The sequence below is a fragment of the Siphateles boraxobius genome, unplaced genomic scaffold, assembly GCF_051911475.1.
Source record: "Siphateles boraxobius isolate OS27281-9 unplaced genomic scaffold, OSU_SipBor_1 30, whole genome shotgun sequence".
NCBI classification, from domain to species: domain Eukaryota; kingdom Metazoa; phylum Chordata; class Actinopteri; order Cypriniformes; family Leuciscidae; genus Siphateles; species Siphateles boraxobius.
In genome coordinates, this window is record NW_027508920.1 from 4,572,551 (window position 1) to 4,644,639 (window position 72,089).

The 72,089-nt window shown below is 43.4% G+C and overlaps 1 protein-coding gene and 1 long non-coding RNA gene across 2 annotated transcripts; one reads left to right on the top strand and one right to left on the bottom strand.

Moving 5' to 3' along the window:
* The first annotated feature begins 14,203 nt into the window (after positions 1–14,203).
* Positions 14,204–20,182, top strand: LOC143757410 (uncharacterized). The gene is made up of 7 exons (XM_077248521.1): positions 14,204–17,525; positions 17,640–17,777; positions 18,313–18,381; positions 18,608–18,690; positions 18,805–18,931; positions 19,123–19,243; positions 19,975–20,182. The coding sequence occupies exons 1-7, from the start codon at positions 17,202–17,204 to the stop codon at positions 19,983–19,985; spliced, it is 873 nt and encodes a 290-aa protein (XP_077104636.1). The 5' UTR covers positions 14,204–17,201; the 3' UTR covers positions 19,986–20,182.
* A 17,511-nt stretch (positions 20,183–37,693) lies between these two features.
* Positions 37,694–43,983, bottom strand: LOC143757200 (uncharacterized). Its single transcript, XR_013210440.1, has 3 exons — positions 43,888–43,983; positions 39,036–39,160; positions 37,694–38,547 (listed from the first exon to the last, which is right to left on the bottom strand). It is a non-coding gene; the product is annotated as an uncharacterized LOC143757200 (long non-coding RNA).
* Between the last annotated feature and the right edge of the window lie 28,106 nt (positions 43,984–72,089).

The following is a 72,089-nucleotide window of genomic DNA, read 5'->3' on the forward strand; positions in this document are numbered from 1 at the left end:
GGTGCGCAATTACTCACGGCAGTTCAGCGAAAGCTACTCAGACATTGCGAAACCTCTAAATGCCCTTCTGAAAACAGACTGCCCATTTGTATGGACAGAAGTTAAAGACAATGCCTTGAATGAGCTAAAACGACACTTATGCACAGCTCCATATCTGGCTTACTCTGACCAACAAAAATAATTCTATCTAGAAGCTGGGTTCTCCAACCACTGTCTCAGCCTGGCCTGTACCAAAGGCATGATCAAGACAAAGGAGTCGTTACATATGTCAGCAGGACACTTCTCCCACCAGAGACTAAATTCTCAGACTGTGAAAAAGCCCTGCTCTGCACTGTATGGGCCATCCAGAGATTCTCCAACTACATTGGATCCATTGCATCCGAGATGGCGTGGTCACCAATTCACGCATAGCCACATGGTTAATGGCCCTCCAGGGGCGCAATGTTGAGGCACTTATGCTCAAAATCACAAGTGTGCGCTAGGCCACGGCCTGGCAGCCTGCCAAAACTGCTCTGATAACACACCAGCTGCGACGGTGAATGTAGAAGAACCCCAACAACAACAACTGACCTGTCACGGGTACTTTAAAGAGAATGCGTGTCAAGGTATGCCCACACCCTACATCGATGGATATTCCTACCACCATGAGGGCACCCGTCAATCAGTTGCTGTAGGTAAATGACATACCGTGCCCACCACAATACTTCAAGTTGAGCCCGCAGTCATTACAATATGCTGAGGTAGCAGCCATCCTCATAACGCTGCACATCGCGTTGACGCATAACATCAAAGAACTCCTTATGGGCACAGACTTTAACTATGCCAGACTCAGTTTCCCATACCAACTTCCAGGCTGGAAACAAAATGGCTGTAAGACTTCAAACCACATGCCTGTCACACACCAATGCCTGTCACACACCAACACCGGTTCCAGGCATGCGATGACATCACAAGAACAAACAACATGATTGTCTACTGGAAAAAGGTGAAAGGACACTCAAGGCAACCGGGCCTTGACAAAGACTTGAATGACCAAACCCATACCCTCACCAAGCCTGGTGCACTTAACGACTAGCTGTGGTCACTTCAAACCCGCCCACCCACCCTGAAGTTTGAAGTGATTACACACAGCATAAGAACTTTACAACCTAAACTGTCTACCTCACAGCAGTTTACGCTAGCTCCGCTGTTTACAAACACAAATATAACGAACATGCGGGCTTCTGACACAATACAGACTTTGCTTCACCACCTCTCAGACCCCTCCAACCAACCCTTGACTGCCGTCTACACTCACTGACAACCAGTTACTCAGAACACGACATGACACCAAGCACATGCTGCGTGCACAGAGCTGCATTCTATGTGTGCACCGTCTGACACCACAATGCAAAGACGTGTAATGCAACGGCGCAAAGGGGGGATAAGGCCAATGTACGTCCATGACGCATCATGCGCTGCAAACCACAGCACCAGAGCCACTGACAATACACTGAAGCAAGCGACATGCCAGCAGCAAGATGTGGCAAAACATGGGCCAAGGCAAGCTAAACCTAGTTGCCACCCATGAAATAAAAAGACTGCCCAGTCCAACCAAATACAACCCTCGCTGGTTTTTTTTCCTCCCCTTTCTTTCTCTCTCTCCCTGTTGTCTGTACCAGGTTGCTGCTGTGGTTTGCCATGCCGTGCTGTCAGCCATCCAGAGGACAGCTGCCACCGAGATAACGACTGAGACTCCTGATCACCGACTGCAGGACCTACACCCATCAAGCGCATGTTCGACTCATCCAGCCCCACAAGGCCTACAGAGCACACTACCCCAGCACCGTAGCCAAATACAGCTGGGCAAGTGCCCGATGGACAGAGGACTCCCTCTCTCACGCCAAGGCCAAGGTCGAACACATGTCCAACCAACTTGGGAAAGTGACTGTTACACAATCAGGACTCTAAAGCACCAACTAACACTCAAAACGGTTCCTGGGAGCGTTGCTCGGAGCCGTAGCTGCCGCCAGAACTCTGTTCGACACTGGTATGCCAAGTGTCCAGACAGCAAACATAGCCACTGTGAAACAGCATGTGGTTGAAATCCAGACTGAACTTTCACAGCTAAAAGAGCAACTCACCACGCAGAGTGCATCTTTCCAAACCATCGGCAAGACATTGAGAAGAACATGGTCATTCTCAACATTCACAGCGTCCTGCTGAATCAGACCATGAACTGCATGAAACCGCTGTTTACTGTCTTCCAGAATGACTTTGCTTGGGAGGTTAACTCCTCAAATGACAGCCCAACCACGGGTAGAATCCCACCGTACTTGAAACCCTTAAGCCTTGTGTTAACTATGCTGGTTTCCGCCATCACCAGGCCAACTGATCCTCTACAAATACACCTGGCCTACTCTCTGGGTAGCGCCATCCTACTCTACGTCGATCACGAGCAGAGGGAAGTGGATGTGCTCTTGAACCAATCGATCAGCGAGTCAAACCAAGTCTACAGACTTAAAGACATTGCCAATGTCAGGTTTTTGAAAAGCAACACCCACAACAAGGCACACATTCCAGATGTGGTGGCCTACCACGACAGCTGCACCTGGCCCCAAACCTGCACATGTGTACCTCACCAAATTCATTCACTATCTCTGCCCTTGCAAACCCTTCCTCAGAGACAACACTTAAGGAACCTGCGGGTTGCAACCCCTGGTCAGCAACACACGCTGCCCAGCCAAAGCTAAGCCTCGAGCAAAAGTCACAGAGACGCAAGCAGAGATTGTAGGTGACAGGTGGCTCGTTAACACACCTGTGCGTACAGCTACTCTCACTTACGACCAGCATGACACAACCAGCCGTGTCAACATGCTCAACCACAGTACGTGGATTCAAGCCCCGAAAGGTGCCATATTCCACCTGAATGATCTGGCATTGTACCATCTTCCGAGCAAAGAGTACCAGACAGCACTGGAACTCCCATCCTTCAAGAACTACAACTTCACCTTAGATCCAGAACTGGAACTCTGTATCGAGGAAAGGGGGTCCCAATTCATTGACATTTCTCCGGTCAACACAGCCATCCAAGCACTGTCTCGACTGCCCGTTCTGAACACTTCATCTGCGGTCCTAGGCTGGACCTCAGCCGACATTGTGCTGTGCATCTCTACAGGTAATCAGCCACACTCTGACACTATGCGTGGCATTCATTCTGTACAGAAGACTCCACCAGATGCGACACAGCCGAGCTCACGAAAGCCGTGCCTGAAGGTCTCAGACGGAATCCCCGGAAAGGGGGTGCCAAGTCAGAGACCACGCCAAACCTCATCGAGCTGAATCCTCAGCTTTAAGATCCACCTGCCATCCTACCATCAGGTTCCACCTGCTACCCTACTACCATGGTCCACCTGCTACATGACCATCAGGATTCACCTGCCAGTCGGCCATTGTGATGATTGTCGTCCGATGATGTTCACACAGGGACTTCATCCGACGAAAAGGGGGAATATGTAGCTACTGACCGAATCCTGTTTTCCTTTCACTACTGAACAAATATGAACACATATATGTTTAATTCACAAAACCTTGAATCATGTGAAATGGTGCCCCAATGTCTGCCAGCAGGTCATTGATTAACTCCATTTATGACGCATTGCGCAATCAAGAAACAGGTCCCCGTTGTTCTCGAAACCCTCACGTGGTGCACACCACGGATGGACAATATGCCCTAAGGATACACACACACACACCACACATACCCGCACACAAACGTCCTTTGTGTGCAACTTAGGATAGGAATGTCCTTAATGTATATAACACAGAATTGTATCTAACCTTCCTGTATGCATGCATATCTAATTAGTTTTGTCTTATTCTATAGATGTAATTGGAGACTGGTCTGTTACTTCAAATCTTAAGTGTATTTCTAAAGAAAGATTACCTAACAGTATCATCTTCTGTAACTCTCCCTCTTGCTAGGTCATAAAACTTTATGACCCCCAAAAGGAATTCCAAGGGAATCACAGCTCCCACTTGAATTCTGATAAAGAAAGAGGAATAGACTCTGCAATTACATATTTTCTATAAGTATAACCACTTAAGAAATGTATAAACATTAATTTGATCTTTCCTAGGTCATGGTAGCCGGTATTATGGCTTTATAGTCGTGTGAGTGAACATTAAATGTGTGTAATTCTGCATATGAATGTAACTTTATGTTTCTTCTACTCTTTCCGGCCATTCTTGGTACCTGTTTGATCGTCTTGTTTTGACTAAACCAGTCATACATAGGATATTACAGTAACATGTATTGTTCTGTGTGTACAATCTTTCTGGCTAGAAATGACAAAATTTTATAGCATCATCAATTATCCTGACAAGACAAAGAAGAACTTTTCCCGCTCGAGATGCTCTAAGATGATTGGTTCACATACGCGAAGCAGGCGTGAACCCCTCCTCTCTATAAGAAACTGACACAGGATTTTGTAAAAGAAAGCACTTTCCCTGTGAGAGGTTTCCGGTCCCATGGCTCCTTAGGGAGCTTTACACCGCGTTTCTTTTCTTTTCCTTTCTTTACTAAGTTTTATTTTCATTTTCGCCTCTCCCTCCCGAGGGAGATGAACTCTGAACGATTTCCTTGGTAACTTCACGTTCGGTGAACCTTTAAAACTTCCCGCGAGTCTGCCCGCCCCGGAAGACACGAGAGAACAAGCCTATAGCGCCGAAGGACAAACACGCATACGACTCTGCGTTCTTCAGCTCACACAAAGAGAACCATATACGCAAGTATAGATTATTGATTTGATTTGATTGATGTGATTTCTTGTTGCCTCTCTAAGGGTTATTGTCTGTGATTTTTGCCATGCTGTGATCACCCCGGAGATCTCTCTCATCCTGACCGTTAGTTTCACTTTCTCATCCTCTATCTCTCTCTCTCTCTCTCTCTCTATATATATATATATATATATATATATATATTTCACTCTCTCTCTCTCTCACTCAATCTCACTCCCGTTGTTATTCGTTTGTCTCGTTAGTTTTACTGTTTATTGTACATACATGTATCCCGGGTTTAAATGTAGAATTCTGTATCCGTAGTTTCTTTTTATTAAAACCATTATATTCTTGATGGCTAATTGTCTAAAGTGCTCATTTTTATAAAGTCAATGAAGTGTTCGACCCTTTAGCTACAAAGATTTACAATTCGTTACTATTTCAGTAACCTAAATTTTATAATAACAATAAGGTGATTTTTCATGGCCAGAAAATAGCTTTTTTTGGAATTATAAGAAAGAGATACTTTTTGTTGAAAATTGATAAGTTAATCTTACGGCCGTTTGCTGGACAAACAGATTGTTCGATAACTAAATTAATTCCATTTAAGGTTATCTCATATAATCGATCTGTAATAAGACTATTGATATATTAATGACGAACCATAACCCATTATGGTGATCATTCATATATACAATCGATCTATTTTCAGCTTCGATAATTTAACTGTAATATGCAATATATTAATCATTCATGATTAATTATTAAATTCCCTATATATAATTTGAGCTAATTTAATGTAAGACTCATTGTCGCTACAAGTTACAAGAATTAACTTTTAAGTGTCTAAATTTGTATTTTGTCAGAGTTATTTAGAACTCTCAAAGGGGGAAATGTAGGATTACAAATTTATTTAAATGTTTAATTTAGATTTCCAATACAATAGTATTTTATATTGAGAAAGTTTAGAAATGATGAGACCAGGAAATCTCTGCAAACGGTAGGGGTTCCCAGCGGGATATTCCTGACTGTCCCATCTCAGTACTAGAAGGCTAGGCTTTTCCTGTTCTCGTTGTTTACCGGGTGAAGAGTAATGCTGAGCAAGTTTGAACACCTGCTATTTTATTACTGAGACCATTTGTCTCATCTCAGTACGAGAAGTCTATGCCTTTCCTGCTCTCATGTCTCAGCTCATTTACATGCTTTGTTCATCACAATGTAATCCCTCCCCCTTGAAATGTATATGAATTACAATGTAAAGACTAGATTAGACTTGACTTAACTTGGGTACGAAGCAGACTACAGCAAATAAAGAATCCTGCTTAAATAAGTCTCCTGGTTTTCGCTTCTGAGTTTTTCTACACTGAAGAAGGAAGAAGTTTACAACACTGTACGTACAGTACACAAATATTAATAAGAATTTATTACTGTTATTCACCTAAAGTGTTTTTTCATGTTTCAAAGGTTGTAGTAATTCCCTAATGACCATACTGACTTACTACATGCGAAATTTGAACAATACCTCCTTTACTGTACGTACAGTACACACATATTAATATTAAAATATTACTGTAATTCACCTAAAGTGTTTTTTCATGTTTCAAAGGTTGTAGTAATTCCCTAGTGACCATACTGAGTTACTACATGTGAAATTTTACCAATACCTCCCTTACTGTACGTACAGTACACAAATATTAATATGAAAATATTATTTTAATTCACCTAAAGTATTTTTTCATGTTTCAAAGGTTGTAGTATGTTCCTAGTGACCATACTGACTTACTACAGGTGAAATTTTAACAATACCTCCTTTACTGTACGTACAGTACACACAAATTAATATGAAATTATTACTGTAATTCACCTAAAGTGTTTTTTTCATGTTTCAAAGGTTGTAGTAATTCCCTAGTGACCATACTGACTTACTACAGGTGAAAATTGAACAATACCTCCTTTACTGTATGTACAGTACACACATATTAATCTGAAAATATTACTGTAATTCACCTAAAGTGTTTTTTCATGTTTCAAAGGTTGTAGTACGTTCCTAGTGACCATACTGACTTACTACAGGTGAAATTTGAAGAATACATCCTTTACTGTACGTACAGTACACACATATTAATATTAAAATATTACTGTAATTCACCTAAAGTGTATTTTTTCATGTTTCAAAGCTTGTAGTAATTCCCTAGTGACCATACTGAGTTACTACATGTGAAATTTTAACAATACCTCCCTTACTGTACGTACAGTACACACATATTAATATGAAAATATTATTTTAATTCACCTAAAGGATTTATTCATGTTTCAAAGGTTGCAGTATGTTCCTAGCGACAATACTGACTTACTACAGGTGAAATTTGAACAATACCTCCTTTACTGTACGGACAATACACAAATATTAATATGAAAATGTTATTTTAATTCACCTAAAGTGTTTTTTCATGTTGTAGTTGTAGATACAAAGGTTGTAGTAATTAGCTATTGTCCATACTGACTTACAGTAAAGGAGATATTGTGAACATCTCATCTGTAGTATGTACAGTACACAAATATGTACAGTGCTAAGCATAAATGAATACACCAATGCTACAGTTGACTAAAAAGAGTAATAAAAAAGTCACCTTTTGGAAATTGATCTTAATACGTTAATTAAAAAATTAGGAAAAATACAATCTTTAAGGACACCAATGGACACCAATTTTCTTTGTGAATGAATAATGTATCTAAATAAATAAATGTTCTTCCTTAAAATAAAGGGTGCATACGTAAGGACACCCCTATGTTAAATTCCCGTAGAGGCAGCAGATTTTTATTTTTAAAGGCCACTTATTTCATGGATCCAGGATAATATGCATCCTGATAAAGTTCCCTTATATTATCATAACTACTATATTTTCTTTTATTCAAATGACCGAATAAATGTTCCAATGAAACAAATGTGTGTGAATGAAAATATTTCCTCAGTTCAGTTTTTTCAAGTGTGTTTAAAAGTTTGTATTGCTGTGTCTAAGACAGAAACCAGGTTAAACCAGGTCAAAGGGTCTGTGAGGATGGAAAAGTACAACAAGCTCAGAGAGATGATGTGTGTGGTTACAAGATGGTACTAACATGTTAATTGAAAATGATGGATGGCACTAGGACACTGCAGGTGCAGAGAGTCATGTTACCTGATATATATATATATATATATATATATATATATATATATATATATATATATATATATATATATATATATATATACACACAAAGATGATTCTAATGGTAACGGAATCTCGAGACGATGAAAAAAAGAAAAAGATAGCTGATTAGCTACCTAGTGATAAGAAAAGGAATAAGACCTGAAGCTTGACTATTGCAAGTCATATGTACAGATGGCCAGCTGGCATCTCACTTTGTTGTTTGTCAATAAAGTTCATTCTTCTGAGACCTGGAGCTTCGACTCTTCGACTTCTTTGAGACACGATTTGAGGACTTTGAATTTGCAACAACATTTGCACAGTACTTTGGGAAAACGAACATATTTAAAGGTGCAATGTGTAATATTTCTGTGGATCTATTGACAGAAATGCAATATAAAATCCATAACTTAGTGTTTAGTGGTGTATAAAGACCTTACTTAATGAACCGTAAAGTTTGTATTACCTTAGAATGAGTCGTTTATATCTACATAGGCGCGGGAATCCCCTTCTATGAAGGTAGCCATGTTGTGACGTCATATTTCTACCATAGCCGACAGCGGACAAACATCGTTACAGAGCGCGTTTCGTATCTAACCGGAATAGTAAGCAGCAGAAAAAAAAGCGGCAGAATTTCTGGAGAATGATGGACCACAGTTATTGTTCAGGAAAAGATTCGAAATCGGGTAAATCTGCTTCAAAGAAGAGAAAGTATGATGAAGCTAGAAAAATAAGGCAGACTCGTAGACAAAAATCGCGGATCAACATCGTTGTGGCTTTTACCCAGATGGAAGGGTCTTATGAGGGAAAAGGACTTTCAAAGCGACGCCGAGGTTGCCTGTTTTCTGCTGGACAGGTAAGATATTCAAACTTTAACAATCAAAATTAAAACTGTTGTTTGATAATGTTAGCAATACCTAGACATAGCTAGCCATAGACACCAAGTGTCAGTTTTTTAAAATATGTAACTTAGATTGTTTCATGTAACTCAGTTCTTCTCCCTCGCTGTATTATGGGTTTGCTATGTGGGAAGAAATTTGCTGGTTACGTTCGTGAGACAATTAGCTGATTAGTATAATTATATTACATATTAAGGACCTTGATCCTTACCTTACCATGGATTTGTAAACATTATCTATGATTTCGGTTTATAATGGACTGTTGTATAGAAACAGTGACAATGTTACACACTCTTGGCTTACGTTTGCTATGTTGTCTGTCGGTGATCATACTTGCAATAGATGTCATATTTTTTGGGATGTTCAGTTTATTAGGCCCGATGAGCAAACCATAACAAGATGTTACACATTGTGAATTACAAAACAGTAATGTATTACAGTCGTATACGACTGTGTCATGTAGCACTTCATTTATTGATGCTGTTGTTTTTTCTCCAGGTACGAGACAGGTCCTGCAACATCAACTCCCTTGAAGATAAAGCCTTTAGAAAGTCCCAGCTCCAGCATTGTCTAGTATAGGGTCTTCCAGTGGAACAGACAGGTAAAACGTGCATTATGATGTATTAATTTTGTCCTAATATCTTTGATTATAAACATGATCATTATGATTATTGTGTAATTTGAATTTATATTTGGTCTATATCTAGTGTTGAATGTGCATATGTGGGATATACACAACTTTCTTTTGTAATTCTTTACAGAGATGAGCATCTTGATGTCATTGTAGAAGCCACTGAAATTCAGGGCCTTGAACAAAAATATAATAAAATATTTGATAACTATATTGTACCCTATTACATGTCAATGAATGATATTTGCTGTACAATATAGTCTGTAACCGTGTGATGGCACTGTATTCAACAGGACCATTACTCCAACCAGCATCTGATGTGGAAGGATCCCCATAGGAGATCACCTTGCATGTGTCCTTGTCAAGCAGGATCACGATGGAAAGAACTTCAATTCAACGACAAAGTCATAGCTTTCAACTATTTTCACCTTATTCTGCTAAGTACACTGTTAACAGCGCATATTATTTTCAGTAGGTAGCCCAAATTAAAGTTTTCAATTTTGAAAAGCAATGATAAGTAAGGCTACAGATGTACCATATTATGTAAATATAAAAAAATAAAATTGATTTTGATAATTTGAAGGCAAAGTTTGAAATTGTCATACTTTTATAAAAACATGTTCAAATGTATATAATGGAAAATAAAACACCATGTGCTTCTATTTCTTAACTTTTATTTTTTCAATAACATAGAACTGCAGTTGAACAACTATAACAAAATATATAACTATAAAACATAGATTAAAATTAAATAAAGACGGGAACAATAGTAATAAATATATATATAAAAGTAATATATCAAATATTAAATATGTACATTTTTTTGATGCCTTGATGATGCTGAGGCAGATTTGTGAGTACTTGTGTAAACTGTATGAACATGCCAGAGGGCCTGGAAGGAAATGCATAGTCCAGGAATAAAACCAGTGTAGTGTCCTTGAGGATCAGGGAACTTGTCCCTGATCCTCCAAACACAACAACTGGGAATGACAAGTTGGTTTCCCTGGCCTAAAGCTCCATGTTGCCAATAGATGAAGTGTCTATAGGCTCCATAACGGTACTCTCTGTTGTCATCCCCAGGCTCCCTGATGTTGCCTAATGCCGTAATGTCCTCCCGGTACTGTCTGTGATTGCGAATAAAGCCTTCTTCAAGGCAGTACTGGGAGAAGTGGGGCATTAGGCTCACACAATTTGCTTTATCCTGGCCACAGCATTTCCTCTCCTGGTCCGTAGGCATTTCCCGACAGTTACCACAAGTACACCAAGGTACTTCTGGGACTCCAGCAGAAGGTGGAGCACCGTGTCTGCGCTGATGCATTATCAAGGCATCAAAGACCAGGCCTGGCTGTCTCTCAAGCAGAAGGGTGGAGAGCTCTCTGTGTTCTTCTAGGGTCATCTCCTGTAGAAGTCTCTGAAGAAAAGGGGCACAGGGAAAAATAATCAATATGCAATATTCTCTATTTATATACTCTGGTTACTATGTCAAAATAATGTTGTTTTTAATATTGTATCCACTCAAAATGAACAATAGCAGTACTCATTATTACTGTTAGTATTTTATGCTCTAGCACTATTTATCATTACACTTCTGCTGATGATATAAGTTATGTCAATGTCATTAATTTTATTTAGAATTATATTTTAAAATTTTATTTCCTACTTTATATAGTGATTTCTTCTCCTTAGTATCTTGACATGCAAGCTTAGCAAATGTGACCCAGAGTATCCAATAGGTTATCAATACATAATTTCTGATTCTGATAAAATATGTACATATTTTAAATATTAAATATGTTGACAATATGGTACCATATTGGGGTTTGTAGTCTGGCCAGTATTTGCTAAACTTGTGTAATATGGCTTCCTATAATCATTGTTGCCCAGTAAATGACAGGTTACACTATGAAAACATTCAACTACTAACTAACGTTACAGTACCAGGGGTACATGTGAACAGAGCTACTATGTAAATAACGTTATCATTGTGTGCTTGGATGTCATAAAGTGCAGACAGGTCAGAATATAATAACGTTACAATAACTTTATAAAAACAAACCTCGGTAACAGCTCTCCGGTTACTTTGGAGGGCTAACACTCTTTCTTCATCCTCTATTGAGCCATCGATCCGGGTAGCTCCTCCTCTGCCTCTCCTTTCCCTGACTGCACCTCCAACACCTCTGCGCTCTGCCTCTCCGCCTTCTTCCTCTTCCTCTCCCTCTACCTTTCCCTCTCCCTCTTCCAGTTACCTCTGGTACGTATTCAGGTTGTCCCTGACTCTGAAACCGTGTATAAGCAATGCTGTCCGAGTGATGCCTCGGAAATCGTAACGTTAACTATTTCCCCTTACGTAGCTGCTTTGATGCTCTTATCCATAGCTCTTATCTTGTACTAACTAGCATGGAAACAAGCTTTAAGAATTAAAGTCAGTGAATAAAACACTAACACAATAATGAACAATTAAAAATAACAATCGCAATAACATGTGGTTTTACTGAATAATTAAGTAAATACAATTTAATATAAAATATAATATAAAAAAAACCTCATTGCTTGACTTGCTACTCTCTGCTGACTCAGACGACGACATACTTTATCCTCTTTGACTTTATCCTACGTTGGCCACCGTAGCTTCGAAATCGTGTTTGCAAATGGAGGGAGAGTGGTGTTTGCAATTCGCAAGCCTCACCACTAGATGCCGCTAAAAACTACACACTGCACCTTTAAGCAATTGAACATATTACAATCTTATTTAATATTATTTATTAATTGCATAATGTAATTGGTTAACACACATAACTGTTAGTGGTTTAAATAATTACTCCTTTTCATGCTTACCTCAACTTAATTATATCGAAATCTTCTAGACTACATCATTTTGTGAAGAAAAGAGTACTGACACGTCTACATTATTCATCATATATATATGGTGAATTAAAGTCTTCAGTGTCACACGATCCTTCAGAAAATCATTCTAATATGCTGATTTTATGCTAAAAAGACATTCATTATTATTTTCAATGTTGAAAAAAGTTGTGTACAATTTTTATTAATTATTAATTATTATGAATTAATAATTAATACAATTTGTGAATTAAATATTAATTATTTGATGAATATAATATATTATTTATTTAAAATAGAATATTTTATAACATTATAAATGTCTTTACAGTAAATTTTGATACATTTAATTCATCCTTGAGGAATAATGTTTTCTTTCATCCCCCCCTCCCCCCTCTAATTTTTTTAACTGACCCCAAACTTTTGAACAGTAGTGTTTAATTTAGTCTATTTCAGATACATGCTGTTCTTTTGAAATTATTATTTATCAAAGAATCCTTAATTTAAGGATAATTAAAAATAATTTAAAACTGTTTTAAACATTGATAATAATCATAAATGTTTTCTTGAGCATCAAATCATCATATTTGAATGAGTAAATTACACTTTACTATATATTCACATACAAAACCGATGTACATGTCCACAATAGATCTGACATCGTTCGAAGTATCATTTTAAATTACTATTTTAATTTGTCTTTTGAAAATTAATATGAAGATTTATTTATTTTTATCTATTAATTACTAAAAAAATATTTTGTTCATAAAAACATTATTTTTAAAATCAGTCAGACAGAAATATAAAGATTTTAAAAAAATATAAAATATATTTCAGAAAAAATCTTTATTTTGCCCTCTGACGGATTTTTAATTTGAAAACAGTTGAGACAGCGCATCATAGTTGCTTTCGCGAACGGCTCGATTTCCGCGCTTATATTACCGAATCAGTGTGATATGTTTCTTTGTTTTTTTATTCTTTTTTTCTGCTATTTTGTATTCTTTTTTTCTTATCTACAGCGTTCAAAACTGGTGAGTAAAAACAACAATTGATAATCCTGACTACCAGTCGACTGTCAATGAGCATAAACTAGCCTGTGGTGTTTTATTAGCCTATTTATATATTGATAGTAATATTAGCATAAAAAAGCTACGAGGAATATATTATTGATTACTGGGGTTCAAGCACAAGTAGCTGATGTAAGTTAAACAAATGCATTTATAGCTTTTGATTTCAAAGTAATCAGTCTTTAATCTCCACTGGGTTTTGGTTAGAATTTTTTGAATTTGCTGTTAGCATCAGACATTAGACACTCAGGAAAATTGCCATGTAATCTTGGTGTTTGCAATATACAGGCAAAAAAGCCTTTATGGGCTAAACCTACAAATAGGCCTCTAGATCAGCCTCTGACTCAACTATGATTAAATTAATAAAAATGTGCTTTTTTATTATAATTTTTTGTATGCGGGTCTGAGGATGACAAAAGATCAATAATAATATGAAGAAGAAAATACAAATGATTGAAAATGCATTAAGGGTTCAGTACTTTTTGCTTGGACTCCTAATGTCTGTGCTTATGAGTGTGTACTTATTTGTTCATATGTAAAATTAATTATTATGTACTTAAAAATGTGTATTTAGTACAAGCTTTCACACATTTTAAATAATCAATTTCTTAAGATTGCCAAATACTGTATCTATATTTATTTTGCATTACAGAATATACAGTTTGTAGCATGTGTGAAATAGTATATGTACTTTTTCAAGCCGTAAACTTCAACGATATATGTTAAAGTTTTACTGTTTTATTATTGTTATTGTAATACTTTTGTTAATACTATTTAAATTGTATTTTGATACTGTTTGTCTATTCAATACCTTTGTAGAATATGACCCGTGGTAAGAAACAAAAGGCAGCAAAGGACCTGTTGGCTTTAGCAGGTGGTTTCAATGTTGTCGTGAGACAGTTCTCAAAAGTGAATGTTGAACATAGCATTCCATATAATTCTGAGATTTGGACAGATCTGTCACTGTCGATTTTTGGAAGTGACAACAAACAAAACAAACATTGGTTATGGGTTATTTGGCATGACAACCGCATGGGACTGAAAGACCAGGTGCTGATATCAAGGAAACTTAAAAAGAGACAGACACCAGATCCTGGTTTAACATTGTCTGATACTCAAGGGAAGCTCCTTGATGACACATGCATGACAAGCCTAAAGAAAGTGGAACAATTTTTACATTACAGAGCTCAACAGACAGTAACAGTGAAATACATGTTAGTGAAGAAGAAACTGATGATGCCGGGTGGAAGTGTGCTGATGATGTTACAAAACCGTTGCTACAAGAGGATGAAACTGATAGAACAAACATCAACAAGACTGCTCAATCTGATGTTCAGGAAACTGTTGGGACTACTGTCAATGTAAGTGAAATTCCAGAAGAAACACTCAGCGTGGAGAGTGGCATACATAATACTTCAATACAATTGAGAGAAACAGCGACAGATCTTACCAAGGAAAGGACGGACCTCGAACATGAGTCAATAACAGTTAAAGATGCTTTGGACTCCTTGGTTACAGCTACAGAAAATGTTAAAGAGGAGATTCTACCGCAGAGAAAGCCAAAAAAGGTTCGAAAGGTTTGTTCTGTTCCGAAAACCTTTAAGATTTCACTTGACAAGAAGAAATGGAGAGCAATAAAACCAACAATAGGTTCTGTGAAATTAAGGAAACCATGGACTCATGTCATATACGAGGAATTCAACAAAGTGAACCCTAACTGTGTACTTGCCTTCAAGTACCAAAATGCCAGACTGATGCATAGCAGGAAAAGAAATTGTGCCTTTTTAAACATACGTGCAGTTTGCACATTTCCAATGTGCAAAGCTCAGTACATCTTTATAATGAAGAGAAAACCCACAATCATGCAGAGAACAGTTTTCATGACTGTTTATCGCCGTGGACCAATCTGCCATTTAAAAGAACACACTAGAAAACGCCAGGCATCCAATGTCCGTAGGGGAAAAATTGCAAAAGCCATCCATAAAGGAATGAGCCGAGTGTACTACAGTAAGCTCAGGAGGACTCCTGTGGAAGAAATAATGGCTGGGAATTTAACAAGGTCTCTTAACAGAGACATCCTAAAAGTAATTTCCTCTGAGGTAAAAAAGGCTGCATCACTACATGACAATGTCTTGTTGGAAATTAATTTAACGCCAGGTTACATTCAGAACTTCCAGGTGGATCCTTTCAGCTGTCACATGTACACTGAAAAGGGAATTTCAATCCTAGTGACACACATGAGAAAAAAATGTCACCAGTAACACTCTATTTGGATGCCACTGGAACGGTGGTGTCTAAAATACCAGAACAGAAAAAGAGAGTTCTGTACTATGCCCTCATTTTGGCAGGTCAAGGCCATGGCACACCACCTTTGCCCGTTGCTGAAATGCTGTCCAATGACCACACTGTGCCATCTATTTCTTTCTGGCTAATGCAGTTTGTGCACAACCTGTCAAAGTTCACTACACTGACAATCAAGTATGTGGAAACAGACTACAGTTGGGCACTTATACAAGCTGTTCTACTGGCTTTCAACAGAGAGAGTGTTCTGTCATACCTTGACAGATGTTTTGATATCTGCCAGGGCAAAGAGAAGTGGATGGAAACCAAAAGCTTCACTGTGATACATCTTTGCTCAGCCCATGTTCTTAAGGCTGTTGCCCAGGCCATTTGCAGGCATGTGACAGACTAACGCATTCTCATCCTTTGGCGTCATATGTGACGCCATATGACAAAACAGCGAAATACTACGCACATGGCACCCTTTATCGTCAATATAACACGCACTGTGATGGGTAGGTTTAGGTGTGGGGTAGGGTCTGCGTCTCATATTCACGCTAAAGGATGCCAGTCAACTTTATGACGCCTTGGGTTCGCGTGTTATATTCACGCTAAAGGGTGCCATGTGCGTAGTATTTCGCCGTTTTGTCCTATGGCGTCACATATGCCGCCAAAGGATGAGAACGGGCTCGACAGACAAGGGACACAGGGAGTTTGTGATTTTTGTGTTCGCAAGGTTGCAAAATAGCCAGACTCTGGATGAAGCCATTCAGATCTTTCAGGCTCTCGCATTATCCTACATACAAGGACAAAGACTGCTTCGGTAGAAGATAGTTTAAAGGCTCTTCAAAGACTCATTCAGTGCTTCACCCTGGACGAAGACATGACTGAAAACCGAGTCCAGATGAATACTTCAGATGATAAGGATGAGCAGTCCAGAACAATTGTAGGAAGGTCTCGCTTTTCATCTTTGTTCAGAAGTGTTTTTGATAAGGCAATCACAGCAGTCGCTGAAGAGGCAGAGTCTTCAGAAGTAAACTTGTACTTCTATCGAAGCATCATTCAAATGCTTTTTAAAACATACATGGCCATCTTTCCAATGTGGAGTGGAGTCATGTTGGGTGATCTACAAAGACATGCAGCTGACAAAGACATGATATTAATGGAAGATGGAGGACGAAAAACAAGACATCAAGACACGAGAAACGAATTGCCATGTAGAAGGATGGTTTGCCATTGTTAAGCAACACATCCTAATGAAGGCTCGCAGACTGCGACCAGGCAACTTTGTCCGAAAAATGTATACTTCTCTGCAAGGAAAGTACATTGAACACATAATGCAGCATGGCTTTTCACAAAAACTCCTCAACAAACCATTTAAAAGACATCAAATTCTCTGAGGAATCATGGGCCAAAAAAGAGGAAAAGACTGGTTCCAAACTGGGACAGTCCAAGTTTTACTCTGTCCCTTAATCAATACCAGGTCCTAAAAAGAAGCAGCCAAGGAAGTTCAAAAGTCACGGCTCGACTGCAGTGAATGAAGCTAGTGAAAAAAAAACTCACAGACTCAAGGACTGAGATGAAAGACATCTCCACGACTGTCCCAAAAACGAATACAAAACAGGAACCTACTTCAAAGGTTGGAGAGGCTTTATCTGCTCCCAAAAACACACAGACAATGAAGCCAAAAAGGCATGGTGATACAAAGAATCACAGTGAAACACAATTCAAAACTTCCAGCATCGAGAAGGTAGACTTGTCCACACTGACCACCACAGGGGCTGCTGGACGTGATACTTACACTGATAAGGGCAATGATGTTTCAGCTACTTTGGAGACAACTCCAATAAATGTTCAGGAAGTATGTCCAATTCAATGTACAATATAATTATTACATTACTTTGAAAAAGTACACTACAGTATTTTTAAGTATTTCATGTAAAAATCACTGCTTGTTTTGCCTTTGTGGTTACAGGTAGAAGATCTGTGGGACAAGAAACGTTGTGAGGTGATTGTTGCTGTCCAAAAATCAGCAAACAACATGACCTGGAGGATGTCTCTTAGACACAAGGAATTTATTTCATTGAAGCCTCACAATCTTTTGATGGGAGAGGTTAGTATAACTTTTCTGTACTTCCATGATCAGTGATTTTAAACTAAATGGAATTTCAATACTGGACATAGAAACATTTCACTTTTTAATGTTTTCCATACAATAGAGTACTATATGCATGCCACTATGAATAAAAGTACAAGCACAAATAGACTGTACATCCTAAACCACTACACCACAGAAGTTATCCTGTTCAAAGGAATACAGGAAATTTCACGACAAAGCTTGAAGAAAGTAAAATTCAACAGCATAAAAGCATGATCCATACAATTGGAATTACAATAGATGACATTGAAATAGAGTCACTGGTCTGGCACAATACTAAAACATATTTTGAAAAAATCATTATAATTTATTATGTGTACACTTAAGAGTGATTATGGTTTGCGTTATGGTTTGTTAGGCTGAAGTATTTGAAATATGATAAGAATACTCTGCATATTGTGTATGCTACCGAATTAATGTGCAGCCTGCTAATCTGCAACTATAAATACCTTGGATTATATTCAGTCTAACAGTTTAAATTACTTTACAGGAAAACTTTGAAAATTATGATGGTGCAGTGGGATTTGTAAATGTAAACGAAAATCACTGGAAGTTTGTGGTAAGCAAAACATTTGATGAATTGAAAATATGATGCATTTCACAGTTTTACAGTAGTAATGTTAATCCAATGCAAACTGTATATAAACAAGGGTGAATATTAAATTATTTTGGTTGGAATATGTGGTTACATATACGTTTGATTAGGGGAAAAAATAATCACATTATCTTATATCTTTTTCTTTACCTTCTCTGTAATGGAACCAACCTGGGAAATAAATTCGTAGTTCCTTCATGCCATGTCAGAGAAAATATTTGTTGTTGACCCTGCTGACCTCAAGGACTCAAAAGGAGCAGCAGAACGTTTTCGGTACGACCAATGAGAAAAAATATATAATATGTACTTAAAAAAAATCTGTTACATCTGTTACATAAAAATCTGTTACATATATATATTTTTTAATTCTTAAAAATTTCCTTTTAGACAATATTTTAGGACACGGTTCAATTTACATGGCAAAAGAGACTGGGTAAACATAAGATGGAAACCCAGCACCATTGTCCACACAGTGCAGGAAGATGCAACGAGTTGTGGGGTGTTGGTTATGCAGGTGATTTTTATTGCATTTTAATTGTAGCCAAACACAAAAGATTTAGACAGACAACATAGTAGTCATGACAACATGTCATTTTGTTTCTGCAGATTATATAAAACATTAATTTACAACCGTTACAAGGTATATTTAAAATTGTAGGCCTACAGAAAAATTACCTTTGCATAAAACATTTGCCTCAATTTCAGATGGCAAGAGAGGTGATCGAGAAATTTCCGGCAATTCCTGATCCATTCATCATTGATCCCAGTCCAATTAACATTGTTCATCCGAGAAAAGAAATGGCTAAGGAGATTCTTCATTCTTCAGGTAATATAACAAGCATCGAGTAACTTGGTAACACTTTACAATAAGGTTCATTATTTAGAATTAGTTAATGTATTAACTAACATGAACTGACAACTATCTCCACATTTGTTACTACATTAGTAAGTCTTTGTTAACGTTAGTTCATACAAATCCAGCTGTTCATTGTTTGTTCATGTTAGTTCACAGTGCATTAACTAATGTTAACAAATACAAACTTTGATTTTTTCCATGTATTGTAAATGTTAAAATGAACATGAACTAAGATTAATAAATGCTGTAGAAGTATTGCTCATTATTAGTTCATGTTAACTAAAGTATTTAACTAATGTTAACTAATTAACCTTATTGTAAAGTTTTACCAGTAACTCTATATGATAGATATAGGAATACTCTATTGGATTTAATGTACCTTATCAGTCTAAGAATAAGAAGATTAAATAATATCTTTAGCATAAAAGGATAATACATACTGAAACTTATGTTTTAAAAATAAATAAATGAATGAATGAATAAATACATACATGCATACATACATACCAAATAAATAAATATTCTGCTGTAGAATCCAATGAGGATTACTGTTCACACTGTGGAAGTAAGGAACTAAAGCCCAAAATCAACATGGTTTGGGTAAAATTACTGAATTCAGAAGAAGCGCTTAAGAATACCATAGCAATACAATACGTAGTGTGTATACTTTTTTAATGGTACATTTATCTTTACTTTTGAAGATACAATGTGAACAGTGCCAAAGATTGTACCACGCATGCTGCCTTGGACTACCAGACAAGATACCTGGAAAACATGCACAATGGTTGTGCTCACTGTGTACATAATTAAACAGTTGAATCAAGCTTGTACTTGTACTAAAACTGTACTTGTTTCTTACATTAAGAATAGTTGTAGTTTGATACACTTTCTTTCATTAAAGAATATCTGTAGAAATGTCTCCTTTATTCTTCATGTTGCAATATAGATTACCACTGTATATCTGTATTTTGGGGACTTTGTAACAAAATTGTAACTTAAATCTTTACAATAAGGGTGTTGCTTATTTATTACGTTGAAAGCATGATAAAGCTAAAACCTTTCACCTGTAGTAAGTCAGTATGGTCACTAGGGAATTACTACAACCTTTGAAACATGAAAGAAACACTTTAGGTGAATTACAGTAATAATTTCATATTAATTTGTGTGTACTGTACGTACAGCAAGGGAGGTATTGTTCAAATTTCACCTGTAGTAAGTCAGTCAGGTCACTAGGAACGTACTACAACCTTTAAAAAATGAAAAAACACTTTAGGTGAATTACAGTAATATTTTCATATTAATATGTATGTACTGTACGTACAGTAAAGGAGGTATTGTTCAAATTTCACCTGTAGTAAGTCAGTCAGGTCACTAGGAACATACTACAACCTTTGAAACATGAAAAAAAAACACTTTAGGTGAATTACAGTAATATTTTCATATTAATATTTGTGTACTGTACGTACAGTAAGGGAGGTATTGTCAAAATTTCACCTGTAGTAAGTCAGTCTGGTCACTAGGTAATTACTACAACCTTTGAAACATGAAAAAAACACTTTAAGTGAAATACAGTACTATTTTCATATTAATATGTGTGTACTGTACGTACAGTAAGGGAGGTATTGTTAAAATTTCACCTGTAGTAAGTCAGTATGGTCACTAGGGAATTACTACAACCTTTAAAAGATGAAAAAAAAACACTTTAGGTGAATTACAGTAATATTTTCATATTAATATGTATGTACTGTACGTACAGTAAAGGAGGTATTGCTCAAATTTCACCTGTAGTAAGTCAGTCAGGTCTCTAGGAACGTACTACAACCTTTGAAATATGAAAAAAAAACACTTTAAGTGAAATACAGTAATATTTTAATATTAATATTTGTGTACCTTTAAAAGATGAAAAAAAAACACTTTAGGTGAATTACAGTAATATTTTCATATCAATATGTATGTACTGTATGTACAGTAAAGGAGGTATTGCTCAAATTTCACCTGTAGTAAGTCAGTCAGGTCACTAGGAACGTACTACAACCTTTGAAACATGAAAAAAAACACTTTAGGTGAATTACAGTAATATTTTCATATTAATATGTGTGTACTGTACGTACAGTAAGGGAGATATTGTAAAAATGTCACCTGTAGTAAGTCAGTCAGGTCTCTAGGAACGTACTACAACCTTTGAAATATGAAAAAAACACTTTAAGTGAAATACAGTAATATTTTAATATTAATATTTGTGTACTGTACGTACAGTAAGGGAGGTATTGTTAAAATGTCACCTGTAGTAAGTCAGTCAGGTCTCTAGGAACGTACTACAACCTTTGAAACATGAAGAAACACTTTAGGTGAATTACAATAATATTTTCATATTAATATTTGTGTACTGTACGTACAGTAAGGGAGGTATTGTTCAAATTTAACCTGTAGTAAGTCAGTCTGGTCACTAGGTAATTACTACAACCTTTGAAACATGAAAAAAACACTTTATGTGAAATACAGTACTATTTTCATATTAATATGTGTGTACTGTACGTACAGTAAGGGAGGTATTGTTACAATTTCACCTGTAGTAAGTCAGTATGGTCACTAGGGAATTACTACAACCTTTAAAAGATGAAAAAAAAAACACTTTAGGTGAATTACAGTAATATTTTCATATTAATATGTATGTACTGTACGTACAGTAAAGGAGGTATTGCTCAAATTTCACCTGTAGTAAGTCAGTCAGGTCACTAGGAACGTACTACAACCTTTGAAACATGAAAAAAAACACTTTAGGTGAATTACAGTAATATTTTCATATTAATATATGTGTACTGTACGTACAGTAAGGGAGATATTGTAAAAATTTCACCTGTAGTAAGTCAGTCAGGTCTCTAGGAACGTACTACAACCTTTGAAATATGAAAAAAAAACACTTTAAGTGAAATACAGTAATATTTTAATATTAATATTTGTGTACTGTACGTACAGTAAGGGAGGTATTGTTAAAATGTCACCTGTAGTAAGTCAGTCAGGTCTCTAGGAACGTACTACAACCTTTGAAACATGTAGAAACACTTTAGGTGAATTACAATAATATTTTCATATTAATATTTGTGTACTGTACGTACAGCAAGGGAGGTATTGTTCAAATTTAACCTGTAGTAAGTCAGTCAGGTCTCTATGAACGTACTACAACATTTGAAACATGAAAAAAAAACACTTTAAGTGAAATACAGTAATATTTTAATATTAATATGTGTGTACTGTACCTACAGTAAGGGATGTATTGTTAAAATGTCACCTATAGTAAGTCAGTCAGGTCTCTAGGAACTTACTACAACCTTTGAAACATGAAAAAACACTTTAGGTGAATTACAATAATATTTTCATATTAATATTTGTGTCCTGTACGTACAGTAAGGGAGGTATTGTTCAAATTTCACCTGTAGTAAGTCAGTCAGGTCTCTAGGAACGTACTACAACCTTTGAAACATGAAAAAAACTCTTGAAGTGAAATACAGTAATATTTTCATATTAATATACGTGTACTGTACGTACAGTAAGGGAGGTATTGTTCAAATTTAACCTGTAGTAAGTCAGTCAGGTCTCTAGGAACGTACTACAACCTTTGAAACATGAAAAAAAAACACTTTAAGTGAAATACATTAATATTTTAATATTAATATGTGTGTACTGTACCTACAGTAAGGGAGGTATTGTTAAAATGTCACCTGTAGTAAGTCAGTCAGGTCTCTAGGAACTTACTACAACATTTGAAACATGAAAAAACACTTTAGGTGAATTACAATAATATTTTCATATGAATATTTGTATACTGTACGTACAGTAAGGGAGGTATTGTTCAAATTTCACCTGTAGTAAGTCAGTCAGGTCTCTAGGAACGTACTACAACCTTTGAAACATGAAAAAAACACTTGAAGTGAAATACAGTAATATTTTCATATTAATATGCGTGTACTGTACGTACAGTAAGGGAGGTATTGTTAAAATTTCACCTGTAGTAAGTCAGTCAGGTCTCTAGGAACGTACTACAACCTTTAAAACATGAAAAAACACTTTAGGTGAATTACAATAATATTTTAATATTCATTTGTGTGTACTGTACGTACAGTAAAGGAGGTATTGTTCAAATTTCACCTGTAGTAAGTCAATATGGTCACTAGGGAATTACTACAACCTTTGAAACATGAAAAAAAACTTTAGGTAACCTTTCTTTTCTTATTAATATTTGTGTACTGTATATAGTAAGGGAGGTATTGACAAAATGTTACTGGTACGTTTGTTACTAACAGTAACCAACTGCAAGCTTTGAATTTTGAACATGTCTGTTTTTAAATGTTAGAAGTATTTTTAACTGGTAAAAATTCTACGTTTTAACGCAGTTAGTGTAATTGGCAGACTTTCTCTCAAGCATCATTAGCCGTGACAGCGCGTTAAAGCAATCTCCGGTATAAATATGCAGCTATAATGCACGTAAGGTTATTTTTAACGAATATTTCATGTCGACATTAATTGATTGACTACTGTTAAAAGTAATTTTGGCATTGACATATATTTAAGACTGCCGACTCTATAGAGCAGTGGCATGGAAAAACGAATGTCTGGCAAATATCGAACCTAAAACTAACTTGATTCGAGTGCCATATGAACTGGAAAGTTTGACCAACTGGGACCGGACCCTCCTCTTTTAGCGTTCAGCGACCTAATCCTTTGAAACTATCCACTGCGCACGTGCAAAGTGCAAGCAGGACGGCACTGTGGGAAATGGTTAGACCTACTACAACAAATAAAGAAAAAAAAAAACAGATAAAGTAAATTCGACCCATTTTTTCGTTTTGGTTTCCTTGTTTATTATATTTCCCGTTTCGAACTTAAATCAAGGAAACAACGTCAGTTTTCAATTTTTTGAAAAAAATATTTATTCGTTATTTCGTTTTTGGTTTGCCAGATTAAATGGAATAATTGAATGATCGGTTGATACACGGACCCAACATTGTTTGACATTCCTTTTCAGTTGTATTTTCAGTGTTTCTTCAAAATGTATTTAGAATCAACATCACATTGTAACATTGATAAAACCATATTACCAAAGATTATTTTTGTTAATTTCAGTGTCAATTCAACAGCAGTGATGTAGATTCAACATCATAGTTGATTCAATAGCATTATCATACATTTTTTGTTCAACATTAACTGAGGGTGCAAAAGTGATGCTGATAAAATACCACTTTGAATCAATACTATTACCGTTGATTTTTGGTTGAAATCTCAACATTGCTTCACCATTAACTGAGGGTGCAAGAGTGATACTAAAGCAACATCACTTTGTAACGTTAAATCAATGCAAATAGTGTTGACGCATCAACACTGAGTCAACATTGTATCAATGTCACCATGCTATCTGGGGTTTTATCAGTTTGTTTTGAGATGCCTGTGTAAACGTCTCATGTTACGACTGTAACCCTAGTTCCCTGAGAAGGGAACGAGACGCTGCGTCGATGATGCTTTGGTAATGCCCCTGCATGATTAAGCCTGAAGCACTTGTGTCAACTAGTCCAATGGCGAGGATGAACGTCACGGGCAGGTGATGTCACGACCAGGAAAGGATAAAAGCACATCCGGTCTGACCGGCGTCAGCTTCTATTTCTTTTCTATTTCTCTATGATCTGCATGACGTTTTTGAGCATTTTATGAGCATTGACGTTTATGAGCAGTTTTAGATCCAAACATAGTACAGAAACTGCTCTTGTTAAGGTTATAAATGATCTTCTCTTGGCTGCTGATTCTGGTTTCCTGTCTATTCTTATTCTTTTAGATATTAGTGCTGCCTTTGTATTTCTGGAATGATTGGCTTGCATTGGAGTAGCAAATAATGTGCTACTTTGGTTTTCATCCTATTTATGTGACAGGAAACAGTTTGTATAGATTAAGACTGCTCATTCAGAGCCTGTCTCAGTCACTCACGGCGTTCCACAGGGGTCAGTGTTGGGTCCACTTTTATTTATTATTTATATTCTACCCCTTGGTCACATTTTTCTTGATACCTATCAAGTCATTTCATCGACCACAGCATTTAAACTCACTCTTCGAGCTTCATTATTCTCTTGTCTCATTAGAGTAAGGACTATTTTCCTGTGTTACAAACTTCTAATCCAAAGGTTATTCTACGTACCTGCTCTCCTGGTTTCCTGTGTCTCCCAGTCATTCTCCGGTGTGTTCCTTGCATCTTCATAGGTTACGAACGCCATTCCAATCAACCCAAGACGAGTGCACTGCTATTCCCCACCATCTACTTCGGGCCGCTTCACGTCTGTCAAGAGTTACTATTCCTATTTCATCCTTCACTTCACTATTCTACTGTGTTCCAATAAATCTCAATTTACCATCTTGATCCTCTGTCTGTGTCATTCCGTAACACCATGTTGGGTCTAGGTCTGTTTTATCTAAAACTCAATCCTTCACCTTGCTTATTGATAATTGCCCGGTTAACTTTTCCACCCAGGGGACAAGTCTTGGGGTTATACTTGATGGCTTGCTTGATGGCTTTTAGTTCCCATATTAATAATATTTCACGTACTGCATCTTTTCACTTACGTAATATTGCTAGACTTCGTTCTTCACTTTCTCAACATTGTATTGAAGTACTCATTCATGCTTTGGTTACATCTCGGATTGATTATTGTAATTCCCTTTTATTTGGTATTCCTGAAAAACGACATCACAGATTACAGTTAATTCAGAACTCAGCAGCCAGGATTGTTACTCAGTCACATAATTTTGACTCCAAAATAACTCCAATTCTTTACCAACTGCACTGGCTTCCTGTTCGTTATCGTGTACATTACAAAATATTACTCCTTACATATAAAGCTCTTCATAATTTGGCATCTCAATATCTTTCAGATCTTCTTCATTTGTATAGACCACTGTGTTCTTTGAGATCATCTTCTGCAGACTTATTGTCTGATCCAAACTTCAAGATGAGTTCTTTTGGTGGTAGAGCTTTTAGTTGTGTGGCGCCTAAGCTATTGAACGCTTTACCACTGCACATTAGCATCACAATTTCCCATTTTAAAGTTCAGATAAAAACGTATCTGTTTAGAATAGTTTTTAATGACATGATTGTTTGATGTGTAGCTTGTGATTTGTATGCTTTGTATTTACTGCCTTGTTTTATATTGTACGGTGTCCTTGAGTGCCCTGAAAGGCGCCCATAAATAAAAGGTATTATTATTATTATTATTTAGCCGAAGCAAGTCGATCACAGGAATGCAGGGAGTATGGCAAAGTGATGTAGCTTCTCGTTCCCTTCTCAGGGAACTAGGGTTACAGTTGTAACCTGAGACGTTCCCTTTCAAGGGAACTCGCACAGCGCCGATGACGCTTTGTGAACGAGAATGCCCAAACGCCATATGGACAAGAGCCTGTCTGTGTGAATACTGAGAGCATAACTAAGACAAGAGCACCTGTGAACCTGGGGCAGAGCCCAGGTTGAAGTTGTAAAACCTTACGAATGTGACCAGAGAGGACCAGCCTGCCGCATACCACATGCTGCAGGGATACCTCCTTATATAATAAGGCTTTCTAAGCCACCATACTCCTGTCCTGGCCTACAGGCACCACGGAGGAAATGTGCACCAAAGGTTTACCCCCAGGGATACACAACCAAAAGGGACATGGTAGGCAGCTAAGGGCGCCACATACACCTTCAGTGTGGAAGGGGATAACCCTGTTGAAAAACAAACAGTAACTCCAGCACTGTACCAATCGGTAGTTAACTGGGCCCCACTGTCTGAGATCCGCAGGATAAAGTAAAAACCCATCACTTCAATACATACAGTTTCCTCATGAAGGGAGCTCTGGAGTGAAGAATGGTCTCCACAACCTCAGTTGGGTCAGAGGCCAAACTCACAGGTTCCATTTCTCTGGGCTGGGGTGATGGGCCACCTCTCCCACTTGAGACCGAAGGTCCCTCCTGACCGGAATCTCTGAGGGAGAGCCGTCGAGGAGGGACACCAGGTCCGAGAACCAGTCAGCACGCTAGTACGGCGCTACTAGTAGTAGACTTATTCCGTCCCGTCGGACCTTCTCCAGAAATCCTGGGAGCGGAGTAATCGGGGAAAAACTTACAGACGTAGCCTCTGCCATGTTTATACCACAACGTCCAGCCCCAAGGGAGCTGGATGTGTAAAGGGAGAACCAAAGTGGAGAGTGCGTCGTATCCTGAGACGCAAAAGATCCACTTCCACTTGGTCGAAATACCTCCAATATATATTTCACCACCTTGTGGTGAAGTTTCCATTCCCCGGGCCTCAGTGCCTGCCTCAAGTCTGCTCCTACATTTTGATCCCTCGGGAATAAACTGCTCTCAGGGAGAGCAGCTTCCCTAGGGACCACAAGAGAATCTGGTGTGCCACTTTGCATAGTGGACGCGATCGCAGACCCCCCCCCCCCCCTTGATTTATGTAAGAGACCACCGATGTGTTGTCTGACCAGACAAGCACATGATGGCCCCTAAGATCTGGGAGGAAGTGTCTCAATGCATTGAAGACCGCCATCATCTCCAGGCAGTTTATGTGCAATAAAAGATGATGACTCCTCCACAGACCCTGAGCGGGGCCAGAGCTGTATCTACGCATTTGGTGAAAATGAGGGGTGATAGAGCTAGACCGAATGGAAGCACCTGATATTGGTATTCTTTGCCCAGGAAAGAAAACCTCAGGAACTTCCTGTGATGAGAGAGGATGGAGAGATGGAAGTATGCGCCCTTTAGATCTATCATGACAAACCAGTCCTCGGATCTGATTTAAGTCACGATCTGTTTGAGTGTCAGCATTTTGAACGTCTCGGTTACGTATGTAACCCTCGTTCCCTGAGTAGGGAACGGAGACGTTACGTCGGATGACGACGAATGGGGGTTTCGCTTAGAACACCTATCGACTTCGAGTATTACAAAACGAGCCAATGGCGATGAAATGCCATGGGTCTGCGGAATTTGCATAGCGTATCTCCGCCCCACCACGTGGGTATAAAAGGAGGACGCCGGCAACATGCAGATATGTCTTAGCTGAGGAGCCGAGACTGAACTCAGGCGTCTACCCAGCGGTACAGCGGAAGTGGCAGGGAGACGTAACGTCTCCGTTCCCTACTAAGGGAAAGAGGGTTGAATACGTAACCGAGACGTTCCCTTTCGTAGTCACTCCGAGTTACGTCGGATGACGACGAATGGGGGTCTGCGTGTAATCACGCCACCTTCACAGCTGTCTTCCAGTGCCCTGCTCACCTGTGGAAATATATCGCACGTATCCAGTCAATGGAGTGGAAGGCGAGCAAGCGAAGACACTGAGCGGGTCCAGTACTAGCTGACTGAAGCGAGTACACGAGAGGACACAGGCTCCACTCGGGGATTATAAAATCTGGCGAATGTGTTGGGTGTCGCCCAGCCTGCAGCTCTACAGATGTCTGCCAGCGAGGCGCCATGCGCTAGAGCCCAAGAGGAAGCCACACTCCGGGTGGAGTGGGCTGTCACACCAAGGGGGCACGGTCGGCCTTGCTGTTGGTAAGCCAAAGCAATGGCGTCCACTATCCAGTGGGACAACCTCTGCTTTGAGAGAGCCTTTCCCTTCAGTCTCCCACCATAACCGACAAAGAGCTGGTCTGAGGTCCTGAAACACTGCGTCCTGTCTACGTAGGAACGGAGAGCGCATACTGGACAGAGCAGTGCCAAGGGTGGGTCTGCCTCCTCCAGTGGCAGCGCTTGCAGGTTCATCTCTTGGTCCCGGAAGGGAGAGGTGGGAACCTTGGGCACATATCTAGGCCGGGGTCTCAGGATCACGTGAGAGTGACCGGGCCCGAATTCCAGGCACGCTTCGTCAACGGAGAATGCGTGCAGGTCCCCTACCCTCTTGATGCAGGCCAATGCAACCAGGAGCGCTGTCTTTATAGACAGGAACTTAAGCTCAACTGATTGCAGAGGCTCAAAGGGAGGCCTCTGTAAGGCATTTAACACCACAGAGAGTTCCCAAGAGGGAAAGAGAGGAGGGCGAGGAGGATTCAGTCTCCTCGCTCCTCTCAGGAACCTGACGATCAGGTCGTGCTTCCCCAGAGACTTACCTTCAACTGCTTCGTGATATGCGGCGATAGCGGCCACATACACCTTCAGGGTGGAGGGAGACAGCCTTCGCTCCAGCCCATCTTGCAGGAAGGAAAGCACGACAGTGATCAGGCATCTCCTGGGGTCTTCTCGGCGAGAAGAGCACCAGTTGACGAAGAGGTTCCACTTCAACGCATAGACATGTCTCGTGGACGATGCTCTAGTGGATGTGATGGTAGCCGCCACCGCTGGTGGCAGGGTACTCAAACCTGCCCCGTCCCGTCCAGGAGCCACACGTGGAGCCTCCAAGGCGTGTGCAATGTTGTTTATTTTTTTATTTTTTATTTTTTTTGTATTTAATTTGTGATTTGTATAATTTTATGTGTAACTATTTGTTATCTTGCACCTTCGCTTTATCTTGGCCAGGTCGCCGTTTCAATTTAGAACGTGTTCTCTACGCGCTCACCTGGTAAAATAAAGGTAAAATAAAAAATTAAAAAAAAAAAGATTGGGTCGAGGGTGCCAGAGGGTGCCCCGTCTCTGAGAAAGGAGATCCTTCCTCAGAGGATTTGGCCAAGGAGGTTGCTGTCGCGAGGAGTATCAGTTCGGAGAACCAGGTCCGGGTGAGCCAGTACGGCGCAACCAGAATGACCTGCTCCTCGTCCTCCTTGATCTTGCACAAGGTCCGTGCGAGAAGGCTCACTGGGGGAAACGCAAATTTGCGTAGGCCCCGCGGCCAGCTGTGCGCCAGTGCATCCGTGCCGAGGGTGGCCTCGGACAGGGAGTAATACAGGGCGCAATGGGATGAGTCGTGGGAGGCAAACAGGTCTCTCTGTGCGACCCCGAACTGGTCCCAAACCAGCTGGACCGACTGGGGATGGAGTCGCCATTCGCCGGATATGGGCCAAAACCGTGACAGCTCGTCGGCTGCAAGTTCCGATCTCCCGGAATGTCATGGGCGTAGGTTTGGTCTCAGCTTTGGTGGGGACATCCCCCCCCCCCCCCTTCCCCCCCATTCTATTCTTAAAAAAAGTCCATTAGATTAAACTGGGAAGGGTCATAAAACTTGCATATTGTTATCCTAGGTTTACTGCTTCTATTGTTCTCAATTGTAAGTCGCTTTGGATAAAAAGTGTCTGCTAAATGAATAAATGTAAATCTGTTGTGGTTTGATGCGGTCTTTCCTGCATACAAAATGGTTAATTAATTTTGTAGTCTATCCTATGGCTAGCAAGTTTAACCCTCCTACCAGATATTGTTATTTGGATATTATCAATCAAGTAATGATTCATTATATTGGAATAACCAACAGTGTTCACTTTCGCTTTTTTAACATTGCCAACATGTTTTTCCAGCACATGTGTCTAGCAAGTAGGCTACACTCACAAATACATTACATAAACAGAATGTAGAAACGAAAAATGTCTCAGATGATCCACTGTTTATGACTGCAAGATTCTAAGTTAAGGTAGGCTAATTAACATTCAGTGACTTCGTAGCATTCTATCATGATAGCGCAACTTCTATGAGTCTATCCGTGCTGCACACCCCTAATTAATGCTCCTAACCTTGATAGATTGCAGAAGCTAGGTTTAACTGTAACAATATCAATGAACTTTTCAGGAGCATCCCTGCTCAACATGAGAGTGTGACAGCATGTCCATTGCGCATGGCGCCCCAGCCCGTGGAGGCATCTGTTGAGACAACAGCATGCCGGGAAGCTCGTTCCAGGGGCACTCGGGCCCGTAGAAAACTGAGGTTCAACCACGGGGTGAGTACTGACGGCAGGTCGGAGTAACTGGTACTCGGAGGGTGCCGTGTTGCCATGCCCACCTCGGGACTCGGTCGGGAAGCCAAGCTGAAGCAGTCTCATATTAAGAAATCTGAGCGGCGTACCGCGGCTGCAGATGCCATATGCCCCAGGAGCCTCTGAAAAAATAAATAAAAATTCAGTGGAACCGCACTCTTGCGCTTGATAGTCTCAGGCAAGTCAGCAATGGCCGAGTGGAGAAGGCGACCAAGTCCATACTGAGAAAAGAGCTCCTCTGCACGGGGCAAAGTTTACTCCTTTCCCAGTTGACCCGAAGGCCCAGACGAGCTAGGTGCCGGAGCACTGGGGCCCTGTATTCGCAAACCTGGTCCCAGGAGTGAGCTTAAGACAGCCAGTCACCGAGATAGTTCAGGATGCGAACCCCGTTTTCCCATGGAGGAACAAGGGCTGCCGCAAGAACCTTTGTGAAGGCGCGAGGAGACAGGGCTAGCCCGAATGGGAAACAGCGTACTGATATGCGCGCGCCCTGACAGCAAAACGTAGGAATAGTCGATGGAGAACGGAAACATAAAAGTAGGCGTCCTTCAGGTCGATCGCTGCAAACCAATCCTGTGGCCGCACACATCCAGGATTGGCCGTAACCCACCAGACTTCTCCGGGACAATGAAGTAGGGGCTGTAAACCCGGACCTCATTTCGGCTGGTGGGACAGTCTCAATCGCACCCTTCGCCAGTAGGGTAGCAACCTCCGCTCTCATGATAGGGGCATAGCCACCGACCAAAGTGGAGCGGACTCCCCTGAAGCGGGGAGGAGACCGTGCGAACTGAATCGCATAGCCGAGCCGATGGTTTGCGCGACCCAGCGGAACAGATAGGGAAGCTCTAGGCAGGCTCCCAACTGTGCCAGCGGCGTCAAGAACTACAGACGTCCCCCTGGTGGTGCAGCGGAGCGGAATGACCGGCCCAGACGTGGACGGCATAGCGGCCCAGTGTGGGGGCAAGGTCATAACCGCACCCTGACAGAGGAGGCCAGGGAAGGACCAGCGTTCCACGGGGGCCTGCTCTGTCAGGGGTCTGGCGACAGAGGGGGACAGGGGCGAAGCGGTCCGTGGAAGGCACGCCGTGTCAACCGCCTCTGGGACAGAGGGGGACGAGGAGAGCACGGCTTGTGGGCGGCGCTCTGTGTCGTCCGAGAACTCTGTATGCTCAGAGACGAGAGAGTCAGTTCTTTCTGAATAAGGATTCTTCCCCAGCCCTCCACCGGGGAAAGGAGTGGCCCCGCTATCAGCTCCTGGAAGAACTGAGTCTCATCTCTGAGCAGCCCATCTCAAAAGTGCCGCTTAACCGGCGTTTAGCGGGGGGCGGGGCTGGAGAGGGCTCAGGCATCCCCCCCTACGGTCTTCCAGAGCCAGGCCCGGGTGAACGGGTGGGGTTGGAACCGTGGGAGGGAGCCTTCGGCGGTGGACAGACTGAGGGATCTGAGCGGAAGGCGGGGCCGTCGGGCAGAATAACCTCAATCTGCTCACGGGCGGTTGAGAACTGTTGGGTAGAAGCACTCAACCGCACCGCCGAAGAGGCCGACCTGGGAGATGGGGGTGTCGAGCAGACGGGTCCGCCCGACATCGTGCACATCAGACCGGTCAGCCCCCGACTGGTGAACATCACCTGACTCCGAGAGCGTACGGCCACTTTCGTCGCTCGGGGAGCAAGGTCAGTGGCGGCGCGCAGCTCACTGAAGAGCCTCGGGTCAGTCCCGGCCTCCTGCATGTCCATGAGCATCTGGGTCAGGTAGACCAGCAGAACGGTCATGGAATGCAGTGAGGCAGCTGCCTGTCCTGTGGCACTATAGGATTTCACCACAGATTAGTGTAGATGAAAAGAACTACAGGCTTTAATTCACAGAATACGCACACACGGAACAATCCCCCGCAGGGGATGAGCAAAAGTCCCCCACTCGTAAAGCGCTGATGAACTTGTCACCGCTGACACTCCCACACACGCGCATGCATTAACACGCAACCAGCAGCCATGGCACTTTTCAGAGAAACAGTGCCTGTAAATATTTTTAAATGTATTCCTTTTGTGCGTCGATGTCTTCACATGCCAGACGGGAACTACTGACAATTTTATTGTGTGTTAATCAAACTTTAAAATGCTTTTAATTCTGCATATGAATGTCACTTTGGTTTTCTTCTACTTTCATATTTCATGTTTGGTAGCCTCATGATCGTCGTGCTTTGACTGAACTAGTCATACATGGAAAATTACAGTAAAATGTATTATTCTATGTGTACAGCCTGTCTAGTTAGAAATGACGAAATTATAAAGTGAAAGTGAAAGTGACACGTGATGGCCAAGTATGGTAACCCATACTTGGAATTTGACTTCTGCATTTAACCCATCCAAGTAAGTGCACACACATTAGGAGCAGAGTAGTGAGTAGTGAACACACACACACACACACACTGCAAACGTGGATACACACACCCGGAGCAGCGGGCAGCCTTGAGTGGCGCCCGGGGAGCGATTGGGGGTTAGGTGCCTTGCTCAAGGACACCTCAGTCATATTCCTGCCGGTACTGGAATCGAACCAGCAACCTTTGGGTCACCAGTCCAACTCTGTTACCATTGGGCCATGACTGCCATTAGGCCATGAAATTTTATACCATCATAAACTATGCAAATAAGTTCTCCTGACGAAACAAAGAAGAACTTCTCCTGTTCAAAATGCTCCAAGATGATTTGCCCTCCCCGCAAAAAGGGGCGGGGATGGGATTCCCTCAAAAGAGGAACTCGCCCGTTTCTCACTCTCTTCTCTTCGGTCAAAATTCTGGAAACACCAGCTTCGGACAGGCTTCGGCCACCGTCTCGGACGCGCACCTCCGCGTCACTCCCGATCTTTCTTTTCGTTTCTTTACTAAGTTTTATTTTCATATTCTCCTCTCCTTCCACGAGGGAGATGAACTCTGAATTATTTCCTTGGTAACTTCACGTTCGGTGAACCTTTAAAACTTCCCGCGAGTCGGCTCGCCCCGGAAGACACGAGAGAACAAGCCTATAGCGCCGAAGGACAAACACGCACACGACTCTGCATTCCTCAGCAACACATAGAGAACCATACGCAAGTATAGGGTATTGATTTGATTTGATTGATGTGATTTCTTGTTGTCTCCCTAAGGGTTACGTTGTCTGTGATTTTTGCCATGCTGCGTTCACCCCGGTGATCTCTCTCATCCTGACCGTTAGTTTCACTTTCTCATCCTCTTACTCTCTCTCTCTCCCTCGCTCTCTCTCTCTCTCTCTCTCTCTCTCTCTCTCTCTCTCTCTCTCTCTCTCTCTCTCTCTCTCACTCAATCTCTCTCTCTCTCACTCCCGTTGTTATTCGTTTGTCTCGTTAGTTTTACTGTTTACTGTACATAGATGTATCCCGGGTTTAAATGTAGAATTCTGTATCCGTAGTTTCATTTTATTAAAACCATATTCTTGATTGCTTTCTGTCTAAAATGCAAATTTTTACAAAGTCAATGAAATGTTCGATCCTTTAGCTACAAAAAGCTTTATTATTTACTACGCTGAGTAGTTTAATTTTATAAACACAGGAAAATTAATGTTCACGGCCAGAAAATTAATATTTCTTGGAGTTTATAAGAAGTGATAACTTTTGTTGGGAAGTTGATGAGTTAATCTTACGGCCGTTTGCTGGACAAACAGATTGTTCGATAACTAAATTAATTCCATTTAAGGTTATCTCATATAATCGATCTGTAATAAGACTATTGATATATTAATGACGAACCATAACCCATTATGGTGATCATTCATATATACAATCGATCTATTTTGTGGCAGCTGTGATGAGTCGTCATTTCCAGAAGAATCAAGCCCACCTAGTGATGCTGCTACAGACACAGCATCATTCCTCTGTAGCTTCAAATGAAAACACACGAGCCACCCGAGGGTAGACTCGTGGAATCATCAGTTCGCTAGCGGGCACCGTCATTAAAGAGGGGGGGCTGGGGCGTGGACACAAGAGTCGGCGCCTTGTTCCAGACCAACACCCTCAGGTCACCCTGGCCACCAGCCGAAGATCGGGTGGTGGATTAGGGGACTCTCACTCTTGCGAGTTCACAGAGTCTCGACCTATATATGACGCGATGGTCACGTTCCCAGAGAGAACATGAGTCATCCACGAGCGCTGTTCAAGCGTGATCAAAGCCCAAACACACTAGACAGCGCTCGTGCCCATCAGAGTCCGATACCAGTCCGCTGCAACCAGAAATGCACGGGCGAGCCATCTTTAAAAAGACGTGCCGCGTGCGAGCTCTTTTATGAGAGGAGAAAAAAACTCCGCGATGTTGAAGCGCACAGGGAGACACACACACACTGGCAGATCACTGCACAGATCAGCAGGCACTGTGAGCTCGCTGCAGATCGCCGACACACCAACACCGGAGAGAGAAGCTCGTCTCGTAGAGCGAAGTCAGAGATGGTTGTGGAGTGAAGAAGTACTCTTGGCTCCGAAGCGAAAACATATCTGCATGTTGCCGGCGTCCTCCTTTTATACCCACGTGGTGGGGCGGAGATACGCTATGCAAATTCCGCAGACCCATGGCATTTCATCGCCATTGGCTCGTTTTGTAATACTCGAAGTCGATAGGTGTTCTAAGCGAAACCCCCATTCGTCTAGTGACTACGAAAGGGAACTTGAGTTTCTTAACTGCACGATTCAACTGACGAAGATCTAGATTAGGACGCAACCCCCCATCCTTTTTCGGAAACAATGAAGTAACGGCTGTTACCAGAGCCTGCTCAGGATGCACTAACGTGAGCAACACCCCGTTGTAACGTGGCAGACGAGAACCAAACTGGATTCTGTAGCTTTTCTCTATGATCTGCAGAACCCACTGAGATATATTTGGCAGATTCTTCCATTCTGCCTCTCGAGACTGGCCTCTGGTGTAATTGGAACAGCCACTTCAGTGACCTGAAGCATACTCGCAGGAAACAACCGAACCGACTGTATTGAACCCCCCTCAGAGGGTGAGAGTCTGACGCAGCGTCGTGGTGACACTGAGCTGTGTGCTTGCTGGAGACTACTGTGCCCCGGGGCACCAAGGGTGGCGGGGTCGGCAGAACAGCCCCCTGAGGGCACCGAGGTGGGGCAGGCACCGTATACTGGGGTGTACACCGCTCCACGGTCAGGGCTGCCCTCAGAGTTCTGACATCAGTGAGGTCAGGACTTTTTTTTTGGCCAAAGCCTTTTTCGCAGGAACATCGATCCTCAGATCCATCTTCTGCTTTAAAGGCTTCGGTTGAGAATGCCATCCCGGTCCCCAATCTTTCTGAGGGGAAGCACGGGAAACGATAACTATCCCAGTGTTACTCATTGTGCGGCTTGCAAGACTCTTGCTGCTCGTCAAGCTTTAATTTCTGGCTCACATGGCGGTAAATAATACGGTGATATGATCATGCAGTCACTACATATATTTCATAAAAACATTCAAAACAATTAGGGCTATAACATAACCCATTAAAAACTCAAAGTGTCAGCTCTATTACATATAATTTCGATCGAAAGGGGTGGTTTATTCCTTTTCTAATCCGATTGTGAGAACATGTAAACTCTTGATCGGATTAAAAACCGAAACTGAAAGGACGAATGGCGCTTGGAACGAGCTGTTCTTCCTGTTGAATAAAGGGTCTTGTAAGGCCGTCTAACTCGATCCAATGGCGGTATTCGAATTAGCGGTGAAGGTCTTTGCGTGTTACTGTCTTTTCTCGTGGCAAAGTATTTTTGGTTAAATGCAATACATTTTATCTTATGTATTAACTCGTTTCACCTGACTCCATAAAATGAAAAGGTTTTTCAATGATATCTGTGCATCATTAAATATACGTTAATGTTTGACTATTCCTTTTAACTCCAATGAAAATAAAGTCAAAGTCTGTTAGAATAATCAAATATAACAATTTATTATGTCAGGTAAATGTATTATTACAATTCCATAATCAAATGTTCTAGAACAAAGAGGAAAATCCTTTACCCGACACTGTATGGCTACGGGAGCTGAGAGTCACGAGACCCTCAACCACACGGGCTAATTCTGAATAATGAAAACAGCCCTGAGCTCTCGTTGCATTTTCCTTATATAGCCAGACCTTATTTGATATGAAAAACTTGAGTTTAGTGGAAATTTACTGTATTTCCCCACCATTACTGGGGGTAGAAGTTGACCATCTGCTAAGAATAGAGGAAATTAGCATACATGAATTTACACCTTTGGGAGTGCCTAGAGACCACATTCCTTTGTGTGCCAGTTATTCCTAAACTCTTAAAAACCTTATTACCTTTTGTTTTACTTCTTTGGGAATGAGACATTTGTACCAGTCGCACCGAGACATTTCAAATAATACCAAACATGTATAAACCTTGATGATAATCATTCACATTAAACCATTTAGATTCTTGTGTGAGTTTGGGAGATCTCTGCCAGTGTAACGAGTTATAATAAGTACAATCTTGAGTTTAATGTATTGTTGTTCTTTTCACTAAAATCCTTATTTTATTACTGATTTATTTCCGTTTTTTGAGTGATATATGTTGATTTTGCGACTTACTCTTTAGAGACTTTTATTTTGACATATTTTTCTGCTGCTGTCCTGGTGCCATTTTGAAGTGTGAGCGCGCCTCTCTCCAGTTCACATTGTACACGCTGGGGAGAGGTAAGCGTTTTCCTGAGGTCTTCATTTTATGTGCGAATTAAGTTTGCAAAGTGTATAAATTGGTTTAATATCTTCCTGTAAACAGTACGAAGACTGTATAGAGTGTTTTGTTGGATGTTACATGCATGAGTGGATTATAATTTGAGGATATATCGTGTGGGCCGTATATGTATTAACTAGTGTTGTATCATACAGGTGAAAGTTGTCATGAGAGATGCTCACATACGATTTGTCAACTTTATTCATGTTGATCTACTACAGGTATTCCACTTTTATTGCATTTTGCATTCTTGTATTGTATTAATGTTATGTTTTAATGTTATGTGTATTTTGCCTTATTACACATACCAGTTCACATTGTACACGCTGGGGAAAGGTGAAAGTTGTCATGAGAGATGCTCACATACGATTTGTCAACTTTATTCATGTTGATCTACTACAGATGGTGAGAAGTCCATGCTGAGCGTGATTGTGAATAAACATCCCTATTTTGGTGAACTGCAGCAATTGTGTCCTGGTCCTTATACACAACGCAGAGAGAGAGAGAACCGTAACAGCGGTCAGCTTACAGACCGTTACATTGGTGCCGTGACCCGGATCAGAAGATTTGCTTCAGGATCAACGTCAGTTGGGTCGCCGAGGGACGCTGCATTGAGGTTCATTTTTGTTGATAAAAGAACTGTGAAAATACAAATGGACATTTGGGATTCATAATACTGATTTATGCATTTTCTCATTTAAGTGATTATTTTTCTCATATTTTCTGTTATTTTTCAATTGTTTATTCTGTTTGAAAATTTATCTTCAAGTGAAAACATGGCATTTAGTTTAAAAGAAGACGAATTTGATGCTTATGAGACAATGACTGGATTAGGTCTTGGTAGGGGAAAGTTTTTTAGTGAAACTCCAGTTACTCCAATTGTGAGAGAGAGTAAAGTGAACAGAACACCTCATGTATTATACTCAACACGTGTAACTGATCATGATACCGTGCCCTTAGCTGTTCCAGACATAACAGATCCAAATTGGCAAGGTTTGATAGCACGCATTGCTCAACAAGTGGGGCAGACCATGTTAGCATCTCAAAAAGAGGCTAGTTATGGTGGAGGAGAGAATAGGGTGCACAAACACAAGGGTTAGGTACCAGCAAGACATTCTCAGACATACCTTCACTTAACTTGACTGGAGTGAGGTTGGTCATGCAAAGTGAAGCAAAAGAGCCCCCAATCTACCGTGGTGATGCATCAGACAAGCTTGGTGTGCGTGAGTGGGAGGAGCTGATGGACACATATCTGAGAAAGAGAGGAATACCGTTAGCAGAGCAGCATCAAGAGATTTTAAGCAGATTGATGGGTAAAGCTAAAGATGTCGTCAGCTAAAGATGGCGACGAATGGAAGATCCATGTCATGTCAAGAAGCTGCAATGATGTTCGTAAAGTATTGCCCTGATTCCACTCTTGCTACAGTTTTCCGTTTCAAAGCTCCAGTAAAATGGACCGCACAGGAAATCCAAGAACAGCTTGACCGGTACCAAACAGAGTTAAAAGAGCAGATGTCAGCCAAGCCGAAGCGTCACACTGCTACAAGGCATGTCACCGCTCACGTTCAGACGTTCAATGAGGATGAAGTAGATGATGGCTCTCCAATAGAGCCAGGTGAGTTCCGCAGAGACAGTAATGCACACACTGTACAGGATGACAACAATTGTATGAGAACTCTGATTAATCTCCTTGACCGTGCGCTGTCTCAAAATGTCCAAATGTCATCGCACCAGCCCCAAAGCAAGCTCTGTAGAGTATGCCAATCTCATGATCACTCTACCGTAACACATTGTCGACGAGAACATCTGTGTTTTGCATGCTTTCAGCCTGGACACAGTAAAAGGGACTGTACGAGTGACAGGTCCAGACCCTGCCCAGCACCATTCCGGGGTCCATCAGGTTTAAACTAGATGGCTCACGTTCGGAAGGGGAATGCGTGAGCATAAGTGAAGAACCCTAGAGAGTGTTGATCTTCACCAGTTTTATGAGAATGCACGTGCACAGGCTCCCACTGGGACCAAGGTGATTGCACAAAATGTCCAGGCAGTTGAGGCATTTGACGATTTGTTCTATGCGCCAGTCAGTGTGAATAATGTGTTTTCGATAAAGGGAATGCTTGATACAGGCTCCATGGCCTGCACTTTTAGTGACAAAGTGGAAAAAAAGATGTTAAGTGAGAATGTACTGCCTTCACCCACACCACTTCAGGAGGAAGTCATCTTAGTAGGATGTGGTGGCAAGGTTACAAGACCAAAATGCATGTATGAGGTCCAGTTGAAAGTTTATGGAGAGAGCTGCCTAGTGCCTATTCTTGTTGTACCCGGCCAGCGGGATGATGTGATCATTGGTACAAATGTCATAAAATTCCTTGCGCATCGGATGAAAGGTAGCTGTGATTTTTGGAGACTTGTTTCTAATCCGAGCTTGGAGCCGATGGCAGGATGTGAGCAGTTCCTGGATGTAATGGCCAACACGTGTCGGTGGAAGGGTTCAGAGCTGCCAGATAAGGTGGGAACAATCAAGCTACAGCAGTGTGTCACTCTTTTAGCAAGGCAGGAACATCTTGTCTGGGGAAAGCTGCCAAAAAATGTCCCGATGTCACCCGGGAGCACAGTTGTAGTGGAACCTACGAATTCAAGGTCTGTGTCACGAGAAATTATGGTCGGGCGGGTTGTCACGCCATTATGGGGTGATCGTTGGGTTCCCGTAAAAGTCACTAACTTCTCTGATAAGCCAGTCACCCTTAAGAGGAATCGCAAATTAGCAGATGTGTTCCCATGTGTTGCCATGGAAGATTTTGAACTTTTCCAAGGGCTGAGTCGAGCTGAAGTGGTTGCGGAGGAGAAGCAGCATTCCCCTAAATTGTCAGCTGATTTCAAACAGAGATTGGAAACTGTTGGTCTCATTGATCTTGACATTCAGTCTGGTTCTGTCAGCGATGTGACAAAGGAGAAGTTAGTGCAGTTACTGTAGAGATACAACGACGTGTTTTCTAAGCATGCGTTGGACTGTGGAGAAGTAAAGGATTTTGTTCACCGCATTCGGCTAATGGATGAGCGTCCATTCAGACTCCCTTATCGTAGAGTGCCGCCTGCACATTACCAAAAGTTGCGGCAGGTTTTGTCCCAGATGGAAGAACAAGGGATAATTAGGAAGTCTGTAAGTGAGTATGCTTCCCCGTTAGTCCTAGTGTGGAAGAAGGATGGCAGTCTGAGGCTATGCACAGATTTCAGATGGTTAAATGCAAGAACGATAAAGGATGCACACCCACTTCCACACCAGTCTGACTGCTTAGCTGCTCTGGGCGGAAACACACTCTTCAGCACCATGGATCTGACGTCAGGGTTTTATAACATCCCCATGGCTGAAGAGGACAAGAAATACACTGCGTTCACGACTCCTGTAGGGCTGCACGAGTATAATAGGATGCCGCAAGGGCTATGTAACAGCCCAGCCTCCTTTATGCGGATGATGGTAAGCATTTTCGGAGATTTGAATTTTAGCAGCTTGTTGTGTTATCTTGATGACCTGTTGGTGTTCGCTCCGAATGAGCAGGAAGCGTTGGAAAGACTGGAGGTCGTGTTCAGTCGTCTGAGGCAGTACAATCTTAAGCTGAGCCCTAAGAAATGTCACCTATTGAGAACCTCTGTAAAATTCCTGGGTCACATCATAGACAGGGATGGAGTTTCAGTAGATCCTGCCAAAGTTGAGGTTATCTGGAAGCTGTCTAAGGCAGATCTTATGGAAGATGACAAATGTACTCCATCAGTGAAGAGGATCAAATCAGTTCTTGGTATGATCTTATATTACCAACATTTCATTCCTGGATGTTCTACTTTGGCAAAGCCGCTTTTTAGCCTTACGGCTGGACAGAGGAGGAAAAGAGGAATTAAGGGAGATGTTAAAGCGGGAACTTACAGGAAGCTCAAGCCCACGGATTGGACTTCAGAATGTGATAGCGCATTATGTTGTCTCAAGGAGAGTCTGCTTCAAACTGTGGTTTTAGCGCACCCTGACTTTAACCAGCCTCTGATCCTGGCGATTGATGCCTCACTGGATGGACTGGGAGCTGTATTATCCCAAGTGCCTGCGGGCGAAGAGCGAGCTCGTCCAATCGCGTTTGCAAGCAAGACTCTGAGCAAATCACAGAGGAACTATCCGGTTCATAAGCTCGAGTTTCTGGCACTCAAATGGAGCGTGTGCGAGAAGTTTAGCCATTGGTTGAAAGGTCAAACATTCACGGTATGGACAGACAACAATCCGCTCACGTATGTCATGTCCAAGGCAAAACTCGCTGCATGTGAGCAACGTTGGGTGTCCAAACTGGCAGCTTACACCTTTGAACTGAAGCATATAGCAGGGAAGAAAAACGTGGTGGCTGACGCTCTGAGTAGAGACCCTTTTGTCAAGACTGTGAGCAGCAGGCTAATGAAGGAGCGATATCATGATTTACTTGTGGAGGCCGAAGCAGATGATGGAGATGGAGATTTGAGATGCTTTTCGTCATGGAGCTCAGAACGTACAGATCTGTCTCCAGTCCTGTCTTGTCTTACCTTCTGACAGTGTCACTATCAAAGCCTGTTTAAGTTTACATGATCAGTGGGAAGAGACTTCTCAAGCAAGAGCTGTGCAGCTAATTCAGGCCTACCAAGATTTAATACCCGCTGGTATTGACACCCTTCCTACGATCACTGCGGATGAAATTCGTGAAATGCAAGAGGTTGATTCAGTCATTTCAAGAGTGACGTTCTTTGTGAATTTGAAGCGTCAACCATCGAGGCGGGAGAAGGCCAACATGAGTTCCAGAACTCTAACTCTTTTCAGGCAGTGGGATAAATTAAAGCTCAAGGATGGAATACTGTACAGAGTCACACAAGATCCGCACAGTAAACAGAAACGGTATCAGCTGGTCTTACCTTCTAGCCTCAAGGGGCAGTCTTTGAAGGGTGTACATGATCTTTTGGGTCATCAGGGGCAAGCAAGAACCATTCATCTAGCCCGTCAACGTTTCTTCTGGCCGGGAATGGGAAACGATGTGTGTGAATACATCAAGTGCTGTCAAAGATGCATCCTAGCCAAGGCTCCCGAACCATCTGCGCAGGCCCCTCTTGAAAGTATTAAGACCTCTATGCCCATGGAGCTGGTATGCCTGGACTTCTGGTCTGCAGAGGATGGGAAGAAACGATCTGTAGATGTACTCGTTGTGACAGACCATTTCACGGAGTTGGCTCATGCCTTCCCTTGTGCGAATCAGTGTGCAAAACAAGTGGCAAGGAAGCTGTGGGATCGTGTATTCTGTGTGTACGGATTCCCGAGTCGCATCCACACCGACCAGGGAGCCAACTTCGAGAGTGCTCTTCTAACAGAGTTGTTGAAACTATCAGGAGTCGCAAAGTCTCACACCACCGCGTACCACCCCATGGGAAACGGAGGAGTAGAGAGGTTTAATCGGACTTTAGGGAGTATGCTCCGAACTCTGCCTCTAAAAGAGAAGCACAAATGGCCAGAGCAAATACAAACGCTGACTTTTGCTTACAACGCTACGGTCCATGAGACAACTGGGTACGCTCCATTTCAGCTTATGTTTGGTCGTGTACCAAGACTGCCGGTGGATATTATTTTCAGACAGGTGCTACATGACCCTGTGGTTGTTGATCATGGTACTTACCTGAAATCGTTGATGTCATAATACCTCCATGAGGCAGCTGAGATTGCGCAGCGAGATTCTGAAAAAGAGCAGAGGAAACAAGCAAAAGGTTACAACAAGAAAGTCAGAGGGACGTGTCTGAATATTGGGGACCGTGTGCTGGTGGCGAATAAAGGAGAAAGAGGAAAGAGGAAACTAGCAGATAAGTGGGACCCTGTAGTGTACACTGTAGTGGATCGGAACCTGCAGAAACACATTTACAAGCTAGAGGATGAGAAAGGGAATGTGAAGATAGTGCACAGGAACCTGGTGTTAGACATTAGTTTCCTACCTGTTGACTCGCCTGATGAGGAGGAAAGCATTCTGCTCTCTACGGAAGATTCAGAGTGTGAGTCGCGTAGTGTCAGAAGTGAGTTCTGTGTGGATGACTTCGAACCAACAGATCTGGAGGAGAGAACCAGGAGATGGGTGAACAGAGATTCTGAAGAGCCTGTAGTTCAAGACTCTGATGTTGAGGAAGCTGTGGGAACAGACCATTTCAGTTGCACATTGAAGAGAGTAGTAGCAGGGATCTTCCTCAGAGTGGAGCTGAATCCAGTCCATCATCTCTTGTTGTTAACATTGACTGTGACACAGATACACATACACGAGCACAAGTTCTGATTGACACTCAAACTGACACTGATACCCAAGTTCCTGTTACTGACGTTCAGGGTGTTAGGACACGTGCAGGTAGAGTTGTTAAGAAAGTGAACAGATTAATTGAGTCAATGGTTCAGAAACCCTTTTACCTCCAAGATGTGGGAAGTAGTCTGAAAAAGAGAACTGGGTCATTTCTTTCTCCGTTTTAAAGAGTATTCTGCTGTGTCTTGTTTTGTATGATGTGGAAAAAAACATTTTGATTCCAAATGTGAAACACAAGGGTCAGGTCATATTATGGTGTACAAGGCACCGTATTGTTCCAAGATGATTTTAGGTTTGATCACCCTGAGGTTTTTCTTGACCTATTAGTGGGTAACTCACAAGTTGAACAGATGAATGTATCATTGCAGACCTGTACCAGTTGTTATTTGATTTGGATCCCGTACGGATTTTAGTGAAATTTGGAAGGGGTGAATGTAACGAGTTATAATAAGTACAATCTTGAGTTTAATGTATTGTTGTTCTTTTCACTAAAATCCTTATTTTATTACTGATTTATTTCCGTTTTTTGAGTGATATATGTTGATTTTGCGTCTTACTCTTTAGAGACTTTTATATTGTCATATTTTTCTGCTGCTGTCCTGGTGCCATTTTGAAGTGTGAGCGCGCCTCTCTCCAGTTCACATTGTACACGCTGGGGAGAGGTAAGCGTTTTCCTGAGGTCTTCATTTTATGTGCGAATTAAGTTTGTAAAGTGTATAAATTGGTTTAATATCTTCCTGTAAACAGTACGAAGACTGTATAGAGTGTTTTGTTGGATGTTACATGCATGAGTGGATTATAATTTGAGGATATATCGTGTGGGCCGTATATGTATTAACTAGTGTTGTATCATACAGGTGAAAGTTGTCATGAGAGATGCTCACATACGATTTGTCAACTTTATTCATGTTGATCTACTACAGGTATTCCACTTTTATTGCATTTTGCATTCTTGTATTGTATTAATATTATGTTTTAAAGTTATGTGTATTTTGCCTTATTACACATACCAGTTCACATTGTACACGCTGGGGAGAGGTGAAAGTTGTCATGAGAGATGCTCACATACGATTTGTCAACTTTATTCATGTTGATCTACTACAGATGGTGAGAAGTCCATGCTGAGTGTGATTGTGAATAAACATCCCTATTTTGGTGAACTGCAGCAATTGTGTCCTGGTCCTTATACACAACGCAGAGAGAGAGAGAACCGTAACAGCGGTCAGCTTACAGACCGGTTACACCAGGATGAAGAATGGGGGAGAGAAATGTAGATTAGGATGAGGGAGGTGAGACCTTCGTCTCAATAGTGCATGAGTGGGAGTTCAAATGTTAATTTCCTTTGTTTTCTCAGAGACTGGCCCTCTCTTAAAGTGCTTACAGTTTTTCCAGTCTTACAGATCCCTCCTTGACCCCGTGGGTCACATTCAGACACTTAAGGGGTCATAGTGAGACGTTTGTCATAATCCTTGGTGTAACTCAAAAATTGTCTTTGCAATGTTAGCATCTGTAGAAGCTCAGAGGGCTTTGTTCACCTGCAGAACACCTGGCCTCACCAGGTGTATGTAGCTTGAGTCCGTCACCTGGAAGAAGGCATTCAGGCTTTCTTCCGGTGATCCAGTGATGTGAGCAAAGTTCATAGAGTCAATCTGGACCGTTTGACTTGTTCAGTTGATGTGTCATTCCTTCACGGAGAAACTTCTGTTTCCCTGGCACCTTCCCCAGGGCGATAATCTGTCCCTTCTTGACCAATCCTGTCACCTCCAGCTGTGCGGTTGTCTGGACAGACCTCAGTGGGTGAAGGGGCTCTTCTTGGCTTCACACTGCCTTGTGTGAGACATCTGAAAAGCATCTTAAATGTCCGCTTCACGATTGAAAACATATGAACTTGAACTCGTGAAGAAATGCATAGAAACGCATAATGCAACAAAACAAAATCATGTCATGTTAAATGTAAAATACCATGTTCTTGTCAGCAAGTGTGAATGGTACATCTGTCTCATATGTTTCTCAAGGTCCTGAATGGTAAGGATGTCTCATATTAAATATCCAATTCTTAAATATATATATATTTTGGTCTGAATTATATAAAGGAAATGCAGCAAGAGTTCATTGTAATCAAAGCAATCAAATAGATTCTATGGATCAAGAAGTCATGTAATAACAACAATAATATTCAATAAATGCATATGTATATAAGTATCAGTGTTTGTTCAGGAATCTTCCAATGCCAGCCACTTATGCAAATCTAAGAAGTGACTTGGAACATGCTTAAATGTATTCAAGAATGGAGATTGTTAATTCCTTGCAACAGGTGTGAGAGTGTGTGTTTGTGTGAGGGTGTGTGTGTGTGTGTCTGTGTGTGAGAGTGAGAGTTTGTGTGAGAGAAATAGAGAGAGAGAGAGAGAGAGTGTGTGTGTGTGTGTGTGTGTGTGTGTGTGTGTGTGTGTGTGTGTGTGTGTGTGTGTGTGTGTGTGTGTGTGTGTGTTGTTGGCTAAGTCACAGTCAATGACAGGGTTGAATTGTAAATTCTGTAATTGATTGAAGCGCTCACACAAAGCGATCTACTTATGATGTTTCTGTTATTAGTGGTTTGTTGAGAAATCAGGGGCCCTCTGACTTTCCAACCACCCTAATAACAATCAGAAAGTTTAAACATTTTGAAATTTAATAGGAGGTCTGCCTCTGCTTTTTGATGCATTGCATTGATTTGTGACTGTAGCCATTAATATGTATATTCCAGTGTTTTCCCGTTGGGAAAGTTGGCAGAATGTTGTGAATAGCGTATGCTATGTCATGGGATCAGCTCTCCCATCCTATGTGTGTGAAGCTATCCGGTTCTGTTAGTGTGAAAATGCACAATAGATCTTTAGTGAAGTGACACTTTTGGATTCTATGTCATCTTTATCTTCTCATGATGTGTAGTGTTCAGTCTGGATAGACTTGATCTATTCCAGGTGATGATGATGTGAGGGTCTAGTGATGGAGGTGTGTGTTCAGTGTTCATGTCTAGGAGATGGGTGGAATCTACTCTATAACAATTGTGTTGCAATTTTAGTTCCAGTTCTATACTGGGAGGCCATGCTAATGTAGTGATGTGCTATTTTGAGATGTAAATGGCCTCTTGAATTGTCTTTTCACCCATCTCCCGAAGGTTATGTTCTAACAATCGTGAGGTCCGGCCCGTCCTGGCATCCGTCCTCCGAGGAATTGCAGAAGTAAACCTGACAGAAACAAATGCAGAGAGAACCAAGGTTAATTCTGATGTTTTCAAACAGTTTCAAATTCAGACATGTGGAATTATTTTGCTTGCTCCATTATCATGTCCATTGCAATTTTAATTCCAGTTGTCACATGAAACCGAGTTTCATTGACCAGGTCTGAATTATTGCTGTTGCTTCGGTGCAGTGTGTGACACCTTAAAGCTGCTCTTGCAGTCGAGCCTTCACAGTCTGCTGTGTCACAGCATTAGAGATCCCAGTTTTCGGGTTTTACAAGTTGCTTTCATTACAGACAGATCTGTGGGCATGAATTAGTTCATGGTGTCGTTCACACGTTTGGTTAGTGCAGGTCTCTAGTTACCTGCAAAAGGCTGTGGTCTGTCTGATGTTTAGTTCACACCCTCCTTGTAAATTTGCTTACCTGTGCCACACTTCCGGGAGTGTTCTTTAAAGGCAAAAAATTAAAACACACCTCCGCCCTTTTGGCACTGGGTAGCAGGTTAACGAAATCGAACTGTAAGGATGAATGTTAATGTCATACTTCTCAAATGAATGCCCTGTTTGGCGATTACAATATAATGTATATTATAATTTAAGAATATAAATGAAATTATATTGTTTCTGGTCTCTGAAGAGTCTCTGCTCGTTCTCGTGTCAATACATTTAAGGGAAAAAGTGTGACAGATTCAATGAATTTAGATGTTAAACTATTAAGCCATTTGCTATTGGGCTGCTACCCGACTAGCAAATGACGCTAATAGCTGAAGGCCTTGAGTGACCAAAGTTGTTAGCTCAGTGAGGGATGCATTTGAGCTTTGGTTGCTTGCAGAGCGCTGGTTTGTGTCATCAGAGTGTGGTTGTCTGCGTTTTTTGAAATAGGGTGGAGGTCTGCCTCTGCCCAATGCCCAGCACTTTTCCTCTGTATGGCCTGTTTTGTGACAGGAATTACAGAGTCTGCTCAGTTTTTTACCGTGTGGCTTTCTGAATTCTCCTGCAAATGGAGGATTTTCATGACATTCTAACACAGCTACCTCACCATGCATCTGTTTTCGTGACTCAATTCTTGTTGCCCAGCTAACATTACCTTCGAATGTATTTTTTGCTGGAGAAGCACCATACATGAGCGATTGCTGTACACGCGGTCCTGCATTTGTAAGTAGTAAATCAAGGAGAGTTACATTGTTGTGGTTAACACCTTCAATTCCAGAATACTTCTCAAACAGTTCAAAAAAATTTTCTGCATACATCTCGAACGATTCTTCAGTACTCTGTTTCCGATTGAAAATCAATTCCCATCCAACAGGACTACAACCACGTAGATCGCGAAGACATTGTTTTAGTCAATTAAAGATTTCACCCTCAGGCTCATCTTGATACATTGACTGCACAATGTTCCCTGTCATCAAAGCCTGTGGTATCTTATAGCTCAGAACGTCTGGAATTGAGCTGATAACAATTTGCCAAATATCTTTTGATTCAAGCTGAAATGCATGTTTTAGACTAACAATGCGTCTCCACCATGGTTCGAATGGCCCTTTCAAGGGGAATGGTCCGATCTCTGTTTTAAACAAGCTACATTCAGTTACCGTTAGAGGACGCCGAATGGTTGACTCTGTGCCATTTGGGTGCCGTATCACCTTAAAGGCTGAAACAGGCACTCTGTTCAAAACTTTATCACATGCTTCACCTGTCTGAAAAGATACAGGATTGTTAGAGCAGGCTGGCTCATTTAAGAAGTGCACATTTTTAGTCCCATCGCTGTTGAGCGTTTTGGGAGACATGGACTTTTTAGCATTTAGTTTAGTCTTAAGATCTGCAATGGTGTATTTGTGATTTTTACACTTTTCAGTCAGGGCTAACTGCTCAGCTAGTAATTTATCTCACCATGTTTTGATTTCTTCTGCTTACTACAATGTTTTGATTTCTTCTGCTTACTACAATGTTTCTTCTGCTGACTACAATGTTCTGTTCGTTCATCAGCTAAAATTGACTGACTAAAAGATGGATTCTTCGAATTTAAGAATTGATATTCTTTCATAAAAAGCGATAAAAATGAGATAGTTATTTTTACCCAGCCATATTTTGAATTAATATTCATATGGATCATGCGAAACAAAAGTGCATAATGAATCAATAAGACTACTATAATAAGCAGAAATTTATTATCATACTTTGTCTGCATTAGGAGAAAAAACGTTTCAGGTTACGACTGTAACCATAGTTCCCTGAGAAGGGAATGAGACGATGCGTCGATGACGCTTTGGGAACGCCTTTGCGTGACTGAGTCTGAAGCACTACTGTCAACTTGTCCAATGGAATGAATGAAGCGTCACGGGCGGGTGACGTCATGACCAGGAAGATATAAAAGCACATCCGGTGCAATGCTCGCGTTAGCTTATAGAGCCGAAGCAAAGTCGATCGCAGGGATGCAGGAAGAATGGCAGGGAGACGCATCGTCTCGTTCCCTTCTCAGGGAACTAGGGTTACAGTCGTAACCTGAGACGTTCCCTTTCGAGGGAACTCGCGATGCGTCGATGACGCTTTGGAAACGATAATACCCAATACGCCATAATTACAAAATGCCAGATGATAAAACTGTCGGCAAATTAAGTAAAAAGCACCTGGGATCCTGGGGCAGCTTCCAGGGCCGGGCTATAAAACCTCACAAATGTTAGCGGCGAGGACCAACCCGCCGCATCACAAACCTCCTGAAGGGAAACTCCTGATAAGAGGGCTTTAGAGGCCGCCATACTTCGGGTAGAGTGAGCTCTGACCACCAAAGGACATGGCTGGCCAGAGGACTCATATGCAAGAGAAATAGCCTCGACTATCCACTTACTGATTGTCTGTTTAGAAGCAGGAAGACCTTTCTTAGGTGAACCAAAACAGACAAACAACTGATCAGATCTCCTCCACGGGGCAGCCCTGTGGACATAAGTGTCCAATGCTCGCACTGGACACAAGAGATTCAGTTTTTCCAGGTCCGAAGATGTAAACGGAGGAGGACAGAATGCCTGCAGTACAATAGGCCTGGAAATATTGGTTGGCACCTTAGGGACTTAACCCTGCTTAGGGTATAAGAACGCCTTAACCATACCCGGTGCAAATTCCAAACAGGTGGGAGACACAGAAAGAGCCTGAAGGTCTCCGACTCTTTTTAGGGATGAAATGGCTAACAGAAAGATAGTCTTGAAAGTCAGAAATTTTTCTGAAACTAAATCTAGGGGCTCGAAGGGAGCCCCAGACAGGCCTTCCAAAACTATGGCCAGATCCCATGCCGGCACCCTAGTTCGAACTGCAGGCCTCAACCTCAAGGTGCCACGAAGGAAACGAATAATCAGGGGGTCTCGACCCAAAGATGTAATACCCACAGGGGCGTGGAAAGCCGCAATGGCCGCCACGTAAACCTTTAAGGTAGAATGACATAAACCTGACGTGAAACGAGACTGGAAAAAACTCAAGTACTGTGTTGACTGAACAGTTAACTGGATCTCGCTGCTGTTGGTGATACCAAGACGTGAAAACTTTCCACTTAAGTATATATAATTTCCTCGTGGCTGGAGCTCTGGAGCTAAGAATAGTCTCAACGACCTCAGTTGAGAGACCTCTCTCTAAAAGTTGGGCCCCCTCAGAGGCCAAATCCATAGGTTCCAAATCTCCGGTCGGGGGTGAAATATTGTGCCCCCTGCCTGAGACAGAAGGTCTCTCCTGACAGGAATCTTGAAAGGAGGGCCGTCTAGGAGATGAATTAGGCCCACAAACCAAAAACGACTCGGCCAGCGTGGAGCTACTAATAATAGACTTACTCCGTCCTGGCGGACTCTCTCCAGAACTCCTGGGAGCAGAGCAACAGGGGGAAATGTGTACAGATGTAGCCTCGGCCAGACCCCCCTGTCGATTTAAATAAGAGACCACCGAAGTGTTGTCTGTACGGACGAGCACATGATGGCCCCTCAGGTCTGGGATGAAATGTCTCAACGCATTGAAGACGGCCATCATCTCCAGGCAATTTATGTGCCAAGAGAGATGATGGTTCCCCCACAGACCCTGAGCTGAGCGGCCTTCCATTACCGCTCCCCAGCCGGTGAGAGAAGTGTCTGTCGAGATAGCAACTCGATGGCAAAGAGCTCCCAACACCAGACCCTGGGACAGGAACCAATGTTTCCTCCATATAATCAAGGCGCGGATGCACCGCCGCGTGATCTTGATCATACGAAGTAGGTTTCCCCTCGGGGAGAACCCTCTGGTCCTGAGCCACCACTGCAAAGGTCTCATGTACAGCAGGCCAAAGGGGATCACATTGGACGCCGCTGCCATGAGGCCTAACAGTCTCTCGAACTGTTTTGCAGTGCGTGACTGGCCTAGCTTCAACTCTTTTGTGGCTGTGATGATAGCAGCTACACGATCGGGCGATAGTGTGGCCCGCATCGTGACTGAATCCCATACCACACCAAGGAAAGTGGTTCTCTGTAGTGGAGAAAGCACACTCTTCTTGGCATTGAGTCTCAACCCCAATTTCTTCATATGAGCGAGAACGATATCTCGAAGCCGAACCGCTGACCGTTCTGATTCCGCCAGAATCAGCCAGTCGTCGATGTAGTTCAGAATGCGTATGCCCTGCAGCCTGAGCGGGGCCAGAGCTGCATCTACCCACTTCGTGAACGTGCGGGGTGACAGAGCTAGACCGAATGGAAGCACCAGATATTGGTATTCTTTGCCAAACTACGGATACAGAATTCTACATTTAAACCCGGGATACATGTATGTACAATAAACAGTAAAACTAACGAGACAAACGAATAACAACGGGAGTGAGAGAGAGAGAGATTGAGTGAGAGAGAGAGAGTGAAATATATATATATATATATATATATATATATATATATATATATATAGAGAGAGAGAGAGAGAGAGAGAGAGAGAGAGAGATAGAGATAGAGAAAGTGAAACTAACGGTCAGGATGAGAGAGATCACCGGGGTGATCGCAGCATGGCAAAAATCACAGACAATAACCCTTAGAGAGGCAACAAGAAATCACATCAATCAAATCAAATCAAATCAATAACCTATACTTGCGTATATGGTTCTCTTTGTGTGAGCTGAAGAACGCAGAGTCGTATGCGTGTTTGTCCTTCGGCGCTATAGGCTTGTTCTCTCGTGTCTTCCGGGGCGAGCAGACTCGCGGAAAGTTTTAAAGGTTCACCGAACGTGAAGTTACCAAGGAAATCGTTCAGAGTTCATCTCCCTCGGGAGGGAGAGGCGAAGAATGAAAATAAAACTTAGTAAAGAAAGGAAAAGAAAAGAAACGCGGTGTAATGCTCCCTAAGGAGCCATGGGACCGGACACCTCTCACAGGGAAAGTGCTCTCTTTTTTTTTTGAGAAACTCCTGTGTCAGTTTCTTATAGAGAGGAGGGGTTCACGCCTGCTTCGCGTATGTGAACCAATCATCTTAGAGCATCTCGAGCGGGAAAAGTTCTTCTTTGTCTTGTCAGGATAATTGATGATGCTATAAAATTTTGTCATTTCTAGCCAGAAAGATTGTACACACAGAACAATACATTTTACTGTAATATCCTATGTATGGCTGGTTTAGTCACAACAAGACGGTCAAACAGGTACCAAGAATGGCCGGAAAAAGTAGAAGAAACATAAAGTTACATTCATATGCAGAATTACACACATTTAATGTTCACTCACACGACTATAAAGCCATAATACCGGCTACCATGACCTAGGAAAGATCAAATTCATGTTTATACATTTCTTAAGTGGTTATACTTATAGAAAATATATAATTGCAGAGTCTATTCCTCTTTCTTTATCAGAATTCAAGTGGGAGCTGTGATTCCCTTGGAATTCCTTTTGGGGGTCATAAAGTTTTATGACCTAGCAAGAGGGAGAGTTACAGAAGATGATACTGTTAGGTAATCTTTCTTTAGAAATACACTTAAGATTTGAAGTTACAGACCAGTCTCCAATTACATCTATAGAATAAGACAAAACTAATTAGATATGCATGCATACAGGAAGGTTAGATACAATTCTGTGTTATATACATTAAGGACATTCCTATCCTAAGTTGCACACAAAGGACGTTTGTGTGCGGGTATGTGTGGTGTGTGTATCCTTAGGGCATATTGTCCATCCGTGGTGTGCACCACGTGAGGGTTTCGAGAACAACGGGGACCTGTTTCTTGATTGCGCAATGCGTCATAAATGGAGTTAATCAATGACCTGCTGGCAGACATTGGGGCACCATTTCACATGATTCAAGGTTTTGTGAATTAAACATATATGTGTTCATATTTGTTCAGTAGTGAAAGGAAAACAGGATTCGGTCAGTCGCTACATATTCCCCCTTTTCGTCAGATGAAGTCCCTGTGTGAACATCATCGGACGACAATCATCACAATGGCCGACTGGCAGGTGAATCCTGATGGTCATGTAGCAGGTGGACCATGGTAGTAGGGTAGCAGGTGGAACCTGATGGTAGGATGGCAGGTGGATCTTAAAGCTGAGGATTCAGCTCGATGAGGTTTGGCGTGGTCTCTGACTTGGCACCCCCTTTCCGGGGATTCCGTCTGAGACCTTCAGGCACGGCTTTCGTGAGCTCGGCTGTGTCGCATCTGGTGGAGTCTTCTGTACAGAATGAATGCCACGCATAGTGTCAGAGTGTGGCTGATTACCTGTAGAGATGCACAGCACAATGTCGGCTGAGGTCCAGCCTAGGACCGCAGATGAAGTGTTCAGAATGGGCAGTCGAGACAGTGCTTGGATGGCTGTGTTGACCGGAGAAATGTCAATGAATTGGGACCCCCTTTCCTCGATACAGAGTTCCAGTTCTGGATCTAAGGTGAAGTTGTAGTTCTTGAAGGATGGGAGTTCCAGTGCTGTCTGGTACTCTTTGCTCGGAAGATGGTACAATGCCAGATCATTCAGGTGGAATATGGCACCTTTCGGGGCTTGAATCCACGTACTGTGGTTGAGCATGTTGACACGGCTGGTTGTGTCATGCTGGTCGTAAGTGAGAGTAGCTGTACGCACAGGTGTGTTAACGAGCCACCTGTCACCTACAATCTCTGCTTGCGTCTCTGTGACTTTTGCTCGAGGCTTAGCTTTGGCTGGGCAGCGTGTGTCGCTGACCAGGGGTTGCAACCCGCAGGTTCCTTAGGTGTTGTCTCTGAGGAAGGGTTTGCTAGGGCAGAGATAGTGAATGAATTTGGTGAGGTACACATGTGCAGGTTTGGGGCCAGGTGCAGCTGTCGTGGTAGGCCACCACATCTGGAATGTGTGCCTTGTTGTGGGTGTTGCTTTTCAAAAACCTGACATTGGCAATGTCTTTAAGTCTGTAGACTTGGTTTGACTCGATGATGGATTGGTTCAAGAGCACATCCACTTCCCTCTGCTCGTGATCGACGTAGAGTAGGATGGCGCTACCCAGAGAGTAGGCCGGGTGTATTTGTAGAGGATCAGTTGGCCTGGTGATGGCGGAAACCAGCATAGTTAACACAAGGCTTAAGGGTTTCAAGTACGGTGGGATTCTACCCGTGGTTGGGCTGTCATTTGAGGAGTTAACCTCCCAAGCAAAGTCATTCTGGAAGACAGTAAACAGCGGTTTCATGCAGTTCATGGTCTGATTCAGCAGGACGCTGTGAATGTTGAGAATGACCATGTTCTTCTCAATGTCTTGCCGATGGTTTGGAAAGATGCACTCTGCGTGGTGAGTTGCTCTTTTAGCTGTGAAAGTTCAGTCTGGATTTCAACCACATGCTGTTTCACAGTGGCTATGTTTGCTGTCTGGACACTTGGCATACCAGTGTCGAACAGAGTTCTGGCGGCAGCTACGGCTCCGAGCAACGCTCCCAGGAACCGTTTTGAGTGTTAGTTGGTGCTTTAGAGTCCTGATTGTGTAACAGTCACTTTCCCAAGTTGGTTGGACATGTGTTCGACCTTGGCCTTGGCGTGAGAGAGGGAGTCCTCTGTCCATCGGGCACTTGCCCAGCTGTATTTGGCTACGGTGCTGGGGTAGTGTGCTCTGTAGGCCTTGTGGGGCTGGATGAGTCGAACATGCGCTTGATGGGTGTAGGTCCTGCAGTCGGTGATCAGGAGTCTCAGTCGTTATCTCGGTGGCAGCTGTCCTCTGGATGGCTGACAGCACGGCATGGCAAACCACAGCAGCAATCTGGTACAGACAACAAGGAGAGAGAGAAAGAAAGGGGAGGAAAAAAAACCCAGCGAGGGTTGTCTTTGGTTGGACTGGGCAGTCTTTTTATTTCATGGGTGGCAACTAGGTTTAGCTTGCCTTGGCCCATGTTTTGCCACATCTTGCTGCTGGCATGTCGCTTGCTTCAGTGTATTGTCAGTGGCTCTGGTGCTGTGGTTTGCAGTGCATGATGCGTCATGGACGTACATTGGCCTTATCCCCCCTTTGCGCCGTTGCATTACACGTCTTTGCGTTGTGGTGTCAGACGGTGCACACATAGAATGTAGCTCTGTGCACGCAGCATGTGCTTGGTGTCATGCCGTGTTCTGAGTAACTGGTTGTCAGTGAGTGTAGACGGCAGTCAAGGGTTGGTTGGAGGGGTCTGAGAGGTGGTGAAGCAAAGTCTTCCATCGATGAATATCCATCGATGAAGGGTGTGGGCATACCTTGACACGCATTCTCTTTAAAGTACCTGTGACAGGTCAGTTGTTGTTGTTGGGGTTCTTCTACATTCACCGTCGCAGCTGGTGTGTTATCAGAGCAGTTTTGGCAGGCTGCCAGGCCGTGGCCTAGCGCACACTTGTGATTTTGAGCATAAGTGCCTCAACATTGCGCCCCTGGAGGGCCATTAACCATGTGGCTATGCGTGAATTGGTGACCACGCCATCTCGGATGCACTGGCTCCAATGTAGTTGGAGAATCTCTGGATGGCCCATACAGTGCAGAGCAGGGCTTTTTCACAGTCTGAGAATTTAGTCTCTGGTGGGAGAAGTGTCCTGCTGACATATGTAACGACTCCTTTGTCTTGATCATGCCTTTGGTACAGGCCAGCACTGGGACAGTGGCTGGAGAACCCAGCTTCTAGATAGAACTCTTTTTGTTGGTCAGAGTAAGCCAGACATGGAGCTGTGCATAAGTGTCGTTTTAGCTCATTCAAGGCATTGTCTTTAACTTCTGTCCATACAAATGGGCAGTCTGTTTTCAGAAGGGCAGTTAGAGGTTTCGCAATGTCTGAGTAGCCTTCGCTGAACTGCCGTGAGTAATTGCGCACCCATAGAAAGCTTGTAGCTTGAGATGTTGGTTGGTGGCTTGATGTTTTGAACAGCTTGAATACGGCTGGACTGCGGTTCGATGCCTTGTGATCCGATGAGTGGGGCCACATAGTTGACTTTGGTTCGACATCACTGTCCTTTGTGGAGGGCGTTCTGGGCACCGGCAGTGGATAATTGGTTGAAAACATAGTCTAGCTCTTTCAGGTGGTCAGCCACTGTTGTGCTTTTCATGAGAACATCATCAACGCACATAAGGTTACCTCTCATTCTGGCATCTGGGCATGCCTTGTTCAGGAAGATGTTGAACTCAGCAGGTGCGTTGGCATAGCCCAATGGGTACCTGGTGAAAGTGAATTGTCTGTTGCCGAACGTGAATGCTAGCTTGTGCTGGTCTTCTGGATGCACAGGTATAGTCCAGAATCCAGAGGCCACATCAAGTGTTGAGAAGATTGTGGCTTTTCTGATTCTGGGTATTTCTTGCTCCAGCTGGGTCATGGGCCATCGGGACAGTGGCACCTGTTGATTCAGTTTCCTGCAATCAATGGTGGGTCGCCACTTGCCGTTTGGTTTGAGGACGTGCCAGATGGGGGCAGAATGGGTGCTGTTGCATGGACGGATGACACCTTTTTCAAGCCTGGATTCGATGATCTCTCGCACCGTTTCGTGTGAAGCGATGGGGATCTTGCCTGACTGCCTGACAAAAGTGGGAGGAGCATTAGGGTGCGTTGGGATGCGCACAGTGTGGGGTTCAGTGAGACCACAATCTAAAGAGTCTTTGGCAAAGGATGCTTTGAACTTGTAAAGGACTCGTCTGAGTCTTTGTAGATCTGCATCATTTTTAATTGCGTCAGCGTCTTTTAGAATTTGCTGAACTTGAGACTCAAATCCTGGGTACGGCTCCTCTGTTGGTGTGTCGTCTGTCGTGTTGGCAGGCAGAGGTGCAGCAGTGTCGTCAATCTCGCAAGCAAGCTGTCTGGAGACTTTGTATACTGCAAGGTATTGGTCCTCTGTCAGTGCTGTTCTGCATACCTGGTCTTTGTCCATTGGCATGACCGAAGTGATGGAGATGAGTTTGAAGGGTGCTGTGAACACTGTGTGGTTTGTGCTCCCTTCGGGTGTCATTGAAGATGGGATGGGCCCAATGATTGGTAGTGTGAGTTCAAAGTCATGGAAGTAGTGGCTCACTAGCCATCCCACCCGATAGACTTTTGGAATGGTGGTGTCCATCGCCACACAGTTGTTGAAAAGGATGTAGACTACACGCGATGACACTTCAGTAAGGGGTGTGACTTCCAGCGTGAGTCCAAGTTCAACACATTCAGGTGAAGGTTGAAAGAAGCCCAGCGTGTGGTTTTAGGGTTTGACCACAACGCATGTTGAGCCGGACGGCGACCCCTTTGGTGTAAGCTGGTATTCAGTGTCCTATTCGTTGATTAGGGTGCCAACCTCAGGAATGGTTTGACCTGAGAGGAGGTTCTCAGTGTTGGTTGGAACAACAGGGGGCTGTAAAGTCAATGGGGCCCACACTACCTCATTAATGATGTCCACATGAGCCTTGAGGTGAGTCAGGATGTCTACCTCAATGTAGAAATCATGGGGCGGGTCCGGAAGGACCAGGAAGTAATGGGTCAGACACCGGTGGTTCCAGTTCAGGTTCAAAGCGAAGACACCTTTGGCCGTCATCATGGTTGATGGGTACGTGTTTAAAGGAAAACGGGTGCGCTTGCTGGCAGAAGGAAGGTCTGGTGTGTCTTAATGAGAGCATTGAATAGTGAGACACTGATGGCTGAGTTGTCTGCCCATAGTGCAAGTACAAAGTCAGTAGTGGTTACATCATTCAACTGCAGGTCAGTTGTGACCTTGGGGCAGAAGGAATCAGAGTCTTTGGTGAGCTGTAAGGTGCATGGTAGCGGATTCGAACCTACAGTTGGTGTTGAGTCTGTGTCTTCATGGCTGGCTGTGGGAGTTTCCGTGAACTCTGTGACTTGAAAGTCTGGTTTTGCTGGAGTTCCCGTGACCTTTGTGATCGACCGTCTGGCTGTGTCTGGAGGGGGTCAAGTTCTCGTACTTGAGCCCAGACTTTGAGCTGTTTCAAGTCCAGTAACGGTTCAAAGCGATCTAGCACGTCTTTGCCAATTAGAAGTGGGTAAGTGTTCATTTTTTAGGTGTGCACTGGGTGGATCAGACTCATAGAATCAACTGTCAGGTGGATGGGAGCTACCTGTTTGAGCCGGATGTCGTTCTGGCTGTGGGATTGCACGTTCAGTTCACAAGTTTGAGGTGTAAGAGTTCGATCTTGTCTCTTAGCTTGAAATTGGAGTCTTTTTGAAAAGGTGAGATGAGATCACCGTAAGATGTGATGCTGTGTGTTCCCTGCTCACTTCCTTTTCCAACATGATGTTCAGGACGAGTTACCGGCCCACCCCCTTTTCGACCAGGTTGCCCAGGAATGCTGTCATTGGGGCAGGTGTGACGATCAATGGGTGGTTAGGACCGGTTTTGTGTGGCTGTCTGCGGGTGCAGATAGCCAAAACAGCATTTTCTGGTACCTTGGGATAGTGGTACCTGATATGAGGAAGTGTGCTGTCTCATTCAGGGTGTGCAGCTGTCAGCTGTGGAGCTTGGGTGATGCTGTCACCTTGTGATGTGACAGTTAGCTCTGTGGTCTTTGGCTGACGAGCAGTGTTCGGGGTGCTTGGCTCAGTCAGTTGGTAGTCAGACCGGGCGTTGGTTTCGGTTCTTATGCTTAGACATAGATGTGTGGTTTTTTTACAGTCTGGTTGGACACAGTCTTTTGCTTGACATAAGCTTTGTGGGCCAAGTCTCGTAGCTGTTGGGCAGACATGGTCCGTGAACAGGCCAGGTGATGACTCACTGTGGGATGCAGATTTCGGAGAAACAGAGTTCTGAAGTTGAAATCCTCTTCCATACCTGGCTTGTTCCGTGCTCCGAAGTAGGCTTGTCGGAATCGGCCGTAGTAGGTCTGTGATGTTTCAAGTCTTGTCTGCTTGAGGTCCATGGCGATGGCTTGGTCTGATTCTGGATCAGAGAATGCTCGGATCAAAGCTTGTCGCAGCTGCTGGTAGTCAGTTTTGACAGTCTTTGTTTGACGGTCTAGGAAGCTGCGCACATCACCGCTGGATGTGATTCTTAACAGATACAAATTGTCCCAAGCTGTCAAGTTGGCGACAGTTTGCAAGTGAAAGTCAATGTCCTGTAGATAAGAGTGAATGTCATCACCTCCTGCAGGGTCTGGATTGAACGTAGGGATGTTTCTGGCCAGCTTGTCGAGTTCTTTGGGGGCCATGCCGTGGTTAGCGGCAGGGGTTGTCTGGAAGCTGGCTGGTGACATCTTGAGCAATGGGCTTTTAACCCCCCCTTTCAGCTTTGAGTTTGTGGCTGAAAGGTACGGACCGGCTGGTTAGGGGAAACTTTGTGGTGTGCGTTTCCCCTTCCCGGTCATTCTGCAGTCTATAAGAGTGTTTCAGCTCTCTGTGAACAATGTCAAGTTCGTTTTTTTTAGATCGTGTCTCTGCTGAGTAAGCTCGTGGATTTCAGCTCGGGCTGCGTGCAAGTGGTTTTTGCAGGCCTTGGCTTTAGCGTCTCTTTCTTTTAGTTCAGTCTCTGCTCTTACAAGGAGAACTTCACCTTGTCGGAGTTTCTCATTGAGTTCCTCTCTGGCGTTTCTCTCCGCTTGCTTTCTTTGGTCTGTGTCGAGACGAAGATCACACAGGGCCTTTTGAAGTCTTTCCGCTTCTTTCTGTAGCGCTGGATCTGTGTCGTCCTCTTTCTCGCCCTGGTTCTGGGTCTCGAGGAGGAGCTGATCAAGGCGACTCTGGGTTCGGGCCTGGTGCTTCCGGGCCTCCTCCGCTTGAAGCAGAAGCGCTGCTGCTTGTTGCTCCAGGTCGATGTTACTCCGTTCGCTGAGCCTTGCCTGGGGGACGAGGTTGTGTGCGATGCCTCCGACGATTCTGGCCCAGTCTTTGTAGTTGTAGCTCAGGGTTGGATCCAGGGCTATCAGCTTGTCCAGCTCGGTGTCCAGCTGCGTTTGGCTCAGATGCTGCAGGTCACTGGCGTCCTTGGGCAGGAAGGGGGTCGTCATGGCTCTCGACCATGACTGTAGGACAGGAACATACTGGCTCACTGTGGGCGAGAGGAACACAACATACACAAACAAAGAGACCAATGCAAGTCCCTTCTAAGCTTAACAAGCTATTCTCATACGGGCTATGCCGTTCATGAGAATTTTGGGGCTAACTGATGTAAACAGTTAGCGAAGCCAATTGATTTGGGTCGACGAAGGACCCGAACTAGGGATTTGACAGGCAGTAGCCTAGCGGGTCACGTGATGACACCGGCTGCGTATTTGTCACTCTATTCTATTATTTAGCCGCCTTGGTGGCTCTCACAGGTTACTGTCTCTAAGTGAAATGAAAGAAACAAATCACAACAGAACACAGAGATAGAAGAGATCAGAGTGAAAGGAAACAATGAAAATGAATAGGTCTGAAATGAACTGGAATAAATACTAACACCGGAAGTGTTAGGGAGAATAAGGAGGCCTAAGCCGACTACCGCTGATAGGGTTTAAGATAGGGCCTACGGGTGAGTGGGGTTGTCGAGATAGCAACCTAAGAAAGTGTGGCTTGGAGAAGAGATGGGCCAAACACTTAAAATATCCGGGAGATATCTAGTATTTTGTGGCTTATAGTAGGTGGAATGGGTTTTTATTAAATTTAGTTTACCTGCGGTGAATTGAATCCACTCCGGTGAGAACCAGTGGCATGGTCAACCTCCCTGGCGCTTCCCAAACACTCAACCGCGGTGTCCTCGGCCCTCCGTTACTCTGTGTCGCGTTGCGCCCTCCCAAACAGCCTTTGTGACTTTAAACACAACTCGGCAAAGCCAAGATGTCAACCGCCAGACAACACTACAAAATTGGGCTGTTCCCCAGAACCCTCCCGGAGGAGTGGCCTCTTTTTAGGCCCCGGTTTAGGTACTGGTCCCAGAAATTGCCTTTTTGTGTCAGCTGGACTGGTTAACTACCCTTGGAGTGCCAAATTGCTGATGTCAGCACTGCGGGCCGCAACGACGGACAGAGATAAAAGAAACCGAGATTCACGCACAGTAGGGTGTTGGTAACGCTGGTCGGACAACCCTGCTGGCCGGAACACCAACAGAGATGACTTCAAATCACCAAGGGAGTACTACAATAGATACACAAAAGGATGAACAAGACGGTCAAACAGGTACCAAGAATGGCCGGAAAAAGTAGAAGAAACATAAAGTTACATTCATATGCAGAATTACACACAGGAAAGATCAAATTCATGTTTATACATTTCTTAAGTGGTTATACTTATAGAAAATATATAATTGCAGAGTCTATTCCTCTTTCTTTATCAGAATTCAAGTGGGAGCTGTGATTCCCTTGGAATTCCTTTTGGGGGTCATAAAGTTTTATGACCTAGCAAGAGGGCGAGTTACAGAAGATGATACTGTTAGGTAATCTTTCTTTAGAAATACAATTAAGATTTGAAGTTACAGACCAGTCTCCAATTACATCTATAGAATAAGACAAAACAAATTAGATATGCATGCATACAGGAAGGTTAGATACAATTCTGTGTTATATACATTAAGGACATTCCTATCCTAAGTGGCACACAAAGGACGTTTGTGTGCGGGTATGTGTGGTGTGTGTGTGTGTATCCTTGGGGCATATTGTCCATCCGTGGTGTGCACCACGTGAGGGTTTCGAGAACAACGGGGACCTGTTTCTTGATTGCGCAATGCGTCATAAATGGAGTTAATCAATGACCTGCTGGCAGACATTGGGGCACCATTTCACATGATTCAAGGTTTTGTGAATTAAACATATATGTGTTCATATTTGTTCAGTAGTGAAAGGAAAACAGGATTCGGTCAGTCGCTACAGATTTAACCAAAGATGTCTCTCAGTAGCTACGAGGGCTGCCATAGACCGCCCAATAGCACGGGCGGTCTCCTTCGTAGCTCTGAGAGAAAGATCTCTAGCCCGACGAAGTTCTCGAATTTCGTCGGGACTAGCTCCCTCACTCCTATCTATATCCCCCAGCAGATCTGCATGATAGGCTTGGAGCACTGCCATCGTGTGCAGACAAGCTCCAGCTTGACCTGCTGCCGTATAAGCCTTACCGACTAAATTAGATGTGGTCTTTAGTGGTTTATTCGGCAACACAGGATCCTTCAGGGACGATGCTGACCCAGGAGACAGATAGCCCGCGAGCGTCTGTTCTGCTGGGGGCATCGACCCATAACCAAAATATTTCAGCCCCTTTATATTTGAATACGTTTGAACATGGGGATTAAAAAGACGTGACGAATATGGTTTATTCCATGATCTACATAGGCTCAGTATGTAGATCAGGAAAGAATGGAAGGGCCCGTGATTGAGATGAAACATTAGAAGTGAGAAAACGCTCGTCTAATTTGCTTTTAGGATGAGAATCTCTCTTTTCTGCTGGCCAGTCAATACTCAACTTATCTACAGCACGAGTTATCACCTCAATAAGATCCTCATGTCTTGGGTAGAGGGATGGCGAATCCTCTCCCCTTATTGAACTTTCCTTATTTGTGTTTGTGTCACTCTCACCGATGCTCAGTAACTCTACCTCCTAAAGGAGGAGATAAGGCAGAGCCCGTCCCCAACCCCGCTGAAAGATCCATTTGCGAACCCAAGTGAGCCTTCTCCGAGCTGCCTCGGCAGCCGCGGGTCCAGAATCCCGAGGTTCGCGAGCCTGTCCATCATCCTCAAATGTGGACAGACGGGAGCGGAGCATGCGGAGCGGGAGACGCTCACAATGCTGACAGTCAGCCCCCTCGAAGGCTGACATAGCATGCTCCACTCCCAAACAAACTACACAAAGCTCATGTGTATCTCCACCCGTGATATAACGAGGGCAAGGAGAAGCACAGGCTTTGAATAGTTGTTTCGCCATAATACAATATAATGAGAGACAGACAACAATAAATATAACAGACAGTTTTGACACAGAGCGCTTTGCTGAGGCACAAAAGCTAACGCAAGCATTGCACCGGATGTGCTTTCATGTCTTCCTGGTCATGACGTCACCCGCCCGTGACGCTTCATTCATTCCATTGGACTAGTTGACAGTAGTGCTTCAGACTCAGTCACGCAAAGGCGTTCCCAAAGCGTCATCGACGCATCGCGAATTCCCTCGAAAGGGAACAATTATGTGAAAAAAGTAGAATGACTTATGTTTGGAGATCAGTGTTGCACTTTTACTAAATAATATTGCGCAGGGAGGAAAATTTAGCGATTACAATTGTGTCTGAAAAACTTAAGAGCATCTACACAACTATGTCAATAACAGGAAATGCTGAACCAAATGTATACACACACTTATAACACTGTCTTATTCTTGGTTTAATTTTGATTAAGGAGAATTCCGAGCTTTTACTATTTTCATTGAAAGAAAGAAAAGAAAGAAAAACTGAAAGAAAATGGAGAGAGATGTTTGGCTTGAATGCTCCTCCGGAGTGTGCTGGCTATATCCAGTAATTGGAAAGCTCCCGGGCCCTCATTTATCAATGGTGCGTACGGACAGATTTGTGCGTAGTGAGTGTGAAAGAACAATTTCACGCAAAGTGTGGGATTCACCAAGTTGTACTTATACGTAGAAATGTGTGTAAATATAAGCACACCTCTGAGCATGCTTACGCAGATAATCTAGTGGTAGAATAGCGACACTACACATAAAAAGAATTTAAGAGTGTCACAGTAAGCATTAAGCAATCCATATATGTCCTGTGTTTCCTTTAAAACACTCAATTTATAATTTTTCTAGTTCTAAACACGATGCTTAATTGGTGTCAAACCCTATAAAAGACAGATGTGAAATATATTTGTCTCAGTGCAATGGCTTATCTTGCGTTATTGGAAGACTTGGAAAACAATGCGCTCCGCAGAGAGCGCGTTTTCCAAGATCGCGCTGATCTGCTTGGTGAGAGCACAGAGTGGCTTCTAAGTAGGTACCGCTTTCCCAAAAATGTACTGCTGGATTTGTGTCGTGATTTAGGGCCAGTGTTGGAGAGAGAAACAAATCGCACGAAAGCCATTCCCGTGCACATCCAACTCCTGTCCACCCTTGGATTTTTAGCTACTGGCACATTTCAGCGTGAGGTTGGAGACATATGTGGTATATCCCATCCATCAGTGAGTAGGATCATGCCGGCAGTGTTGGATGCAATTATTTCCTTGGCCCCAACCTACATCCAGTTTCCTTATCGAAATCCTCAACAAGCCGCAGTAAAACGGGACTTTCATGCCATTGCTAGATTCCCAAACATAATTGGAGCTATAGACTGCACCCACATCGCCATAAAAGCACCATCAACCAACGAATTTAACTATGTAAATAGAAAAGGGTTTCATTCTGTTAACGTGCAAATAATTTGTGGTGCAAATTTGTTGTTATTAAACGTTGTTGCCCGGTGGCCTGGAGGAACACACGACTCGTTCGTTCTGCAGAATAGCTCTGTGGGTGTGCGTCTCCAAGAAGGCGCTGTTGAGGATGGCTGGCTCATTGGTGAATTTAAGGCTACAACATGTTTAAAATGCTATTGTAGGGCTATGTACAATTACTTAAAACTAATTCATCATTAGGTGATCAAGGTTACCCGCTAAAGCCATGGCTAATGACCCCCCTAACCAACCCGAGGACCGAGCAGGAACAGGCGTACAACCGTGCCCATGCGCGCTCAAGGAGCACAGTTGAGCGTGCAAAAGGACTGCTGAAAGGACGATGGCTGTGTCTGTCAAGCACGGGAGGGACACTGCAGTATCAGCCAGAAAAAAACCATGCAAAATCATCATGGCTTGCAGTGTGCTACACAACTTGGCCATCAGACAGGGCATCCCTCTGCAGGAACCCCCAAGACCAGACGGCCCTATGCCCGATGCAGTGCCCCTGCCACCTCCTAATGCCGCTGGCATTCAGACAAGACAGAGGACCATACAGACATTTTAGGTAAGTCTGGCCATTGGTCGAGTGCAGAAACATTACAGCGATTTCATTTTGTGTTTTGCAGCTTCGTGGAAAGAAATAACTGAAATCACATTAGTCAGCGGTTTATGGTTTATTAGCATTGTATTTGCGCAAGAGGCAATCTGTTTCAGAGACTCGTTGATTTGAATCAATACATTCGTTATGTTGCTCAGTTGATCCTTTAGGTCATTAATGGATTTTGTTGTTTCCTCTTGATTTTGTAGCACCGCCTCACTCAGCACTCTTGGCGCACGGCGCATGGAAGGGGCAATGGATGGGCCCGGCTCCTCAAGCTCCTCAGGCACAACGGGTGTCGCTATTAAGGAAACACATGTTCACATTAATTCAATTGAGTTTATCCTATGAATGATTTCATTAAAAGTTTACAAATTGAAATAAAATGTATGCAAACACAATATCCTATTCCAGTTGGTTTATTTTACCTTCACTTTGGGTTTTAGATGGCCCGGTTCGTTCTGTCGCAAGAGCATCAGTGTCACCGTCCTTAGTAATCCCGGACAGAGCCGTGTCTCCGATGATGCAGGCTATGCGGTTGTCCAATGGAGAAAGCTCCGTTGTTGTCTGTCCTCCTCCAGTTGCGGACATTTCTTGTCTGTGTGCTGTGACACGTTTTTTAGCCAATACTTTAATATCATATTTTTTTTTAATTTCTGGGACAGTTCTCTCCTCAGACCCAACGGAATTAACTGCATTGGTGACATTCTCCCATGCAGCATTTTTTCTTTTATTTGTAATTCCTCCTGCAGTGAATGAACTAAACAATATCTGTTGGTTGGATTCAACTTCATTTACAAGTATCTCTAATTCTGTGTTTGTGAAGTTCCTCTTCTTTGCTCTCTTTGCCATTATTGCAGTGAGGAAAAAACACAATCACGTAATTTTTAAAGGGAAGTGTTGTCACCATATATGGTTAATTGGAGGTGTTTCCGAATGCTAATGACCATGAATGTGAACGAGCATGGTACTTACGCACATGTGGTATTTATCAACAATGATTGCTTACTCATGTGCGTAAGAACTGCGTGCGCACGTTTGATAAATGCGGATTTTCTTGTACTTAGGCACATTCTAAATTTCATTCGTTGGACAAAATATAGAACCTTTTCTACGCACTGTTGATAAATGAGGGCCCAGCTCCCTCAAAGCAGGCATAAATGACAAAGGGCAGGTCCTTCAAGTTGATGTCCATAGGCCTTTTCAGTGCAGCAAATCTGGCTTTGAGACGACCAAAAGCACACTCAATGACCATCCGTGCCCTACACAAACTTAGCCCAAAGTACTGTTCTTGAGGTGTGGAGCCACCGTTTGCATATTCCTTCATCAAGTAAGGCAGCAGAGGGTAGGCTGGGTCACCAAGAAGATAAATTGGTATGTCCTCCTCGTTGTCCACAATCTGTTTTTTCAGAGGAGGGATCTGGCCAGTCTTAAAGTACAGGTTGAGCTTTGAATTAGCAAAAACCCGTGCATCGTGTACACTCCCGTGCACTGCAACTTCCCATTTCTAAGACCCAGAGTATTATGCCTCCTATGTTTCTCCCTGAACTGTTCAGAGTTCCTCTGCTGATCTCAAAGAAGTCTTCAGCAAGTCCCGAGCCACCTCACTTCCTCCGCACAGACAATCCGCACAGACAATATGACTGTGCCATAGACTCGGTTCCTGGAGCATGCCCACCTAGGTAGGCTTTACTCTCTGTCTCTGCCCCTGAGAAGGCTGCTATAGAGAAGTAACTCAAGGAAGCCTTGGATAATGGTTCCCTTTCGAAGGGAACTCAACAATACGTCAACGACGCTATGGGGGGACGCCTCAGGCGTAACAGGTGTCTGAAATCACTATCAAATCACGTCAATCATATTGACCGGCGACAGCCCGTGAATCATTAGCGTGAATGATTAACGTGCGACCTGGAAGTATAAAGGGGCGCCTTGCAAACATGACAAATCATCTCATCGTCTTCAGGGACTGTCTGTTTGAAAACGCTACTCAATGAAACGGTAAGAAAATGAAATGTACAGCACACGAGTGTGTTTTTTCCTGCCTGGGAGAAGAGCGCGCACAAGAGGTTCTCGAGGGAATCCTCTGTGTGAACTGTGAGCGTTTTTCTCTTAAAACGCTCCGCTCTCGTCTGGCCCTCTTCTCGAGTGAAGGGGGTTCAACGTCTGGTCCGCGTGGTCCCGCTCGTGCCGAGGCAGAGCGGCGACTTGCATCATGGGCTTCCAGATAGAGTTCATCGATCATCTTGAGAGTCCTGTAAACCTCTCAAATGATTCGACGGCTGACGAGGGCGAACTGCAGGCACCAATGGTTTCCTGCAGTTGCTGCTCTTCAGGACGAGCAGGAGATGGCTGAGGAGGTTTATAATCAGGTAGATCCTGAACCCTCTCAGCCACCCTGCCCTGTGTGTGCAGACCTGGTGGATGTTGTGGAGCGCGCCGCCAACAGGCTGTAGCTGCCATGGCGACGCGCTAGAGGAGAGACCGCTCGCGGTAGGCTTGGCGATCGGTTTCTCCCCTGCCATACACACCAGCTCAGGTGAGCCTTCCATTCCTTCCTGATCTTCACACGGAGATCGAGAGGGCATGGAAGAGCCCATGCTCTGCCCGTATTCACCGACATCAGCGGGTTAATTTCGCTGATGTTGAGGGGATCGCAGAGCATGGGTATGTGTCGATGCCGCCCATTTGACGAGTCGTTTGCGAACTATCTCGTGTCTGGGCAGGCGTCGACACTGAGAGCTCCAACCCTGCCATCCAAACCGCTAAAGTCAACAGCACGTTTGAATGGCAGAGCATACACGACAGCGGTTCAGGCTGGTGCTTCCCTGCACACTATGGCGGTGCTGCAGGCATATCAGGCCGACCTGCTGCAGGATCCTGCATACCGCTGAGATCCGGTTCCACACCCAGGCAGGCGGGAGGGCCTGGCCCTTCACGGTCCGAGGACCGTAGACAGGGCCAGAGAGCCAGTGTCGCCTCTCGTGCGCCCCCTCCGTGGAGGAACAGACGCAGAAGAGGCGTGACTCCCGCAAGAAGAGGGATCTGAGGGAGGTTATCCAGCACAAGCGCGCACAGTGTCGCTGATGGATAATCTCCCCGGAGGGCTTCATTAAAAAGAAATCCAGCCCTCTCCTCTCTTTTGACTCCCCAGACGTTCATTACATCAGGCCTGGGGCTGGGCCTATGATAAGAACGATGTTCCAATGGCCCGCCTAGGTTTGGCTAGTAGAAACGCCTCTTTCAGGCATGTAAAGTGGTGGACCCCAGGGTCATAAAGAACTATCTGGCGAGTCTTCACTCCGCACGCCGCAGGTGAGCTGACTGGTCTTTTAAGAGTAATTTTTTGTGAATTAAAATTCCGAGATGTATCTCTCTACAGACCTCGTTCCCTGTATAGAGCTATGGGGTCATGTCAAGGTAATAAGGTAAGAGAAGTTTCCTGGATCATTAGGGCCCTGAAGTTCCCCGTTAGGTGGCCAGAACGATAACTATGTTAGCCTTCGGGCTGTTAGCCACCTCAGGGTAGAGTAGTTGGTCTCTCTCTTGGAATTTTTTACTTAGAGTGTTGACTGATGCTAGAGCTTCAGATAGATCTGATGTCTGGCCCACGGGTCCGTTGACTTCTTCCTGAGTATTTCGCCCCTTGAGCTCTGTTTGGGTTTCATTAGGCTGAGCGATTCTGCAGCCCTTTGTATGGAATAATACAGACTATATTCTTTAGTAAGGCTGTGGCTCCTCCGAGCCCTCAGATTGATCTTTGCTTGCAGGCTGGCCCTCACCAGGGCCGCCTCTGTAGCTGGCCTAGGCTGTGCCAGGGATAATAGAGGCGCTCTGCTAAAAATTTTAGCATTTCTTCCTCTGACCCTTCACTGTGTGAATGTTGGTTTCTAGCATCCCTGTATAAACAGCCTCCTCCAGTGGGAGTCGTTAGGCCAAGGCCCGCCCCCTTCTCTGCATTCTGGGGTGCCTAGAGTAATGCAGCGTGGTGCTGAGGATGGTTTGTAAGGACATGGTAGGCCTCAAACAGGCCTCCGTGGTATATATGTCTTTATTGAGCAGGGTTAGGCCGTCTTTCGCTTCACGAAGAAGACTGGGTTTCCTGCCCGACTCTGCCATGCAGAACTGGCCTACGGATTTAGGCCGCCAGTTTAGGCTTCACTCACCTCGCTGAGCTACTGCTCGAGCGCTAGGTTGTAGGTGGTTGGCTTTCATTCAAGCCCCACTCCCCTAGGTTGGGCACAGATACATTTCTGTCACCCCTAGAGCCGCTGGCAGGCCCGCACCCTGGTAACCTCAGGGTGAGGTGTGAGTATTCCCCTGTGATACAGGGTAGGTCTGAGCACTTCACTCCCAGTTCTGTTTTATCCCACCTCGCACCACTATGGCTCGGGTCGAGTATGAAGTAAGCTTCACTTCTTCTTTGGTCGAAGTACGCTCCCCTGAAGCCAGAGCATTGCCCTGAGCTGACGCCCATGCATAGATGGTAGGCCCCTGACCAACTGGGGCCTCCGTTGTGGCAGAGTGGCGTATGTTGTACTCCCCTTGTTTTAAGGGTGCTAGCTTTCTTGCGGAGTACACTGCCATGGGCAATGTGATTAGGCACCAGGATGCTGTAGGCGCTGTGTAAACAGTTTTTCTGCCAACGAAGGCTGCGCCATTAGGTAGTAGGCCTCAGCAGGCCTCCTTGATTGGACAGTCCCCCAGAGGGCACTGTAGGCCAGCTCACTTTACGTGGTTGGCCTTGGTGGTTCGGGCAGTTGACTCACTGATGGGTAGTAGGCCTTAAACAGGCCTCCTCGGAGGTGAGTCCCAACATTGTGGGACATACCTTATAGCGCTACTGGAAGCCCATTAGTGAATTATGCTGTGTAGTATGGTTTCCAACAGTGTACTTTATGGCAGAATATGACTTGCTATTAGCTAGTAGGCCCGACCAGGCCTCCCTGATAGGCGAGTCCCCAGCTGGCTGGCCTTAGCAGGCCACCTTATACTTTCACCCGGACTCAGGGCTCAAAGCTACCAGTGAGTTCCCACAGATAGTGGTGACCAGGTGGTAGGCCTCACCAGGCCTCCCTGAAGGTGAGCATCCCACGTACTGTGGTTATCAGGTAGTAGGCCTCACGTGCCTCCCTAAAGGATCAGGTAGTAGGCCTCTCCGGGCCTCCCTGTAACGCTCCCTAGTGGTGCTGGGTTTATGAAGCTAGTGGTCTCTTGCTATCAGTTTCAGCTAGCCTTAATTGGCAGCTGCTGAAGGCGAGCTTGCGCCCTGGCTCGCTAAAGTGTTCATTCTCTGCTAAAGGTTCCCTCCCGGAACCTTTTCTGCCTACAGCCTGGTTTGCCTATCAGGCAGACCGTGTGCTCCCCTCATGAGGGTCTCTTTGAGCATGCGGCTTCCTGAGTCTGGTCAGACGGTCGTAGGCCTCTCGTGAGGCCTCCCAGTTAGATCAGCCCTTAGGCCTTCACAGGCCTCCTCAGTGTTTTGAAACACAGACACTGGGTTGATCCGTGGATCGAGTAGAGAAACTCCCCTCGCTAGCAAGGGTCGGAAAGCACTATGCTGAGTCATACTCTCCGGGATATCCCGTCTCTGAGATCCGGGCCGAGTGGTTCACTGCCAGCTTCGCAGTCCCTCGGGTTGGATGCCTTACTTAAGGCATTTGTCCAGAGGCTCTGTCTTCAGACAGACAGGATTTTGCCAGACTAAGTGTCTATGTACTGGCGCCAGGTCAGGCCGTCCTGGTGGCATTTCGGGGTGAGTACGTTCCCCTGAATAGTGACTGGCTGGGGTTCCCTTGGGTCCCCTAGCCACATTCCCTAGAAGGGACCCCTTCTAATTGGAAGCTGAGGTTCCAGGCCCGGAGCCGGCCCAGGTAGACCTTTCATTTAACCATGTTTATGAAGGTTTTTTCTGTGAGGCTGTAGCTTGGGCTATGACCGTAGGGAATGCTGTCACTGACAGCCCAGTGTGACCTGAGGGTGAGTGGTTCTAGCGTTTCATTTGAAGTTGCTGGTTCTGACAGTTGTCACTGCCACTTGGCATGCACTCCCCTTAGCATGGCGGCGTTGGTATATCGTTCCCCATAGCATCGTTGACGTATTGTTGAGTTCCCTTCGAAAGGGAACGTCTCAGGTTACGACTGTAACCTATGTTCCCTGAGAACAGGGAACGAGACAATACGTCTCCCTGCCATGCCGCGGGGCTTGCCTACCGTACAGTCCCTTCAGACGATAAGGTGATTTGTCATGTTTGCAAGGCGCCCCTTTATACTTCCAGGTCGCACGTTAATCATTCACGCTAATGATTCA

Bases quoted from the DNA above. Each gene is read 5' to 3' on its own strand.
- LOC143757410 (XM_077248521.1), top strand. From the start codon at position 17,202: ATGAAGCTAGTGAAAAAAAAACTCACAGACTCAAGGACTGAGATGAAA. The intron at 18,382-18,607 runs GTAAGCAAAACA...ATAAATTCGTAG, and splicing joins AAAATCACTGGAAGTTTGTG to TTCCTTCATGCCATGTCAGA. The intron at 18,691-18,804 runs GTACGACCAATG...ATTTCCTTTTAG, and splicing joins GGAGCAGCAGAACGTTTTCG to ACAATATTTTAGGACACGGT.